The following is a 72,089-nucleotide window of genomic DNA, read 5'->3' on the forward strand; positions in this document are numbered from 1 at the left end:
AAACTCAGCGTTATTTCTTACTTTAAGAGAGAGCTATTTGGGTAACTTAGACTTTAGATGTACATTTTGGAGAATTATACTATTTAAATTCACTAGGAATTTCTGGGGACCTGGATGAGAAAAAAGGCCTTTACTGCTAAAGGAATGATAATGGTTAACCCTTAAACCCCATACATATCACCCTGAGTTTTCACTGATTTCATAAATGTTCCCAGCAGCTTTGTTAAGAATAATGAGACTTTTTTCGTTTTTCAAATCAGAGAAGCAGCTGTGGAAAAATAGAAGACTGATAGAGGCAGGGATGGTGAGCAGGAGTGTTTGGAGAGAGAGAGGGAAACTACTGCCTCACAGCTTAGTTAATTGTTATTAACCTAGTTATTAATTTTACTAATTAACTTTATTAGTTAATAGTTTTAACTAATTAATATTACTAATTAAAAATAATATTCATAATGGCTATTCTAAATTATTAGGGTTAGATTTGCGTTTCTTTATATAGGAAAAAAAGAGGGGTATAGAAATGTTTTGGAAAAACTTCATTCAAAAGGTCTAATACGAACTATTCGGAGACTTGTTGAAGGAGGAAACAGACAGAATGGGCTCCATCTTGAAAGCAGGACTCCATCTTGGGCTGGACTGTGGACTTTGAGCTTTGTGCCCAGTATCTATGGAAACGACATATCAACTGGAAAACCAGACCGCCTGGGTAGAAGAGCCCAGGGCTCGTACCTAGACTCTCCATTGCCTAAAAAAATACCCTAATTATCTGTGTAACCAAATAGAATGATGAATTCTATTATGCTTATTGGGGTATGACCACAGGCCTATTGATAATTGTCCACTGTTAACTACCTAGGCTTAAGGCATCTGAATCACGGGTTAACTTTGTATCTTTCTTTTCCTTTGTTCAGACTAGTTTCAGGGAATTTGGGGAGGTAGGTTTGGGCGGGTACACTTAGGGTATTAAGGTTTTCACAAAAACTGGTCAGGGTCCTTGGCTAAGAGGAGACTCTGCCTTGGGCCCGCCAGTGTAATAAACTGCACTCTGCTATCTGCATTGTCCTTCTGAGTGAGTTTGTTTCCTGGAATGTGTGGCTACAACATTGTGAGGATAAATTTTGGTATCAGACAACATGTATCCATTGAGTATTTCTAATAGAAGGGTAGATTCAAGGATTGTTCTACCTTTAAGGAGTTTACCAACATAGACTTGAAAATAACAATGAAAGAAGCTGCATGCGGTAAGATTTCACTAAAGACACTAAGAGCCAAAGGAGATCAGGGAATAAATACAGCTTTCATGGCTTCCAAGATCTGAGATGAGGTGGGTCTCAAGCTAAATTTAGGAAGGACTGAGGAAGCCAGGGAGAGGAGGGCAGGGCATGATGAGCAAGAACAGAACTAGTGTAGGGAATAGCATGAGAAAGGCTAACCACACATGGGGTGCGTCCTATCCCCCACAATGCTGACAAAGGGAGTCTTTACAGATGGATTAACTGGCTTCTATTTCTAATGAAAGAGAATTTAAATAGAAATGTAAGTTTCTACTTTGAGATATTACTACCTTCCTCAGTCAAAACTTCAGAGAAGTTTATCTTCTCTCAGAGTTCAGTGTGGTAAACGTTAAAAAAAACAAAAAAACCCCCAAACTGGTAGATTTCAGAAATTATGCTAAACTGAGAAATAGTCTTTGTTACTCTGATCTGAATTATTTTCTATCTTATTCCTAAACTGTCCATTGTAAACTCTGTATAATAAAATCTGTATAATAGTTTGAAAACTCTCATTTTGCTTTTCATATAAATCTTATTGTCTATTATGTCTTGCAACTATTAATAGCTTTATTTACATTTATAATAAGTACATTGTTCTTTGTCGTTTCTAGTTGAATATAGAAAATAGATTAATACAAATTATTAATAGATTATTTAGTACAAATTTAGTAAATAGATGTTCACATTGTACATTGTGATAATTATGAAAGAAAAAAGGGACTTATTTAATAAAAATGGAAATTAGAGAGTATAAATATATCTTCTTTTAAAAAATCTTTACATGTATATATATACACTCATGTATATAGTCTCTGATATCCCACTACTTGTGATTATAGTTCACAGTGGTGAAGTGGAGCTAAGAGAAATTAACAGGTATTAAAATTATTTAGCAGCGAATTAAGGAAGAGTAGCTTGTTACTTATTGTAAATTGTGTTACATATATGATGTACGTTTTAAAGATATGTGTATCTTATTACAGTCTACATATCCATAATTTTTCTCTGGTAAAAAGCTTTTTATTATGGAAAAATTTAAACATATACAACAGTAGAGAGAGCAGTATAATGAAACGCCGTATATTTATCACCCCACCTAAAAAATTATAAACATGTAGACAATCTAGTTTTATTTATGACCCCTTTATTCCCCACTTCCAGCTCTCCAGAACTAGTTTTAAACAATGCCCAAACATCATATGACTGTTCATAAACATATCAACTATCATAGTTATTTAACATAGGAGATATTGATATATTTTATAGATACAAATGCTATAGTCTTTGTTGCTATTTAATATTGAGTGTTAACTGTAAATATCTGTTTAAAGTTATGGCTATTATTATTCATCATATCAGGTAATGGATTAACCAGACAGGTTCAGATTTAGTCAGCTAGTTTTCCAAATTGTTCCTGGTGTTGTCAAAAGAGCAGGACTGTCCGAATGCTGTTAATAATAATAAAACAACAATCAGTATAATTTTCATGGTAAATTTCACCAAAACCCACAAATAATTTTGTTTGTTTCAAGATTCAGTTTAATATTTCTGTACAGATACCTACTTCGCTAAGCCTAACTTCTTTTATGTTGTCACCCACTTCCATTCATGACATTACTAATATTTCATATGGTGTTAGTAAGCTGGGGGAAAATTGGGGACCCTCACTTGACTCTGGGCAAAGTTCCTGTTGCTCACTGATGTTATAGAGAAGTAGAGCAGTCCACTACAGCGCGACTGTAGCTTGATTTTCATCTTGGGCTAACTGTTTTTGGCTCTCCTGTAGCTTAGAGAAAATTGAGCATCAAAAAAAAAGAGTGGTTGATGTGTTGGAATGTTGCTTTTGGAGAACTCAGACTTCTACTCCTTTAGAAATGTAGAAGCTTCTCCTGGGCCTTACTGTTGGACCTGTGAAATCCCAGGCATCAGCAGGTTGCCAGCATACATACTGTTTTCACCCAGGACCTGGAGCTACATCTTCCGATGGAAGAACTTCTGTGGCCTTTCTGCACCATAAGTCAGGGTCATTGCACCTTAAGAGGCCAACTGGGTGTTGTGTTCCCTCCACTTTCTTGCTACTATGCAGTTGGTATGGCAGGAGGATATAACCTCAATTGTACTTCCTGTTCCTGTATAGTCAGCGTCCCTGGGGAGGCCCATCCTCTGCCTTCTCTTTTGCCATCTTTCTAGCTGTGTGGACAGTTAGCTGGTTTTCTTGGTGAGCCAGGGGGAAGCAGGAGACCTCATTCACGTGGTCTACCCCTCGGCCTCCATTTTACCACTGATTATCAGGCCTACATGGTATAGTGTGGGAGTCTTGCCCAGGTATTGGTAAAGTAGTGCAGCATTTTCTGTTTGACTGCTACTTAGTAGTCCTTGTGGATATATTTCATAACTGAGAAAAACAGTGCTGGAGGAGCTATGAATGCCAGTAAGGCTCTAAACTGAAAGTGAAAGTTGCTCAGTCGTGTCCGACTCTTTGCAGCCCCATGGACTGTAGCCTTCCAGGCTCCTCTGTCCATGGAATTCTCCAGGCCACAATACTGGAGTGGATAACTGTTCTCTTCTCCAGGGGATCTTCCCAACCCAGGGATCAAACCCAGGTCTTCCACTTTGCAGGCAGATTCTTTACCATCTGAGTCACTAGAGAAGCCCAGTAAGGCCCTAAATCCTAATCCAACTCCTAATGTGATGAATACTACTTACAGGGTTATTAAGATTGTACAAGATATTGTGGGGCTTACACACTAAGTTACTCCATGTAGCTTAAAGAATAATGCTTATTTTTCCTTTTTTTTTTTCTCTAGAAAATCTTCACTTTGCAATAGCTAGGAAGTAAAGTAACTTTATATCTGTATGGATTAGTTTCAGGTTAGCTCCTAACCACTGTTAGGATCCCAGAAAAAGACTGAGTGAAGTCAAGAGATTAGGAAAAGTGTGGACAGGGAGAGACCCTATGAAAAGGAAGGAAGGAGAGCCCAGGAAGAGCAGGGAGTGGGGAAGGACTCATGAGAAGGAGCAGAATGCATAGTCATAAACAGAACTCAAGGATTGCTGGGGAGGTGGCTCAGACAGAGCCCACACATTCCACCCCTGTGCTTTTGTCATTCGCTGGACTTCTACTCATGGATTTCTTTTGCAGAAAGAGCTCTGCAACTTTAAAATAGAGGTCTAAAAGCAAGGGCTATGACACATAGTTATGGTCATTGTTAGTACCCACAGATAATTAGAAACATTTGGAAAAAGAACTACCTCTACCTAACTCTTAAAGCACCACCATGTGTGCGATGTTACAACTCCATTGTTGGCACGATTTTCTGGCAGAGTCTACTGCCTCCTGGAAGAGCAGAGGCCTCTGCCAACCTGTAAAACTTGTCTGAACTTGATGTCTCTCTCAATGGGCTTGCCATTACTCTTGATACAGAAGATGTCTTATGTGGCCAATTCAGTATAGCTCAGGAGTGTCCAGGTCTCTGCCTTTAACGTAGTTTGATGTATTTCTTATAGGATTCTGGATTCAGATCTCCATCCATTGGCTCCTTCTGTGAGTGTTTTCCAGGACTGGACAGCTGTATGTCCAACGTGAAGGCCTCAGGGTAGACATATATACATTTTGACCCGCTTGATATTGAGTGACATGCTTGGTAACTGAACTGTAGGGAACTTGGCCATCCAGGTGCTCAAGCTGCTCTGTGATCTTGGGAATTTCTTCTTGCCTCATTTCAGTCAGATAAGCACAGCTTATGTAGACTTTTTACTTTTCCTCCATCAGCTGAGTTTTTGGAGGGAACTCAAATCTCTCATAGTCTTGATCATACCACTGCTTGTAGATATAGGTCTCCCTATCATCCTCTGCCATCCGGGCATCAGAATTCATGCCCCCACCAAGGCCTAGTTTCCTGACAGAACTTTCTAGACCTTTACTTTGCTGTGAATGTATGAAAAGCTACATGTCCTCACATTTGCCTACTAGGAACAGCTCCAAGAGGTCTGATGTGATTTCATCCAGGTACTGTCTGCATTGAGTGCACTTAAGAGGGTTGGTCTTGGAGGACACCACTGTTTTAGTTTGAGCTGTTCTTTCTTTTTCTCAGTTGGGTCTTTGGATGTAGTTTTGCATCTCTTCTCCTCTCTGCTGGCACTTTAATCTTGGACTTCCAGTTTCCAGAATTTTTTATCCTTATCTGTGTAATGAGAAACTTGTGATTTTACTCTTTCAGGTTATTTTTCTTCACGTCTCTGGCAGCTAGAATCTTTGGGCTGTCTTCTGTGTTTCTTTCCATATTTCTTATCTCCTTTATCCATTTCAGCCTGAACTTTTGGTTCTGTGTGGCTCCTCCTTAGATTTCTGTTTAGGTATTGGTTCTTTACTTGACTTCTATATCTCTTCCTCTCTTTGTTCTTCCATTCCCAAGTGTGTTTATGGGTTTTACTCTTTCTGGTTCTTCTGCAGCAAGTGGTCTAGCAACTGGTTCTCTGGATGTGACTTTATGTTTTTTTTCCTCTTGGTTCTTTTCCTCTTCATTGACAAAATTGTCCAATTTTGATCTTTCAGTTTCTTCCTCGGGTCTCCTTGTGAAACAAGATGTGACGGTGGTCTGCCCGGTAGTTTGCCTTATAATCCCGGGTGGGCCTAAACTTCATTTCTCATCAGACTGGCTTTTTCTAGGCATACAAAGTTTAGAAACAAGTTTGGGGAACTCATTTTTCTTTGCTGTCCTCAGTCTGCAGTTTTTACCACTTGTTTTCTAGACATCCATTCACTTCCCAACTGAAAGCCTGACCTCTGTTCTCCAAGGACAGATCTTTATATAGAAAGGATTTGATTTTAGCCAGGTAGCCCTTCACTGATAATTCTTCTTTATGTAATTTATGTAATGTTACATAACTGCTTTTTTTTCTGTTTGCAGAAGTCCATGCAAGAGATTCAGTTTCTTCTTCACACATTCCTTTCCTTTTAAGCTATCTGAAAACACAGGGAGTCTGCTCTCAAACTGCAAGGAAAATCATCTTCACCTCACTCAGCAGGGATGATTTCCTTTCTTTTTATTGAAGTTCCTTTTGATATCTTGCAGTGAACACATTTGCAAATTAGGAAGTTCATGTAGTAGAGATATTTTCTCAGGTTTCTTCCCCAGGAAATATCCTGGGTCTTCACACTGTGGATCTATTTTCTTCTTTTGCAACATTTATTCTCTGCTTCAGATTCCTGTCATTTAACTGTATGCTTTTCCCCTGCCTCTCTTGTGATATATTTTCTTTTTTTGCCTTTTTGCATTTTCTCTATTTAATACTGTTCCTGGTGTTTTGTCCTTTGCTCCTGTTGACCAATGCTGTGGTTATTTTAACCAAAATCATTGATCCTAGTCTTACTCCCCAGTTACTAGGGATCCCATAATTGGGACACTTTTATAAATCAGCTCTTAGGGTCTGTGCCAAGAGAGCACAATGTAGCTGAAATTGTAGACTTGAATTACTTACTGGATACCCATGACAAACCTAGAAAATGAGAGAGTTGGGACATCCTTGACATATTGGACATCTGCCCCCCACTGCTCACATTTTCATGGTTTTCATTTGAATCTGATAATGAAGGGCCTGGAGTGGGCCTTCTGTGTCAATTGCAGACCACAGTGATTCCAGATCCAGAGCAATAATGTACCAAAGGAACCTAACATTATAATCTAGAAATCACTCTTTCTCCAGAGTAGCCCCAATTGAGTTAAAAATTGTTTATGAAGGGGAAAATGTGTGTCAGTTTATACCATCACTCTATTTTGGAACAATGTATGGAAATCAACTCTGAATATTCATTGGAAGGACTGATGCTGAAGCTGAAGCTCCAATACTTTGGCCATCTGATGTGAAGAGCTGACTCATTGGATAAGACCCTGATGCTGGGAAAGATTGAGGGCAGGAAGAGAAGTGGGCGACAGAGGATGAGATGGTTAGATGGCATCACTGACTCAGTGGACATAACTTTGAGCAAAGAGAGAGTGAGTTAGTGAAAGAGAGAGAAGATAGTGAGAGACAGTGAAAGACTGTCTGGGAGATAGTGAAAGACAAGGGAAGCCTAGTGTGGTGCAGTCCATGGAGTTGCAAAGAACCAGACATGACTTAATATACTCCATGATATTATGGAGATAGAGTAGGAAGTTTTCTTTTTTCCATATGGCCACTATTTAAACTTTTAAGGGTTTTGAGTACTTCTGATAATGTGGAAAGTGTCAGAAAAGACAAACTGGTTAGTTTTCAACATCAAATGAAATAGAATCTTTGTAAAGATTTTTCAGACTGCTCACTCATTTGGTAATTTACCTTTTTCCTTGGTACATTAGGTCAAATGCCTCATTGACTTTGTCAAAAGGTAGGGTATGGGACACCAATGCATCCAAATCCAATTTCTTATTCTTGTAGTCAGCAGCCAGCTTTGGAACAGAAGTGACACCTTTCCAACCTGTAATTGCCCAAAATGTCAAATAAACACATGGGTCTTGACGTGAAGGGATAGTTTAACCAGCGTTAGTCAAATGAATGAAATTTTTAGGTCAGATATGGGTTGTTCCAAATAGATTATCTCCCTGACGTCTTTAATTTTTTTTTTTTTGTATTTTTAATCTATTAAATTTTTTCTTCAAGAGAAAAATTCAAGATTATTTTCTATTTCTAGATAAAGAATTATCTCTTTGATCCAAGTCTACCTTTTGTTCCCCTATATTGGTCTATTTTAATGTAAATTGGATTTCAATTTGCAAATTATAGTTATCCTTCTATAAAAATTCTGTTTACTTTCAAGTAACCAATAGAATAAATAGCTTTCATGTAGTCTTCAGATATGTCCTAGGCACTCAATATTTAAAAAAATATTTTTTCTTTCCTTTCAGTAACCTACATTATGATAATTTGAGTACTACTAGGAGAAGGCAATGGCACCCCACTCCAGTACTCTTGCCTGGAAAATCCCATGGATGGAGGAGCTTGGTAGGCTGCAGTCCATGGGATCACTAAGAGTCGGACACGACTGAGCGACTTCACTTTCACTTTTCACTTTCATGAGCTGGAGAAGGAAATGGCAACCCACTCCAGTGTTCTTGCCTGGAGAATCCCAGGGATGGGGGAGCCTGGTGGGCTGCCGTCTATGGGGTCGCACAGAGTCGGACACGACTGAAGTGACTTAGCAGCAGCATGAAGAAAAAAGAAAGCAAAAACTGACCGCCAAAGCATGTTCCAGTTAGAGTACGGCCCATTAATAGCTCCATTGCGGAAACATTCAGTCCATTGTCACCAACGTTTACTCCAATGATAGTGCACACTCCCCAGCCTACTGTTACACTGTCCAGGGCTGCTCTCTGGAACGTCAAACAAAAAAAGTTTGGCTGAGCAGGTAGAAAAGTAGAACATGAACTGCAATGTGAGTGTGCTCAATGCTTCAGGGAAAATTTACACAATTCTGCATTATGACCTTATGGTCATAATATAGATTGAGACTTGAGTCACTTATGTTGTGTTTCAGATCGCACATCCAATAAAATTTTGAACATCATCAAAAAGGATATTTAAATGAAACAAAACATATTTTACTCTGTTTAATACCACAGTTATGCTGAACCTATAGTGTATTTCATTGTATGTCAAGAAAAATACACACACATGAAGTTAAGGAACCATCTATAGATGATATTGTAAACTTGAATCAACAAGTTTTTGACCATCTACAATGGAATATGCAAAGATATTTGTAATTCCAGAGGCTTAGGATCCAAATTAAGTAATGAAGAGAGAGTGAATAAGTAAATATGAGGCATATACTGTGAACTTAATAGATCTCAACGTAGAGATAAATGAAAAGAAATGCTATTTCAAACAGAAGACAAAACAGTTAAACAGAAATGACAGTGGCTGCTGCTCATTAAACATTTCATCTACTTCCCTATAGTTTTTAGCTCTCCTGCAGTTACATAGAGTCACGTGACTAGTTCTGAGCTACAGGGCAGAGTGATGTGTGCCATTTCCCGCCCAAAGTGGAAAAGCCAGTGGGCAACCTGCCAGCTATCCCTTCTGCTCTGACAACCAAGAGAAACTTGTGTTGAGATTGTAAAGCCAAAAATTAGAACTTCCTTCATTGCTAAGTCACCACATGGAAAATGGGCCCAGAGGATTTGCACTGATCTTTGCATAAGAGAAGAAAAAATATCATTATCTTAACCCACTGCAGGTTTGAAGTTAATATGAAATGCCAAGATTGAAAACATAAATAAGTTTAAGAAAAATATAAACTTGTGGATGGCCATTCCACATAGAAGCCGTGTGGTATAGTTGAACATCTGAAACTCTTTTGAGACTAATGTTATATAAGAAAAGTATAATTTACCCCATATCCTTTGCCATGTATGCTCAGTCACTTCAGTCATGTCCAACTCTCTGCGACCCCATGGACCATGGCCCACCAAGGCTCCTCTGTCCGTGGGATTCTCTAGGCAAGAATACTGGAGTGGGTTGCCATTTCCTTCAGTGATAAAGTATGAAGTGAGTGAAGTGAGTGAAGTGAAGTTGCTCAGTTGTGTCAGACTCTTTGTGACATGGACTGTAGCCTACCAGGCTCCTCCATCTGTGGGATTTTCCAGGTAAGAGTATTGGAGTGGGTTGCCATTTTCTTCTCCTTTGCCATAGTACGTGGTCAACTTGATTCTCACTTGTCGAGGTGACTTTACAAAAGTTCCAATAGAAATACTGTTTTTCATCACTGATCGCTATATGAAAGAAGCATTCTGAAGTACAGTATATTCTCTCCCTCTTCTCTTGCTGTCTCTGTCTGTCTTACTAGGGATGGAAAATGACTTAGAACTTTTAGAATGTGTTTTGAAATCTTTATTTGAATCTGTGTTTATTTATAGTTTTGAAAATTTCTAACATTTCTAAATAGCAACTCTTTTACTTTCTACACTTCTTTTATGGCAGAAGCATTTTTGTTTAATGAATGTTGTACAGAGGGACCCACAGAGAGAGGAAAACAACATTGGCATTGCTTGTTACCTTAAGGGAGCTACTTAGATTATTCCCATTTTGGGTTTGGCAGTGCCATGTGGCTTAGGGATCTTAGTTTGCCGGCCAGGGATTGAACCTGTGCCCTCTGCAGTGAAAGCGTGGAGTCTTAACCACTGGACCGCCAAGGAACCCTCCTCTTTATTTTTAAATTTAATGTCTTTCCTATTGCCCTTTTCTACATTTCTGAGCTTTTCTCCAAGCAGGGAATTGACCTCCATAAATATGACTTAGTTAAATAGGTATTATACGCAAATACATGGTTTTATTTAGTAGCTTCTGATAACTTTTGATGATAATTATTTTTAATTATCAAAGTCTTATAAAACTGTCCATTATTGTAAATTTCTAATTGTTTTGTTGGGTTTCTTAGGCTGCTTTAGAGCATTAGAAGTCATCAGAATCAAGTTCATACCCATTACTGGAATCTCTTCCACAACCTAGAAATTTAGCTTTCCTTTCCCTTGGTGTTAGGTTAGGCAGTTCATTTTTTGTGGTTAAATAAACCCATCTTTTTTTATTTGGATTCTCTAGTGTGATTCTGTTCCATAATTTAAAATGCATTTCTTGGTATAATAAATAAGATAATATTGGAACCTGAAAAATTTAGATCAGTGGTTCTCAGCTTGAGAAACTTGTAAAAAATATTAGTACCTGGGTCCCCAGTGCATGAGAATATCCTAGGTATGGGTCTATTCATTGACAGTGAAAAACAACTCCCCATATACTTCTAAAGTATAGCCAGTTTTGAGAATCTCTGTACTAGAAAAATAAGGTTAAATGGGCTGAATTTCAGTGTTTGTGAAGCATGTGAGCTGTGGGAAGTGGAGGAATGGATGTGGCACATTGCAGTCCTCAGGCTTCAAGGACAATTATAAAAGTAGGGCCTGAAGCGTTGGATGCGGAGGAGCAGTGCAGGGCAAGGAACCCTCCCTGCATGAATTTCAGTAATAGCTAGCATTTATTGAGTCCTTCCCAGGTGGTGCAGTGGTAAAGAATCCATCTGCCAATTCAGAGGACACGGGTCGGGAAGATCTCCTAGAAGAGGAGATGGCAACCCACTCCAGTGTCCTTGCCTAGGAAATCCCATGGACAGAGGAGCCTGGTGGGCTACAGTCTGTGGGGTCACAAAGAGTCAGACAGAACTGAGCAACGAGCACATGCATGCATACACTTATTACCGGCCAGATCCTTTCTTAAGCATGCTATTTGCAGTGAAACCATTCTGAGAGGAAAGGCCCAGGAAGGGCAGCCTATTGCTCTCAGCAGCTCTTCCCAGTTTCCATTCTCTCATGGGGAAGACATGTCAGGTGAGAAGTGAGGAGAGGAATCAGCAAAGCCTGCTCCTGGGAGACTGAAGTACAGAACTGCATTCTTTACAGCCTCCCAGTGCCCAGTAGTGTCTGCCTCTTTGCGACCCCTGGTATTCAGATGGTAAAGAATCCGCCTGCAGTGTGGAGACCCAGGTTCCATCCCTGGGTCGGGAAGATCCCCTGGAGAAGGAAATGGGAACCCACTCCAGTATTCTTGCCTGGGAAATCCCATGGACAGAGGCGGCTGGTGGCCTACAGTCCATGGGGTCACAAAGAGTCAGACACGACTGAGTGACTAACACACACACACTTTGTGACCCTGTTGACTCTGGCCCACCAGGCGGCTCTGTCCATGGGATTTCCCAGGCAAGGATACTGGAGTGGGTTGCCATTTCCTTCTCCGGGGATTAAACCCTCATCTCTTGTGTCTCCTGAATTGGTAGGTGGGTTCTTTACCACTAGTGCCACCTGGAAAGCCTCTCTGTAGAGGAGAGTTTTAGGAGCCAGGCTGAGTGAAGGTGTAAATAAAAAGGAATAGTGTCATAACTATTAATACTTCACAGTTCTCACTAATGGAATAAGACTCCATAGGCAGAAAATTTAGTTGATGATTTCTCTAGTCATCTTGTTAAAAAAACAAAACAAAACTCTTCCTAATGGTGTCTTTGAGCAACTATGCATCAGGCGAGTATCTGCAGAAGACTAAGGCTACACACTCTGGAGGCTAACTAATCCCTTCGTTGGCTGGTGGCGCTTTATCCCATCTTTTGGAGCAGAACAGACAGGACTAGAGGTGTGCATCTGCAATCATGCTCAGGACCCTGCACTTAGAAGGGCCCTCCTTTCCTGTCCTGAGAGGAGAAGAAATCTGAATGAATCAAAATTGTAGTGTTTAGGAAAAATGGATTTAGATTTAATTTTGCAGCTTGTTGATTTTTTAATTGAAAATTTCACACATAATTTGGACTTAATTCAGCAGCCCATTTATTTAGATCTGATGGACAGAACTGGCTTGTTTGCAGGTTGCTAACCTCTCCTGGCTGTACTTTAGTGTGAGAGTGGATACCTTTGGCTGTTAGGAGGGACACCAGTCACCCTCTCTATTCCCTCTTCTAGGACTGCCTTTTCTTTTTCCCTCACTTCTCATAGGCACAATTCTTTTATAAAGTTTTAATTTCTAAGTTTTCTGTTAATGTTTTTTGCTGAATTTCATGTGAAAGAATAAGAAAATGTTAATAACACATTAATATTAAGTAGTAATTAGCAATATAGCAAATAAAAATTAATTATGTAACATATAATGGCATCTAATATATTAATAAGTATTGCTTATATAAACTTAACTTATATATACATAAATATTAATATTAGATATAAACATATTAAGATATTTTTAATGTTAATTATGTCAATAAGCAATGTTTATTATATCCTATTATAAGAAATACATACCATGATTTTAGCTCCTCCTACACACTCAAAGGCAAAATCCACACCTCCATTGGTCATTTCAATGATGACCTCTTGAATGGGTTTGTCTAGGTCTTTAGGATTGAGGCAGTCAGTGGCTCCAAGGGCTTTGGCCTTTGTAAACTTCTCACTATTGATGTCAATAACTATGATTCGGGAAGCTCCTGATGCTTTACAACCCATTACAGCAGAGAGACCGACACCTCCTAGGCCAAAGATGGCACAGGTAGAACCAGGTGTGACCTGCAGGCAAGAACATTATAAATTAACTTTTAAAGCAGCTGGTCCCATTTTTTGAAAAAGGGACAGAGTGAAGTGGGGACAGGAACAGATATATAAAAGCCTGTCTGTTGTAAAACTAAATGATATAACTAAATGGGGGAAATTTGCCAATGTGAAAATGTACGAATCACTGGCTAAATTTAAAGAAACATTTGAAGGCTATTAGAATTAGAATTACCAGCTCATATTTCTACAAACCCAAGTAAAAATCGTTCTCTTGTCTTCCTTTTCCCTTTAGTGTTACGAGAACAAAAACTAAAGCCCACACATTTAAAAGGGCTTATTGGTTTCTTTTTTTTTAAATGTTTTATTATTTTTTTCCATTTATTTTTATTAGTTGGAGGCTAATTACTTTACAATATTGTAGTGGTTTTTGTCATACATTGACATGAATTAGCCATGGATTTACATGTATTCCCCATCCCGATCCCCCCTCCCACCTCCCTCTCCACCCGATCCCTCTGGGTCTTCCCAGTGCACCAGGCCCGAGCACTTGTCTCATGCATCCAGCCTGGGCTGGTGATCTGTTTCACCCTTGATAATATACATGTTTCGATGCTGTTCTCTCGAAACATCCCACCCTAGCCTTCTCCCACAGAGTCCAAAAGTCTGTTCTGTACATCTGTGTCTCTTTTTCTGTTCTGCATATAGGGTTATCATTACCATCTTTCTAAATTCCATATATATGCGTTAGTATACTGTAATGGTCTTTATCTTTCTGGCTTACTTCACTCTGTATAATGGGCTCCAGTTTCATCCATCTCATCCATCCATCTCATTAGAAGATTCAAATGAATTCTTTTTAATGGCTGAGTAATATTCCATGGTGTATATGTACCACAGCTTCCTTATCCATTCGTCTGCTGATGGGCATCTAGGTTGCTTCCATGTCCTGGCTATTATAAACAGTGCTGCGATGAACATTGCAGTGCACATGTCTCTTTCAGATCTGGTTTCCTCGGTGTGTATGCCCAGAAGTGGGATTGCTGGGTCATATGGCAGTTCTATTTCCAGCTTTTTAAGAAATCTCCACAATGTTCCCCATAGCAGCTGTACTAGTTTGCATTCCCACCAACAGTGTAAGAGGGTTCCCTTTTCTCCACACCCTCTCCAGCATTTATTGCTTGTAGACTTTTGGATAGCAGCCATCCTGACTGGCATATAATGGTACCTCATTGTGGTTTTGATTTGCATTTCTCTGATAATGAGTGATGTTGAGCATCTTTTCATGTGTTTGTTAGCCATCTGTATGTCTTCTTTGGAGAAATGTCTGTTTAGTTCTTTGGCCCATTTTTTGATTGGGTCATTTATTTTTCTGGATTGAGCTGCAGGAGTTGCTTGTATATTTTTGAGATTAATCCTTTGTCTGTTGCTTCGTTTGCTATTATTTTCTCCCAATCTGAGGGCTGTCTTTTCACCTTGCTTATAGTTTCCTTTGTTGTGCAAAAGCATTTAAGTTTCATTAGGTCCCATTTGTTTATTTTTGCTTTTATTTCCATTACTCTAGGAGGTGGGTCATAGAGGATCCTGCTGTGATTTATGTCGGAGAGTGTTTGCCTTTGTTCTCCTCTAGGAGTTTTATAGTTTCTGGTCTTACATTTAGATCTTTAATCCACTTTGAGTTTATTTTTGTGCAAGGTGAAAAGACAGCCCTCAGATTAGGAGAAAATAATAGCAAATGAAGCAACAGACACACAGATGGAGAAATATACAATATTCATGGATTGGAAGTGACTTTAGACTATACTACAAAGCCACAGTCATCAAGACAGAATGCTACTGGCACAAAGACAGAAATATAGATCAATGGAACAGAATAGAAATAAATAGAGATAAATAGAGATAAATCCGTGAACCTATGGACACCTTATCTTCGACAAAGGAGGCAAGAATATACAATGGAAAAAAGACAACCTCCTTAACAAGTGGTGCTGGGAAAACTGGTCAACCACTTGTAAAAGAATGAAACTAGAACACTTTCTAACACCATGCACAAAAATAAACTCAAAATGGATTAAAGATCTAAATGTAAGACCAGAGACTATAAAACTCCTAGAGGAGAACTTAGGAAAACACTCTCCGGCATAAATCACAGCAGGATCCTCTATGACCCACCTCCCAGAATATTGGAAATAAAAGCAAAAATAAACAAATGGTTTCTTTTTAAAATAGATCTTCCTGGTGGCTCAGATGGTAAAGCGTCTACCTACAATGTGGGAGACCTGGGTTCAATCCCTGGGTCAGGAAGATCTCCTGGAGAAGGAAATGGCAACCCACTCCAGTATTCTTGCCTGGAAAATCCCATGGATAGAGGAGCCTGGAAGGCTACAGCCCATGGGGTTGCAAAGAGTTGGATTCAACTGAGCAACTTCACTTTAAATAGATCACAAGCCCCAGTGTTCATTGCAGCACTATTTACATATGGATATATGTATGACTGAATCATTTCACTGAAATTAACACATCATTGTAAATCAACTATATTGCATTATAAAATAAAAATTTACATTTAAATAAGATACAGATCAAAAAAAGGTCACAAGTAATTTGACATCTGTATTTCTAATAGGTCTTTTTTGGTTTTTTGGTATTAATGTTGTGATTGGTTTTGAATGACCAATAATATGTCTATAAATGTGAATTAACTTGATCATCCCAAATCATCACTTCATTCAAATGGAACAAAGAAGGTATGTCTTTGCATGGCATTGAAGGATTTTTATTATCTTGGTCGGATACCTTTCTACTTCTTCACCATAATAATCGCAATACCACAGCTACAGCCAAACGTTGCAGTTTTCTTTCCCCAGGTCTTAGTTCATGCTGTTCCCTCAGCTTGATATGCTTTTCACGTTATTTCCTTTAATTAAGATATAACCTGTATGTCTAGGCCTAACTTGAATCACACTCTACCCTTGAAATGTTTCTTGATTCTACAATTAGAAATTATTACCCACCTTTTTGCTTTTTCTATATCATATAATTTAAAATTAGTTTTGAATGATTTTGTGTGTGTGCATGTGGACTAAAATCTTTGAGGGCATATAATCTTTCATATTGCTATCAAGGAGTCTTCTGTATGTTTTAGCTTTAGTGAATGTTTGTTACATTAAATGCAACAGAAACATAATATGTGAGATGACAAGGAAAGCTGCTGTAGCTGGAATATGTTATTTTGTAGAGTGGTGTAGTGGGAAAAATACTATACAGAGATATGTTCAATTAATATTTTCCAGTGGTGATAAGAAACTGTTAGAATTAAAAGCATAAATCCAAGAAAAAGAGAAAATGTGTCCAGGAAAAGTCCTTGATATATTCTAATTTGAAAACAAAACCATTAAGGAAAGAGAGACCATTTTACTTTAGTTTATGTGTCATACTCGGCATGCATACACTGGCTTTTGCCACTCAGGGAAAAAGAATATATATATTTTTCAAATATTCAGAATACTGTTCTGTATATACTGTGTAATCTTTACTGTGATACTGTGGCATGAGTTTAGTATATTTCCAAATATATTTCTCCAGAGACTGTTATAAAGCTCGCCAGTAAGTCTAATTGGAAGTAGACGTGCATTTTTCTCACTGAAGCAGTGTTGTACACAGTTGTGCATAGCTCACAACAGTGTATAAGCTGAATACACTGTACCAATTGTGTTATAAAACTGGACACCTGTGTGTAAAACTGTCTTTAATTGCAGTTCAGGGTGGGGGGTCATTATAAAGTATTGTTTGTTTTTTTTGTTTGTGTTAGTTGCTTAGTCATGTCCAGCTCTATGCAACCCCATCGACTGTAGCCCACCAGGCTTCTCTATCCATGGGATTCTCCAGGCAAGAATACTGGAGTGCATTGCCATGCCTTCCTCCCAGGGATCTTCCTGACCCAGGGGTTGAAGACCAGTCTCCTGCATTGCAGGTGGACTCTTTACCATCTGAACCACAAGGGAAGGTTATAAGGTATAACCCCCTATAGAAATAGAGGTTTAAATAGTGTATGATTATCTATATACAGACAACATTCTTAGGACATTTTTATGCTTTCAAAGATCTCTATGAAATGTAATTAATTTGGCAATAAAGGATACAAACAGATTAAAAAAAACAAGGAGTTCTGGTGATGGTGGGGGAATGGGGAATGGTCCTTAATAATTAATCAGAGTTATTGCAGCATTTTTCTTCTCAGAGGTAAATTAAAAATTATTAAATCTCTTACCTTTTGTCTAGATTACTGACAATTCACTTCTTTTTACTTGTTCCTATCAAATTTGTTTCTCTTTCTTGAGTATCTCATGAAGTGGATTAGCTGTTCTTCAACAGCAGGGAGAAGAGATTCTGGGAATTTAGGTAAGCTTTGACTAGATGAAAGTGAAAGAGGAGAGTGAAAAAGTTGGCTTAAAGCTCAACATTCAGAAAACTAAGATCATGGCATCCGGTCCCACCACTTCATGGCAACTAGATGGGGGAACAGTGGAAACAGTGGCTGAATTCATTTTTCTGGGCTCCAAAATCACAGAAGATGGTGATTGCAGCCATGAAATTAAAAGGCACTTACTCCTTGGAGGGAAAGCTATGACCAACCTAGACAGCATATTAAAAAGCAGAGACATTACTTTGTCAATAAAGGTCCATCTAGTCAAGGCTATGGTTTTTCCAGTGGTCATGTATGGATGTGAGAGTTGGACTATAAAGAAAGCTGAGTGCCAAAGAATTGATGCTTTTGAACTGTGGTGTTGGAGAAGACTCCTGAGAGTCCCTTGGACTGCAAGAAGATCCAACCAGTCCATCCTAAAGGAGATTAGTCCTGGGTGTTCATTGGAAGGACTGATGCTGGAGCTAAAACTCCAATACTTTGGCCACCTGATGTGAAGAGCTGGCTCATTTTCAAAGGCCCTGATGCTGGGAAAGATTGAGGGCAGGAGGAGAAGGGGATGACAGAGGATGTGATGGTTGGATGGCATCACCGACTCAATGCCCATGGGTTTGGGTGGGCTCTGGGAGTTGGTGATAGACAGGGAGACCTGGCGTGCTGCGGTTCATGGGGTCACAAAGAGTCGGACATTACTGAGCAACTGAACTGAACTGAACTGACTAGATTTAAAAGAAAATTATTGCTGAATCTCAAGTGTTAATATCCCTGAAGAAAGACTACAGTGGTATAAGGTGATAGTCAACTTGGAGTCCAGAAAAAGGCAGGGTGAAAAGGTAGCTGTGGTGGTGGTGATTGTAGCAAAGAGCTGTAATTCTTTCCTGTGTCTCCAGTGTTATCTAGAGGAAAATATGCCTTGACTGCTAGGGTCACATCAGCTCTTAACTCCACTCAACTAACAATACCCTTCCTGTAGGAGCCTTCAGATTATAGTTTGACTTCCCATATAGTCTTAAATTTTTGCTAATGAATAAGTGAATGAATGAATTTTTGGAAGGAGATAATATACTGAGAGCCAAGAGTAGCATCCCTATCTACTTGACTGATATAATTCTCAACAAAAAGTTGTATCTTTTTATTTTGGCTACTAGATCAGCCTTTTATTTTGGTTAGGCTGACTTCATTTTCTTGACACTGAACAACTCTATGTAATCTTATAAAAAACAATAGTTGGATTGTAAAGCTGAGGACCAAGCCTCACCAAGATGTTTTAGGGGTTACATATGAACCTGGCTTTATTCGTTCACTTGCTGAAAACTTTCCAAGCTCATACTATATGCCAGACACAAGGCTAGGCTCCAGAGCCATCACAATGAACAAGAGAGAATTCTTGTCCTTATGGAGCAAATCATCTAATAGGAAGGAGTAATAAGTGGGAAATTTCTCCATAGTGTGATAAGAAGGAAGAAAGGGTTAAACACAGATACTTTAGGGGAAACTGTGAGGGATGCCCAGTGCATGCCTGGGAAGATGGAGTAGGTTTCCAACAGGAAGTGACAAATAAATGGAGTCAGACAGAAGAAGTGGGGGAGCTTTCCAGGCAGTGTTGGTGGGAGCCAGGTGTGAAAAGTCTAGAGGCCACATTTAGAACCCAGAGACTGGGGGTCAGGCCCAGGGGAACAGTGAGCCATGAAAGGAAATAGAAAGAATGACTAGCATATTGAAGGAAAAGGGGAATAATTAAAGGGGAATGAAATCTCCAGATTTTGTTGTTTAGGAAGATCACTCTGGTTGCATTTTGCAGTTTAGAGTTAAGGGATAAAGATTGATGTCAAGAAGGTTCAAATAAGGTCACCAGTATTCTTGCCTGGGAAATCGCATGGACAGAGGAGCCTTGTGGGCTACAATCCATGGAGTTGCAAAGAGTTGGACACAACTTAGCAACTGAACACACAAAATCCCACAGAAGTGGTAGAGTGGGGTTTGAACCTACATGTGCCTGACTCTGGCAGCTCTGTGCTTTCTCTCAGCCTCCCAAAGCTCAGAATGAGGCCCTTGAAATAGGCAAAGAGTTAGCCTAGTGGACGGATGGAGAGAGGGTAACTAAGGACAGGAAGACAAGAAAGATGGATAGTGTGCTCAGATCTGCCTGTGGGGGTGCGTTTGGGGGCGAGAGGCTGGGTTCACTGATCCGGGGTACTGCATGGGGACAGGGAGGGTGGCCCAGCTTCTCAGGTGACACCAGAGGGAGGAGGAATTGGGAATGGATGGAAGGGGAGCCTTTGCTTGCAGGCAGGCAGTACAAATCTTAAAAAAAGGAAAGAAAGGAGGTTGTTTGAAGCATCCAAGTGATAGTGACATCTCTCTAGTCTGTCAGTTGAAGAGCTTTGTAAAAGCTTCTAAATTCTAATGTGGAATTTCAGGGACACATCTTGCCACCATCAGGGCTGCCATCTGAGACTCTCCCTTGATGCCACAAAGGGGCAAAGTGAGACGTAGAGATGAATTACTACATTTGAGAGAGAAATCTTCCGCATCAGGGAGAAAGTAGGTGGCTATATGGGTTAGTTTCTGTTGTCTCTTGACCGGGTCTGCTGTCTCAACAGGACAAGGGACATATTTAGGGGACATGTTTAAGCAGACTGTACTTAAATCAGGGATAGTCAATAATCTAACATACTAGTAAAGGAAAGAAAATGAACATGAACTGGGTGCCAACTATATGCTAGCCTCTGGGCCAGATGTCTTACATATGTAATATGATTTAATTATCCCCACAACTATTTGTAGTAGATATTACAATAGAGAGAGAGGAGTGGAGAGGTTAAATATCTTGCCTAGAATCACAAAGGTAATAAATGACAGAGCCAATTTTTTGAAGATAAATCTGGCTGGTTTATCATGCTGCCTCCCAGTAACATCTATCTTACACAGCCTGGTGACTAACCATTTTACCTTGGCATTGTTGATGACAGCTCCATAGCCAGTTGAAAATGCACATCCAAGCAGACAAACTCTCTCTAAATTGGCATCGTCATCTAGTTTGGCAAGGTTGACATCTGAGACCACAGTGTATTGACTGAAGGTACTGGTCCCCATGAAATGGTAAATTGGTTTTCCTTTGCAGGTAAACCTACTAGTTCCATCTTCCATTAATTTTTGATCACCCATAGGATTTTTAAAATGCCTAGGGAAAAAAAGATACAAAAAAGGGAAAGTTGATGGACAACTGATTACTTTTCTGAAAAAAAGGTACCTACCTGCTCCCTGACACAAGCACCTACCCTCCCCACTTTGGACTATTTTCGAATAAATCTCAGACATCACTGTTTCATCTGTAAATATTTCAGTATATGTCTCTAAAAGATTCTTTTAATTCTACAGATTTCATTTGGTTGGTATGTCTCTTATGTCTCTTGATTTATAGGTTCTCACCCTACCCCTTGTTTGTTCCCCTACAGTTTTTTTGTTGAATAAATAGTTATTTGTCCTACAGAATTTTCTTCACTCTAGATTTTTCTGATTATGTTCCTGTAATCTGGTTTAACATATTTCTCCATCACTGTATTTCCCCTAAACTAGTACTTTTGATCTAAATGCTTGATCTGATTCAAATTTTATGTTTTTGTAGGACTGTTGCTAAAATAGTGTTGTGTATTTTCACTTGGAGGCATGTAATAGCTTATCTCTTTGTGATGCTGGAAAGAACTGATGGTCATTGTCAAAATCTGTTATTTCATTAGAGGTTTGCAAAAGGGTCTCTTCATTTTTTGAATATCTGCAACAACCCTGTGAAGTAGGTTTTATTATTGTCTCCTTTTTATAGATGAGTAAATTGAGGCACAATATTGGCAGAAGAGCCTGGAGGGCTATGGTCCATTGAGTCGCAAAGAGTCCAACACAGCAGTAGTGACTGAGCACACATGTTTGCATAGATATGAGTAGTAAAATTTTAGCTTCTGAAATAACTAGTTTCAATTAGCATTAAAGATACATATATAATTTCTATAGTCTAAGTACAAAATAAGGCAATTAAGATTTTTGACTCCAGACCCAGACTGCCTAGGTTCAAAATCTAGCTCCAATCTGTGTGGCCTTGGAATAAATTACTGTGACGCATTGCATTTCTCTCTCATCCTCTGTAGAAGTGAGAGGGTAACAGGCAGGTAAGGAACTAAAAAATCAATCTGGGATGCCATCAGGTCTACCCCTGGTGCATCTACACCCCGCCTCTGTGGTAGAACCGGGAGGGACGAGTATGGTGCCTGCGTCAGTAAGGGACAGGGAAGGAAAGCTTCGGTGGAAAGTCTGTCTACACCCCCATCTAAAGCAGGGAAGGACGCCTCCAGTAGAAAGATAGCGCTGGTCGCTTTTTTCTCTTACAGATGGGAGCTAACAATTCCAACCTCACTCCTTTGAACTGTATCCTGAAAAACTGGGATAGATTTGATCCTTAGAGCTTAAAGATGATATGCCTGATCTTCCTCTGGCCATGGTATCCATTGGGGGGAGGTGAACCGTGGCTGGCTGGAGGGTCTCTTAATTATAATACTGTTTTACAACTAGACCGGTTCTGTAGAAAACAAGGGAAATGGGTAGAAGTAGCATACCAACAGACTGGTTCCAAATAAGAAAAGGAGTATGTCAAGGCTGTATATTGTCACCCTGCTTATTTAACTTATATGCAGAGTACATCATGAGAAACACTGGGCTGGAAGAAGCACAAGCTGGAATCAAGTTTGCCGAGAGAAATATCAATAACCTCAGATATGCAGATGACACCACCCTTATGGCAGAAAGTGAAGAGGAACTAAAAAGCCTCTTGATAAAAGTGAAAGAGGAGAGTGAAAAAGTTGGCTGAAAGCTCAACATTCAGAAAACCAAGATCATGGCACCTGGTCTTGTCACTTCATGGGAAATAGATGGGGGAACAGTGGAAGCAGTGTCAGACTTTATTTTTTGGGGCTCCAAAATCACTGCAGATGGTGATTGCAGCCATGAAATTAAAAGACACTTACTCCTTAGAAGGAAAGTTATGACCAACCTAGATAGCATATTAGAAAGCAGAGACATTACTTTGCCAACAAAGGTCCATCTAGTCAAGGCTATGGTTTTTCCAGTGGTCATGTATGGATGTGAGAGTTGTACTGTAAAGAAAGCTGAGTGCTGAAAAATTGAAGCTTTTGGACTGTGGTGTTGGAGAAGACTCTTGAGAGTCCCTTGGACTGCAAGGAGATCCAACCAGTCCATCCTAAAGCAGATCAGTCCTGGGTGTTCATTGGAAGGACTGATGCTGAAGCTGAAACTCCAATACTTTGGCCACCTCATGTGAAGAGTTGACTCATTGGAAAAACCCTGATGCTGGGAGGGATTGGGAGCAGGAGGAGAAGGGGATGACAGAGGATGAGATGGCTGGATGGCATCACTGACTCGATGGACATGAGTTTGAGTAAACTCCGGGAGTTGGTGATGGACAGGGAGGCCTGGCGTGCTGCAATTCATGGGTTCGCAGAGAGTCAGACACGACTCTGAGCGACTCAACTGAACTGAACTGAACTGAGCATGTGTGTTGACCTTTTTCTCTCTGCAAGATATGCCAGACTTGTGTCCTAAGGGTATAGATTGGGATATGAAACCTTCAGCTCCCTCCTGTCCTCCTACTTTGCCCCGTACCCTGGGCTCCAAACTGAAAGTCAGGGACACACCCCCACCCCCGCCCCACCCCAGAAGGGTTGCCTCAGTCTCTGTAAAAACCCAAACTGAGATTCAGACTGCCCAAGTAGAGGTCCAAACAACCCCTGTCTCATTATGACCTCAGACTACACTGGTTTCAAAGAAACTCCGACAGTTGAAGCAAGAGAAGCTCAGACAGCTGTAAGGAGAGTGCAGAGAAAAAGAGTGCGAGCCAGGCAGTCAGGAAAGGAAAAGGAAATTTATTAGAGGGAAAAGAGAGGGTGACTGACTCTTAAGGAGAACCTGACGGAGTCCTTCTTATACCCCACCAATGAAAAATTCTCTGAGGAGATGGTCACATAGCCAGAGACCTGGAATCTGGTGGTCTTCAGCTTTGAGAAGATAAGTGCCAGTGAGATAACAGGATGCCATTTGGGCAGTTTGGTCACTCTCACAGATTGCTGTGATTTTATTCTTCATTTGCAAGGTCAACATAATGAGCCATCTTATCAATTAGACCCCATGTGGGCCCTATCATTCCAGCCTTTTTGATTTAGGATAAGGGCTGAAGGTCGATCTTCTGTAACCACTTCCTGAAGGACAGGGGTGTCCTGGGCTTAAGATAAGACATCGTGGGGGTAAGATAAGAAAAGGCTGGAATGCGGGTCAAGGGGATATGTGTGGGGTCGAAGTTTTTGATAATCTGAGTGAGTTAGAAGCAGTTCGTGGATAGTTCAGTTGGTGAAGGCTTGTAAGCGGTCCTGCTGCTCTAAGAGTTACCCTGGGCTCCGTAGAGGTGATGAGAGTCGGGGCCTGGGGCCCTGGGCACCTTCAGTCTAAGGTGGCAAGTCTGAGGAGACTGGGCAGAGCTGGGTCGGAGGACTCCTGCTCGGAACCAGGAGGGGAATGTCCAGATCCCTGGAGGGGGATTTGGGCAGTCGACCTTCCAATGTCCCGTTATGCCACAGCTGGGACGTGGACCTGGAGGGGGCCTTGGCTTTAGGCATGAGCGGGCCCAGCGACCTTCTTTGTCGCATTTGAAGCAGGGCCCAGGTGGCTTCCTTTCTCTGTTGGTTGATGGAGGCTTGGCGCCATGTAGGGCATGGGCTCAAAGGTGGCATTTGACCTGATCTCGTTGGGCCTTCTCTAGCTTTGCCTATTCTTCCCGGTTATTGAAAATCTTAAAGGCTAAATTTAAAAGGTCTCGTTGAGGGGTTTGAGGGCCTTCTGCCTTTTTTTGTTTCTTTTGGATATCTGGGGATGACTGGGTGATAAAATGGGTATTAAAGACAATGGTGCCCTCTGCTGAAGTGGGGTCTAATTTTGTATATTTTTGTAGCACTTCTATTAACCTGGCTAGAAATTGTGCTGGGTTTTTGTCTAGCCCTTGAGTTATTTCCTGGAGCTTATCAAGGTTGATGGCTTTATGCCCTGCCTTTTGAAGGCCCACAGTGAGGCAAGCAACCATGTGATTACGGGCTGCTCACCCAGGTCTCCCTGTCTGATAATCCCAGTTGGGATCTTCTCAGGGGACAGCCGTGGCCCCTGTGGGCTGAGTGTCGTCTGTCCTGTGTATCTCATCAACATGCGCCTGAGAGGCTTGCCATATTCTTTCCTTCTCTTCTGGGAGAAGAGTGGAGGAAAGGATGATATAAATATCATGCCAGGTTAAGTCGTAAGACTGGATAAGATACTCAAATTCTTTTAGATAATTATCCGGGTATGAAGAGAAGGAGCCAAGATGCTTTTCAATCTGAGACAGATTGGTGAGGGAGAATGGGACATGAACTCGAACAATGCCTGCTGCTCCAGTTACTTCCCCTAAAGGGAGGCATGGGGCAGGGAAGGATCAGGGTCCTGCAGTGTTAAAGTTGTTCAGGACTGGCTACGGGGAGCGGATCTAGGGAGGTCTGGGTAAAGCTTTGGGACCCTCCGGGTAGAGGGTGGGGCTGAGATCTCAGAGCTTATTTCAGGCACAGGCTGGGGATGGGGGTTGGGAGCTGCCTTGAGAAGGAGGGAGAGAGGAGAGGATGTAAGGTGGAGGCTGTGGAACTGGGGCTGGAGCGGCTGCAAGGGGACTGGGAGTGATAGAGGGTGGGCTGTGGTCGGACGGGTTGAAGGAAGAAGAAGAAAAGTCTGAACAGGAATTGGGAGACATTGTATTAGGAGGATGTGGCCCAGAGTAGGCTAAGAGCATTTGGGAAGTAGAACAGGATTCACAGAGAGAGGGTCGAGAGTGGAGAGTGAAGAAAGCCTGAACATAACGGATTTCTAACCACTTGCCATTGTGGTGGCAGATGTTATCGAGGTCCCGTAGAGTATTATAATTGAGAGTTTTGTTTTCTGGCCATTGGGGCCTGTTATCAAGTCTGTATTGTGCCAGCCAGTGTTAGAATAGTAAATAAGCCTTTTTGGTCTTATCTCCCCTTGGAAGCCCAAGGCTTTTAGGTTTTGGAGAAGGCATTTTAGGGGAGTAGATTTTGAGGGCTGGGATTGAGAATTCCCCGTTGTGCCTGAATAGGGAGGTTAGACAAGGGCAAGAGAAAGCGAGGAGAAAGGTCCAAGAGAAAAGGCCATTCTCAGGACTTTCTCAGAGAGTAATAATAGTCTGCTTTGAAATGGGCATCCCCTATTTCAAAGTCAGACGGGGCGCAAGGCTGAGGGCCGTGGGGATTCTCCTGCCTAGTGCTAGGACTTGGAAAAGACGTGTGCACGCGCGCACGCACGAAGAGAGAGAGAGAGAGAGAGAGAGAGAGAGAGAGAGAGAGAGAGAGAGAGAGGATCGGAGGGAATGGGATTTCACTCACCCTTGTAACTGATGGATGAAATGTGGGCTGGTGTGTGGATGTCAGTCCAGCAAGGCAAGGGGAGAGTCCCATCGTGGAGCTCATCTCAGTTTCTTGGCAAGGTCCAAGGCGGGGGACCACCAGAGGTGGGCTTGTGAGAGGAGCCCACCCAGTTGTGGTGGATCTTCCCTCCCGGGTTTTCTGACAATGAGACCCCATGTGTGATAGGGCCCACATGGGCTCTCATTGATAAGATGGTTTGTTATGTCGACCTCACAAATAAAGAATAAATCACAGTGATCTGTGAGACTGCCCAAATTGCCCAAATGGCACCCTGTTATCTCACTGGCGCCTAACTTCTCAAAGCTGCGAGACCACCAGATTCCAGACCTCCGGCTATGTGACCATCTCTTCAGAGAATTTTTCATTGGTGGGGAATAAGACGGACTCCGTCAGAAAGGGAGAACACTGGTTCTCCTTAAGAGCCAGTCACCTCTCTTTTCCCTCTAATACATTTCCTTTTTCTTTCCTGACTGCCTGGCTCGCTCTCTTTTTCTCTGCACTTCGCCTTACAATGTGGGCCCTATCAACAGCAAAAACTAAGGGTGACATATAGGATGAGGTGGAAGACAGGTGATAAAGAAAAGCAGGTTTCTCCAATCTATCCCTGGGATCATATGTGCAGAGCAGCCAGACGGGCTGAGGAACAGCCACACAAGCTGTTGCCTCTTCAAGAAGCACCCACTGGGAGAAATAATCAGTCTATGAGAGTTAATAAGCCCTTTTATTATCAAGGAATACAAAGAATCAAGGAGGATCTAGAAGACTATTTAGAGCACCTAGAAAAATATATTAGAGCTTTTAACGGTGTTACTCTGCTTTATGACCTTACTTGGAAGAATGTGATGTATGTCTTGGGATAAACACTAACTCCCGCCTCAAAAACTCGAGTTTTTGGGGAAAGCAGTTGCTTATGGAGATGAATGGCTTGGTAACGAATCAGTAGGGAAGATGGAGGACAAGATAGCCGCCCTCCCCACTGAGAATCAGGCAGTCCCAACTATAGAATGAGATTGGGACTGTAACACAGCTAAAGGAAGATGGGATTGGAGTCATTTTGTCAGATGTGTTTTTGAAGGACTCAGGCAAACACGTGATAAGACTTTGAACTATGCCAAATTGGCAAACAGAAAACAGAACAGGAAGAGAAGGAAGCTCCTGGTAAATTCCTAGATAGACTGAGGGAAGCCCTTTGCAGATTCACTGAGATTGATCCCATAAATGAAGAGGGAAGAGTGACCTTAAATGATAGATTTCTCACTCAATCGGCTCCAGATATCTGCTATAAGCTATTAAAACAGGCATATGGGCCAAATCAGTCTTTAGATAATCTGTTACAACAGGCTCAGTCTATTATGGCAGGGAATATGAGGAAAAGAAAGGCAGAGAATGACAAAAGAGCAGGTGGAAGCCCATGTAATGGCTGTCAGAACCATTCTTAAACAGCCTGAGAAAATTCCCAGAGGGACCGCGGTGAAAAGGGACGGCCTTGCTGTTACTGTGGAAAGGAGGGGCACCTCAAACAGGATTGCCCTCAGGCATCTAAGCCGCCCCCGGCTCCATGTCCGGTCTGCAAGGGACCACACTGGAGTAAAGACTGCCCCCAGAGGCGTAGGTTTCAGGGGTCAGACTCTCAAGACAATCAGGACTGAAGGTGCCTGGGTGTCCCCACACAAGCTCCCATCCTAATTACATCTGAGGAAACCCCGAGTATTGATAACTGTGGGGGGCCAATCCGTCAGTTTCCTTTTGCACACTGGGGCAACTTACTCTGTGCTTACTGAAGCCCCTGGCCCACTTTCTCCCAGTTCTACTTCCATAATGGGACTGTCTGGACGAGCCAAATGTTATTATTTCAGTCTGCAACTGGGACTCTGTGGTATTTTCTGATTGTGCCAGAGTCTCCCTCACTCCTTTTGGGGAGGGATATACTGAGTAAGGTCCATGCCTCTGTTTTCATGAATATGGAGCCCTCCCTTTCTCTCCCTTATTTGAACAAAATGTAAATCCTAGAGTGTTGGCTGATGGAAAAACTGTGGGTTGAGCACAAAACGCTATTCCTGTAGTTGTCAAGCTCAAATACCCGCACTTATTTTCACATAAAAAGCAGTATCCACTGAAACCCGAGGTTAAGGAAGGGTTAAAACCCATCATTGAGAATTTAAAGGAGCTGGGGCTATTAAATCCCCGTAACAATCTGTGCAACACTCCTATTTTGGGTATAAAGAAGTCAAATGATAAATGGAGACTAGTTCAAGATTTACAAACAATAAATGAGGCTGTAGTTCCTTTACACCCCGTGGTGCCTAATCCTTATAGTCTATTGTCTGAAATTCCTGGACAGCCAAATATTTTTTAGTCATTGATTTGAAGTTTGCTTTTTGAGTTAAACCTATATTAAATCATCCTCTACCTATGACTTTAAGACAATTGAGAGTATTTTTTGGAATCATAGGGTACTGCTGCATTTGGATTCTTGGTTATGGGAAACTTGCCCAGCCTTTGTATAAACTTATAACTGAAACTCAACAAGCCCAAACTGACAAACTGGTTTGGTCTCCAGATACTCAAAGGCTTTTAAGGCTCTTCAGACTGTTCTCTTGTAAGCTCCAGCTTTGAGCTTGCCCACAGGGTCAGAAATTAATTTGTTTGTCACTGAAAGGAAAGGTATGGCCTTGGGATTTTTTACAAAACCGCAAAGGCCTCACCAACAGCCTATAGGAGTGTATTCTTAAACTCTAAGTTTAATATTTGGATGACAGACAGTTGCCTTCTTAAATATCAGTCATTGTTGTTAGAAGGACCAATAACTAAGCTTAAAGTTTGTGGAAACTTAAATCCTGCCACTTTCTTTCCTGAGAAGGAAAAATGAAACACCTGATCATGATTATTCCCAATTTCTAACTTTAAACTATGCAGCTCAGGAAGATCTGATGGAAACCCCATTAGACAATCCTGACATGGAAATATTTACAGATGGCAGTTCTTTTGTTCGGGATAGGAAGCATAAAGCAGGTTATGCCATGGTAATGGCTGAACAGGTTTTAGAAGCAAAATCTCTCCCAAGGAACGAGTGCTCAGCTAGCACTTGTTCTGGCTCAATCTGGAGATTGTGGTTCTGGCTCTCGAGTTAAGAAAGGGCAGCGAGTAAATATCTACACTAATTCTAAGTATGCTTATTTGACTTTTCATGCTCATTCTGCAAATTGGAAAGAAAGACAATTTAAAACAGCAACAGGAGAACCTATTAAGCACATTTCAGAGAGATTGAGAGACTTTTAACTGCTATATATTGTCCTAAAGAAGTAGCTGTTATGCATTGCAAAGGGCACAGCAGGGACAGGGGTAAAGTAGCCAAGGGTAATCGGCTGGCTGTCAAGCCAGAAAGGTGGCACTTAATGAAACCCCTTCACTACAGAGGCCTTTGATCTGGACAGGTTCTATGGATAAGGAAAACCACAATATACTGAGGAAGAATTAGAAAGATATGAGAAAAGAGGAGCAAAGGTTACTGATAAAGGATGGTTATAGTCTGAGGATGGACAATCAGTAATTCCTGAAAATGCTCAGTGGAAACGTTTTCCTAAAGCCTTAGAATTAACAAATTATGTAACTCAGCTCTCAGCTTTTCAACAGGCATTAAAGGGACTCTGGGAGATAACTTCTGACCCAGCCTCTGAGTCAAAAAAGCTTCTGTTTGAGCCAGGAACCGAGGTCCTGATAAAAGCATTGGAGTCTGGGGGCCAATCCCTCGAGCCCCTCTGGGAAGGCCCTTACCAGGTTATTCTTTCTTCTCCCACAGCTGTCAAAGTGCCAGGAATTGATTCGTGGGTGCACCACACTTGAGTTAAGAAGTGGCACCCTGACCAGAGCTAAGTGATGTCATTTTATGCCTTTACTTTTTTATGCTCTTACTTTGTACTTTTCAGATGGACCTGATAATCTATGTAAGCCTGCTTCTGCTGACTCCAAAATTCTTGAGTCTGCTCTTTGATCCTCAAGATAATGCCTTCCTGTCCTGGGCTTACTCCCACACTGCATTCCACAATCGGTCTAACTACTGGGTCTGTGGAATGCTCCCCTCTTCATCAGTGGATGACTTCCCATGGTGGGAGTCCTTCCACTTCAGGGAAAGGACTTTCTTCAAATCTGTGACTACCTTCAATAAGAGCAATCGTATGTGATGCCTCACTAATCTGATGACATCTAAGAATCCTAAAATCGACTGGTGCAACACTTTGTACCTTAACTATGGACATAATATCACTTTTTGCTTACTGCTCTGTTTTTGCTCTTTGCTCCCTGCATCTGTACCATGTAGCTGGATTTCTTTCTAGTTGCATGAAGGTTTGTAAGTTACAAATGGTTGCTCAAACTCCTGTTGACTGTGGCAACTTCCTCCAGCTTGGGGCCCTTGGATCAGAGACCCTCAATATGAGGGTTAGGAGACTAACCCTGACAAATTTAGGGACAAGCCCCTTACCAGCTTGGAAGCAGTTATGGAATGAGAATGACTCCCCTTTCCCTAGGCAACATAATTCTCCTAAAAGATAATGAGAGGGTAAAAGGCAGGAAGGCTAGGGGTCTCCAAACGGAGGAAACAGGATGCAAGTGTCAGACGTTTTTTCTCTCTCTCTTAAGTGGCAGGAGGAAGCAAACTACAAGTGTCAGATTTTTTTCCCCTTCTCGATACAAATTTAAAAGGAGCTTTCTCTTAAAATTGTGTGTTGCCATGATGACTCCTGGCTCCACCTGAATTTAACTTTTCTCAAACCTTGAGCTAAACAATGCATTTTTCTTATGGAAACTTTCTCTTAAGCTATGTTAATGAGCTACGTATTCACCCTAGTGTCTGTCTTCAAGTAGGTTCCACGTAAAACTCAGAACCCAATATGTTTTACTCATACAATTGTTCTCCTAATCTATGTTAATGAAACCATATACTTGCTTGGAAACCTGCCTTTCTTCAGGATTCATGGCAATCATTTTATGGCCGGGGATGATTCACCTTGTGCCAATGTTATCTCAAAATACATGTTGTGGGTGAGGGGCCTGGTACCACTCTGAGTTTTGAGACATTTCCTTTCTCTAATTAGCAGCATGCTGCTAAGTCACTGCTAAGTCACTTCAGTCATGCCCAACTCTGTGCGACCCCATAGATGGCAGCCCACCAGGCTCCCCCCGTCTCTGGGATTCTCCAGGCAAGAACACTGGAGTGGGTTGCCATTTCCTTTTCCAATGCATGAAAGTGCAAAATCAAAGTGAAGTTGCTCAGTCGTGTCTGACTCTTAGTGACCCCATGGACTGCAGTCCACCAGGCTCCTCCATCCATGGGATTTTCCAGGCAAGAGTACTGGAGTGGGGCGCCATTGCCTTCTCCTAGCAGCCTGCTAAAAACTATATGATTTCCCGCTAAAGACTAGCAGGGAGGGCGGGGGGATGGGGGGCGCGGGGCAGGGGAACTCTGTCTGCCCCCTTCGGATATCTATGTCAGAAGCTTTCTCTCTTTTATATTTCAATAAAACTTTATTACACAAAAGCTCTGAGTGATCAAGCCTTGTCACTGGCCCCAGGTTGAATTCCTCTCCTCTGGAGGACAAGAATCCCAGTCTTTCATGGCTCAGCAGCAACCTTTCAGAAGTAGCTATTATTCTGAATTTGGCATTTATCATTTTCTTTGCTGTATTCACATGAACCATAAACAATACAGTGTATGGTATTGTTATTTTATATGACTAAATATATGTCATAAACTTGCTTCTTTCCCTTCCCATTATATCTGTGAGATTATTCTGGGTTGAAACATTTAGAGCAAGTTTAGCTATTCTCATTTTTATATGGTAATTCCATTGTGTTACTACACAGTGATTGTTAATCTGTTCTCCTATTGATAGACATTTGCCCTATTTTCAATTTCTTGTTATTACAATGTGGCAGTCATCATAATAGTGCATGTCAATTTGGGTGATTTTGCAATGGTTTCTTATACACACCAAGAATTGGTGGTTACAGAATATGAACATTTTCAACTCCATTTAGGTATGCCAATGTACTGCTCAAAATATTTGTACCAGCTATCTTACTAATAGTTTATAGAGCTTACTTGAGTTTTCCACAAAAATTTGTGCATGGACTCAGACAGAACTTGCATTTTCCACACTGAGGTGCGTAGAGTGGAATTACTTTGTCACCTAGAAAAAAAAGGCCATGTGTTGGGTGATGCCTGAGTTGTTACTTATAAATAGTTTTCAACAGGTAAATTGGTGGAAAACACTATTCTTTATCGTATATATCTTATATTCGCTAGGAAGTATAGGTAGCTACAATATTTTGTTAACCTATGAGATTGCTGTTTCTCCCAAGTACTGAATATGTTATCTTTTGTTTTCTGTTTTTCTCTGCTGGACAGTCAAGCAACACATCTGTATTGATACCATCAGGTGCAGAGTCCTGTCTGACACTCTGTTGTCCTTGCAACACTCTGCATCATGACTATTATTTATTATGTCATGCCTATTTTTTATTACATTTGTAAACAACCTGTAGGGAATAGAACACCTTAATTATAGGAGATGTGGGCAATAGGCTTGATACGGAGAGGAAATTATATATCATCTCCATGTTTCACCATAGTTCACTCAACTTCTACATTTTTCTACTTTTTATTCAATTTGAATTTAACAAAGACTTCTAGCCTCTGATGACTAAAGTTCAATAACGATAATTAACATTTGTTCAACCTTTAGTATGTGTCAGTCACCATTCTAACTGCTTTCATATATTATCTCTTTAGTTCTCAGAACAACTCTCTGAGATGGGTACTACTATTATCCCCATCTTAGAAAATGGAAATCTAAATTGAGTCACAGAAAAGTGACTTAGCTGACTAAGGTTACACAGCCAGTAAGTGGCAGAGCTGTGCCTTAATTGGCTGGACTTCTTTGTAGATTCCAAATTTTGAAGAGCAATTTGCTTCTATAATCTTGTTTGGAATAGAAATGTGATGAGACATTAAAGCCCTCGGCACGTCACAGCTCTCTGGTCTTGGACAAACCGTGTTATAGCTCTTAGACAAATCAGTGTTACAGCTCCATGTTACAGCTCTATTTTATTTAGAAAATAGCAGGAAAATCCATCCTCAAGTCGTGAGGGCATGCCGATCCAAAGACGTGAAAAGAAGAGTGCCCCAGTGAGCGGGAGAGAGAGAGACCCCCAGCTCTTTGGCTCCTCTCTTTAATATGTCTTTTCTTCCCCGCTGGGCCTGCCCTATGTAAGTTGGGCTAGCCAGGAGTGCTATTTGTTCTACCTGAAGTCTTCACTCCTGTCCTCGGACATTCCTTTGTTCTATTTTCACGGGCTTTTCCCTTCCTTGTCTTTTAGCCACCGCCATTTTGGACTCCTATTTCCTATTCTAACTACCTAACAAAGAGATACTAATATACCTCTCAGTTTGGAGCATCCTCATTAAAGGAGGAAAGAATGATAAGGCTCATCCTAGATAAGTGACAATTGCATAGCTCATATTCCAGTATGTGGTGGATCTGTTACACCATGTAAAGTAAATAGTTTTGGCTATTGGCATGCTTTATATATATTTATCTTACAAGTTCCCAAGAAAACATTTCAGCTAACATTGATATATGCATAATATTTCCCACTTAAGCTACCTAAGGGTCTTCATTCTTTATATATTAAAATAGTTCTGTTTTATTTAGAGGAGGTTGCTATAAATTGTCATCTTTGGCCCCATGGAAGCTTCAGTGTAAGCTCACTTTGTAGCTTTGCTTCATAGGACAACTTTTCAGTGCTGGATGTAAATAAAGTGACTGTGTTTTCCAGATTTCATTGACAGTTCTGACTGCAGATATTCTGCCTCATTGCTAGATTGTGAGATTGTGTGTCTTAGTTTTGCTTTGGAAAAGATGGTCCCCTTATTTAAGTAGAGATCAATTATAGCATGCAAAGGCAAGACTGTAGCAGAAATTATCCCTGAAATACCCTGACGTTTCTGTTTAGTTGGAATCAGAAATTAAAATACCTGGTTTGAAGTTGGTCACTCCTGGCCCAACACTTTCCACAATTCCTGCAGCCTCATGGCCAAGGATCACTGGGAAAAACCCCCCTTCAAATTGAGGGTGGAGGATATGGGCATCAGAATGGCACAGGGCAGTGGCAATTATCTGCAAAGCAATCACAGACTTGAGGCCTGCTTCTGTAATCATATCATTAGGGCTATTAGGATAATTTTAGGCCCAATGACACCTTGAAACTTATTAACACTCATTGAGGTCAATAAAAGAACTGCATTTTGAAAAATAAAAGGAACAGTTAAAAGTATATTAGGATATATTCTTTCCTCTTAATGCATCTTTGTTTTCTTCCTGTCACTGTCCCTGAAAAATCACACAAGAGAATTGGCCGTCACTGTCTCTAGGGGAGGAGAAATCAAAGGTAATAATCTGAAGTCTGTTAGAGGGCATGCAGGGAACACAGACTTCCAGGGCTTGTTCAGGTTTCATTGAAACTAAATGAAATACAATTGTGGTAACAAACTTTTATAGTTAAAAGAGCTGTATCAAATAAAGGATTATCTTAATTAATTAGAAAGTATCCCTGCATTATTCTTTAAGATTCTGTTCATGAGGATATCTCATTCATTCTCAGGCAAAAACTCTTATTGTGGTGATCCTGAGGAAAAATATAAGCCAGGTCAACTATAGGGGAAACAGAAAAATTGACCCACCTTGTCACCTATGATCCCTCTCTGCTCAGTCCTGTCTGTCTTTTCTCCCTGCCCTCTCGCATCTGTTCCCTCCTCTGATCACTCAAGACCCTTAGCACTTCAGATCTTTTCTTATTTTGAACCAAACTCTCAGTCTTCCTTTTAAAACAGCTTTCAATAACTGGCAACAGGAAAACAAAAAGAAAACCTACCTAATTCTAATCTAATGTAAATTCCTATGTCTGATTCTTATCATTTATCCCTCCTGGGAATGAATACCTGTTTTTGATGTGAACCTAAAAACGTAATCTCCCACAGTGGGAAACTCCTGAAACTCTCAGTCAAAACCACATAGGTCTGACCTGACCAAAGCCAAGTCAGCATTCTGTGTCTTGTTTATCCTGCCCTGGGAAAGTCCATACCCACCTGGATTCGAACTTCATGATCCTTGGGGGGAGCTACCTCAACCTCTTCAATGCTGAGGGGCTTGTTTCCTTCCCAGGCGATAGCTGCTTTGCATTTAATGATCTGAGAAAGAGGGAGAGAGGGGGAAAGCGGGTGGGGGAAAGAACAAAAGGAAGGAAGAGAGAGAGAGAAAGAAAAATATTGTGAAAAAAAGTGAAAGAACATGTTGATACCATTATTTCATGGCAGAGAGTTTTGGGGTTTGTGGCTGGATGTTATACATAGTTATTGTAAAGACAAGGGACCTTAATTGACAATAGGAAGTCAAAGTCTACATTATAGTCATTGCACTTTTAATTTTTGAGAAGAACAGGTGTATTAAAGTTAAATTTAATGTAAAGGCTTGATTTTTTTCCCTCTCCAGAACAGAGAGGATAAATTTATAGGATTTGGAGAGAGTAGATGACCAATATGTATTTTATGATAGAGTGATTGATTTATCAGCTCTGCATTACCTGAATCCTTATTGCTAGAGCGGATGTGTTTTACAACTTTGCTACTCAAAATGTGAACCTCCTTGACACCAGCAGTTATTAATATCACCTGGAAATTTGCTAGAGCTATAAGCCCTGACCAAAATCCACTGAATCAAAACCAGCTTTTGAACAAGATCCCCATGTGATTCATATGCACAAAAAAGTTTGAGAAATGAGGATTACATAATTATTAAACTTATCAGTGGAATACACATTAAAGATTTTGTCCCTTTGAAAAAATATGGATAAAAATATATGAAAAGAAATTAAACATTAAAGATTCTATAATCTATAATTTTAGCCTCTTAAAATATTATTTTAAATTTTAAATAGAAGTAATATTGAAGGAAAGTAGAAAGAAATAAACTTATACTTCATTCTAATGCTACTATATTTACTTTTGGTGATATTCCTAGTCTTTGTTCACATTAACATGTATTTTTGATACTTGTTATGCAATTTGAACTGTATTTTAAATATCATTAGTCTTATTATAAATGAAACATAGAAATGCAAATAAGAAAAAAAGAAACAAAACATCTGCAATTTTGTTTTCTACTTTATGATTTTGAAGTAGATCCTTTGAGCTTTTTCACTTGGGACAAACTTGTATGTAATATTTTATAATCTCCTTTTTTCTACTTATTAATATACAATGAATATTTTCCATATTCTTTCCTAACATTTTAACAAATACAAATTTTATGATTATGGCACAGTTACTGAAATCTCTCTTTTTTGGGCCACTATAAATAGTATTTAATTGAACACCCTTGTAGTAAGTATTTTGGCAAATTCAATTATTTTCTAGAGTAAATTCCTAGCATGGAGGTCACTCATATCCTTTTGATCATCTTTATTTTTTTTCTTTAGATTTGTTGAAATATGATTGATATACAGCCCTGTGTAAGTTCAAGGGGTATATAGGATAGTGATCTGACATACATATATGATGAAATGATTACTAGAGTGGGATTAGTGAACATCCATCATCTCATATAGACATACAATTAAAGAAAGAAAAAATTTTTTTCCTGTGATAACTCTTAGGATTTACTTTCTTAACAACTTTTAAGTATAACATACAGCAGTGTTGATTATATTTACCATATTGTACGTTATATCTCTACTACTTATTTGTCTTATAACTGGAGGTTTGGAAGTTTGTACCTTTGACTACATGCAATTCTTCCTCTCCATCCCCCACCCCCCAGCCCCCGCCCTGCTTCTGGTAACCACAAATCCGACCTCTTTTTCTATTTGTTTTTGAAGTATCATTGGTCTCTGCTTTTTTAATATGCTGTCTAGATTGGTCATAGCTTTTCTTCCAAGGAGCAAACATCTTTTAATTTCTTGGCTGCAGTCACCATCTGCAGTAATTTTGGAGCCCAAGAAAATAAAGTCTCTCACTGTTTCCATTGTTTCCCCATCTATTTGCCATGAAATGATGGGATTGGATGCCATGATCTTAGTTTTCTTTTATGTGTGTGTGTGTAATAAAGTTTATTAAAGTATAAAGGAGATAGAGAAAGCTTCTGACATAGGCATCAGAAGGGGGCAGAAAGAGTACCCCGATCTTAGTTTTCTGAATGTTGAGTTTTAAAATCATTGGAAGGACTAATGCTGAAGCTGAAACTGCAATACTTTGGCCACCTGATGCAAAGAACTGACTCACTGGAAAAGACCCTGATGCTGGGAAAGATTGAAGGTGGGAAGAGAAGGAGACGGCAGAGGTTGAGATGGTTTGATGGCATTACCAACTCGATGGACATGAGTTTGAGTAAGCTCTGGGAGCTGGTGATGGACAGGGAAGCCTGGTGTGCTTCCATCCATGGGGTTGCAAATAGTTGGACATGACTGAGAAACAGAACTGAACTGAATGTTCATTTTGTGTGTGTGTGTGTTCGTGTGTATATACCACATCTTCTTTATCCATACGTCTCCTGATGGGAACTTAGCTTCTTTTTCTGGCTGGCCATGTGGCATGCAGAATCTTAGTTCCCTGACGAGGAATCGAACCCGTGCCCCCTGCAGTGGAAGTGCAGAGTCCTAACCACTGGACCTCCAGGGAATTCCCTGGGACTTAGCTTTTGATCAGCTTTAAATTGATGCTTTCTGAGAGCAATACCCAAAGAAACTTCTTTTAGCATATGTATAAACAGACACACACACACACACACACACACACACACACAAAATCCCAAAAGAATTGATCAAAGAAATGGTATATTTGCTTACTTTTCCCTTGGTGCCCATTTTCTTTGGGAAACTTGGAAGTTTCTCTCTGATTTAAGAAGCTCTTCTACTTCTATCCAGGGTGCTCCATGTCCTGTAATGAATTGACTTTGAATAAATACCATTTCAGCTCTTGTGTTCTCCAATCATTTTCTCTCCTTTTTGTTTGCTGTGATCTGAAACTTTGCCCGTCTCTTCACGTCATCATTTGTGCTATCTTGTTTCAGCTGCAAACCCTCATTTCTTCCAAATGTTGTTGGGGGATTTTTGTTTACTCGTTTTTTTCTTCCTTTATTGCAAAATATCGGAGAAGGCAATGGCAACCTACTCCAGTACTCTTGCCTGGAAAATCCCATGGATGGAGGAGCCTGGTAGGCTGCAGTCCATGGGGTCACTAAGAGTCAGACACGACTGAGCGACTTCACTTTCATTTTTCACTTTCATGCATTGGAGAAGGAAATGGCAACCCACTCCAGTGTTCTTGCCTGGAGAATCCCAGGCACGGGGGAGCCTGGTGGGCTGCTGTCTATGGGGTCGCACAGAGTCGGAAACGACTGAAGCGACTTAGCAGCAGCAGCAGCAGCAGCAGCAGTATTGCAAAATATAAGATAACATAGAAAAGGTCATTAAACTTATTGGATAAGTCAACAAATAATTATAAAGGTCATTAAAGCTATTAGATAAGTTATCAAATAATTATAAAATTAATAAACATCTCCAGTGCCTCAGAATCCCTCCTATATCCATCCTTCTCTTTCACAATCCTAGTGATAATTTCCTTGCATTTCTTTTATGATTTATGCTTCTCTATACAATATAGTTTAGTTTTACAGATTAGAAGTTATATGGATAGAGTCATAGGGCATGTGTTCTTTCATGGCTTTTTCCCTTCTCAACTATTTTTATGAGATTTAGCCATATTGCCTGTAGCTATACTTTATTTTAATAACTGTAGAGTATTCCATTATATGAATTGACCACAAATTTTTTCATCCATTTTCTGTTTTATAGTGAATAAGGATTGCTTAAAAATTCCTCTCATGTGTACCCTATTAAGGCAAAGCCAATTGTTAAAATATTGAAATATTTTTGATCCTTTTGGTAAAAAGCCATAGTATTCTACTATCTCCTCCAGAGAGATAGAATTATCTTTATATTAGTTAAATATCTTTATATTAGTTAAAACTTTAATATTTTATTATTGACTAAGTCTTTCTGTTACAATTTTTAGAAGTATGATTTATACTCTTTGTTTCTACTTCCTCACTACTCATGGTTTCACTTCTCTACTTGTCTGGTTTCCATCTCTATATTTTAATTGAAAATTCTTCGGAAAATTCTAAGTGGCCTCATTTTTTAAAAAGTTACCTTTAAAAATTTCTTTCTAGTGTTTGATTTTTCTAGCGTTTCTTATTTTATTTTTATGACTTCTTTCCCTTTAATCCAAACTTTTGCCAGGAGTTTCTGTTTGCTCCTAGATGTTTCTTTCTATCTTTTTTTTTTTTTTTAAGATGTTTCTATCTTAATAGTGTTCACAAAATAATTTCATCTTCTTTCTTGACTCCAGGCTCCTTTCTCTAGCTTGCCTGTTTTGACACTAGCGTCTCCATTCTTTTTTTATTGTTCTGAAACCCCGCTTGACCTTGCTTTCTGCATTGTTTACAAGCTTTGTGTATTCTACCTCTCGTGTGCCTTTCATTTCCTTCTTTCTGTTTTTATTATTACACTGTAGATAAGACAGATAAGAGTAATCTTACTTATTGCTTATGTCATCACAATAGACTTTTTTAAAATACTGATTTCCCTATGCAGAGCTCCCTCTGACAGTCTGTGTTTCAAAATGTTGTTAGATGAGTATTCTCAACAATTTTTATTATATCATTCTCTTAGTCTAAACAGAGTAGGCAATGGAAACCCACTCCAGTACTCTTGCCTGGAAAATCCCATGGACGGAGGAGCCTGGTAGGCTGCAGTCCATGGGGTCCCTACGAGTCGGACATGACTGAACGACTTCACTTTCACTTTTCACTTTCATGCATTGGAGAAGGAAATGGCAACCCACTCCAGGGTTCTTGCCTGGAGAATCCCAGGGATGGGGGAGCCTGGTGGGCTGCCGTCTATGGGGTCGCACAGAGTCAGACATGACTGAAGCAACTTACAGCAGCTTGGTCTAAAACCATCAAGAACTCTCTAAGCCCTGCTGAATTTTCATTCTGGCATTCAAGACCATTTATCTACAACCCAGTCTGTGTTTCAAAACTAATCTGGGTTTCCTACAATGCACTGTGTGCATGCCTTCCTGCCTCCATGATTTTATTTAAACTGGTTCCCCTGATTAGAACACCTACTGCTGCCAGTTCTACCTACTAAACGAACATATTCTTTTTTTTTTTTTTTTTTTTAAGATTTATTTACTTTTGCTCGTACTGGGTCTTCCTTGCTGTGTGCCAGCTCTCTCTAGTTGCGGTGGAGTGGGGGAGCTACTCCTTAGTTGCAGTGTGCATGCTTCTCATTGTGGTGGCTTCTCTTGTGAACCACGTGCTCTAGGGCACCTGGGCTCACTAGTTGTGGCACACGCCCTTAGCTGCCCTGCGGCATGTGGGGCAAGTGGGGCATGATCCCTTTCCAGACCAGGGATCATTGAACCAGAGTCCCCTGCATTGGTAGGTGCATTCTTAACCTCTGGACCACCAGGGAAGCCCTGAACTTTATTCAGGACCTTAAGAACATATTCTTTTTTTTTTTTTTCCATTTATTTTTATTAGTTGGAGGCTAATTACTTTACATTGCAGTGGTTTTTGTCATACATTGAAATGAATTAGCCAAGGAACATATTCTTAAGGTTCATTTTCTGATACCTATCTTGCCATTTCTAGCTCTTCTATTCAGGATGATCTTTTTCCTCTTTGAATCCCTACAGCATTCATTGTGTTCCCATCCCCTTGGCACTCACAAATAGATAGCTACATGAAGCAAAACTTCTCTGTCTCCAGCCTCCAGTGTCCTTAACTATAATGATTGTATGTACTTACATTTTACACCCTTCAGAGAGTACTTCAGAGTCCTGAAAGATACTCGGTACTTAATAAATGCTGGGCAAATTGAGTATTTACCTTGGAAACCCAATATGCTTTAACATATTTTCTGAATGTTAGGTATTTACCTTCTTTCTGCCTTTCTTTTTGTGCTGCACTTTGATGAGCTTCTTTGAAGATGGGGACTGTTTCTTATATTCTTTCATAAAGAACCTGCTAAGAAGTGTTTTGGGTGGAAACTAAATAAGAGATTTCAAAATTTTAGAACCCTGGGATTTTGAATGTGAAGGTGTCTTCCAATGCTAAAATTAATATTGTAGATTCTTTCCATGAGGATGACTTTACCTTTTCTAACAGTTGATTTTCAGACTTACAGTCATTCTCAAAATTTCCAATGTTATATATGTTTAAATATGTATAATTATATGTAATTATATATATTTAAATATATTTATATAAATATATATATAATTATATATATAATCACTCACCCACTGAATTAGTATATATACATTATTTTAATAGTAATTCATTAATCTCAGTATAAATACCCAAACAACATATTTGGGATCCATGATGCTTCAAACTGAATTTGCTGTGTTTCTGCACAAACTAGCTCTTGCTTTTTACTGCATGTTTCCTCTATTTCCTATATCTAATTATGCTTCTTTGATTTTAGCTTTTTTCTTACAAGTTAAAATCTCTGATACCAGTTCAGTTCAGTTGCTCAGTCATGTCCGACTCTTTGCGACCCCATGGACCGCAGCACGTAAGGCCTCCCTGTCCATCAGCAACTCCTGGAGTTTATCCAAACTCATGTCCATTGAATTGGTGATGATATCCAACCATCTCATCCTCTGTGGTCCCCTTCTCCTCCTGCCTGCAATCTTTCCCAGCATCAGGGTCTTTTCAAATGAGTCAGCTCTTCATATCAGGTGGCCAAAGTATTGGAGTTTCAGCTTCAGCATCAGTCCTTCCAATGAACACTCAGGACTGATCTCCTTTAGGATGGACTGGTTGGATCTCCTTGCAGTCCAAGCAACCCTCAAGAGTCTTCTCCAACACCACAGTTCAAAAGCATCAATTATTCTGCGCTCAGCTTTCTTTATAGTCCAACTCCCACATCCATATATGACTATTGGAAAAACCATAGCCTTGACCAGACAGACCTTTGTTGGCAACATAATGTCTCTGTTTTTTAATATGCTGTCTAGGTTGGTTATATCTTCCCTTCCAAGCAGTAAGTGTCTTTTAATTTCATGGCTGCAGTCACCATCTGCAGTGATTTTGGAGCTCCCCAAAATAAAATCAGCCACTGTTTCCACTGTTTCCCCATCTATTTCTCATGAAATGATGGGACCAGATGCCATGATCTTAGTTTTCTGAATGTTGAGCTTTAAGCCAACTTTTTCACTCTCCTCTTTCACTTTCATCAGGAGGCTCTTTAGTTCCTCTTCACTTTCTGCCATAAGTTTGGTGTCTTCTGCATATCTGAGGTTATTGATATTTCTCCCAGCAATCTTGATTCCAGCTTGTGATTCTTCCAGCTCAGCATTTCTCATGATGTACTCTGCATAGAAGTTAAATAAGCAGGGTGACAATATACCACCTTGACATATTCCTTTTCCTATTTGGAACCAGTCTGCTTTTCCATGTCCAGTTCTAACTGTTGCTTCTTGACCTGTGTATAGTTTTCTCAAGAGGCAGGTCAGGTGGTCTGGTATTCCCATCACTTTCACAATTTTCCACAGTTTATTGTGATCCACACAAAGGCTTTGGCCTAGTCAATAAAGCAGAAATAGATGTTTTTCTGGAACTCTCTTGCTTTTTTGATGATCCAGCGGATGTTGGCAATTTGATCTCTGGTTCCTCTGCTCTTTCTAAAACCAGCTTGAATTCTGGAAGTTCATGGCTCACGTATTGTTGAAGCCTGGCTTGGAGAATTTTGAGCATTACTTTGCTAGCGTGTGAGATGAGTGCAATTGTGCATTTTGAACATTATTTAGCATTGCCTTTCTTTGGGATTGGAATGAAAACTGACCTTTTCCAATCCTGTGGCCACTGCTGAGTTTTCCAAATTTTTTGGCATACTGAGTGCAGCACTTTTACAGCATCATCTTTTAGGATTTGAAATAGGTCAACTGGAATTTCATCACCTCCACTAGGTTTGTTCATAGTGATGCTTCCTAAGGCCCACTTGACTCACATTCCAGGATGTCTGGCTCTAGGTGAGTGATCACACCATCATGATTATCTGGGTTGTAAAGATCTTTTTTGTACAGTTCTTCTGTGTATTCTTACCACTTCTTCTTAATATCTTCTGCTTCATTTAGGTCCATACCATTTCTGTCCTTTATCTAGCCCATCTTTGCATGAAATGTTCCCTTGGTATCTCTAATTTTCTTGAAGAGATCTCTAGTCTTTCTCATTCTGTTGTTTTCCTCTATTTCTTTGCATTGATCACTGAGGAAGGCTTTCTTATCCCTCCTTGCTATTCTTTGGAATTCTGCATTCAAATGGGTATATCTTTCCTTTTCTCCTCTGCTTTTTGCTTCTTTCCTCAGTTACTACTTGCAATTGCTGGGATATCATAGTTTAATTGGTAGTATTTTTCTTTCTTGCTGCTGCTGCTGCTAAGTTGCTTCAATAGTGATGTATCTTAAAATCGATGGTGCCTTAGTTCTGATGAACTATGTTAGTTGTAAAAACATGTAGATTGTTGGTAGACTGGTTTGACATATACACACTACTATGTACAAATAGATAACTAATGAGAACCTACTGTATAGCACAGGGAACTCTGCTCAATGCTCTGTGTGACCTAAATGGGAAGAAAATCCAAAAAAGAATGTGTATGTGTGTGTGTATCTGATTCATTTTGCTGCACAGCAGAAACTAACATTGTGAAACTACTGTACTCCAATAAAAATTAGTTAATAAAAAATTTGCTTCCAATCCAACAACTAGTTCTTTCAGATATCACCAATATCATACACTGTGACAGAATGTGCATGACAGATGGAAGCATGCCTTTCATTATTAAACTGAGAAGTGAGTATGCTGTGTACTTGAAAATGTCTGTAGAAAAATTAAAATTATGCTTCTATATCTCAGTAGAGTTCAAATTATGAAATTCATATTGTGCTTCATGGCAGCTTTCCTGTCAACATGTTAATTTCAAAAAATTATTGGGTGTGCTTAATATCAGCTTCTGACTTCTAATAAAGAAAGCCTAAATGTTAAAAAAAAAATGTAGACTGTAATTTCTTAACATTTCCCTCATTTGTCTTTCTAGTCACATGACTACCATTGTCATCTATTTCTTCAGTGTTTCTTCTTTGTTTTTAAAAAATGAGATAAATTTATTTAGCATAAAACTCACCATTTTGACCATTTTAAAGTATACAGTTTAGTGACTGTTAAATATATTTACAACATTATGCAGCCATCATGAATACTAATTCCATAATATCTTCATCACCCCCAAAAGAAATCCCATGCTTAGTAGTTTATCCCTTTGCGTATCCTTATGGCAACCACTAACCCACTTTCTGTCTTTTTTGATTTGCCTGTCCTGGAAACTTTATTTAAATGGAATCTTACAGTGTATGGCCTTTTGCATTTTCATTTATCACAATGTTTTCAAATTTCATTCATATTATAACATGCATCAGTATGTCCTTCCTTTTTATTGCCAAGTAATATTATATTATATGGATCTACCACTATTTATTTATATTTTTTTCAATTGATGAATATATTTTTTCACTTCTTGGCTGTTATAAATAAATATTTTGCTAAAATATTCATGTGCAAGTTTTTGCATGTAGAAAACATATATTTTCAATGTTTTGAGTATATAGCTGGGAATGAAATTGCTAAGTTAACTCTGTGTGTAACTTTTGAGCAATTGCCAAAGTTTCCATCATGGTTGCGCCTTTAACTTTTCCACTAGCAATGTATGAGCCTTCCAGTTTCTCTACTCTTCATCAGCACTTGCTATTTTCCCTTTTTTTTCTTTCATTGTAGCCATCCTAGCAGGTGTGAAATAGAATTCCTCACTGTTTCTTTTTTTTTTTCTTTTTTTATTAGTTGGAGGCTAATTACTTTACATCATTGCAGTGGTTTTTGTCATACATTGAAATGAATTAGCCATGGATTTACATGTATTCCCCATCCCGGTCCCCCCTCCCACCTCCCTCTCCACCCGATCCCTCTGGGTCTTCCCAGTGCACCAAGTGCTATTTCTCTCACAACTTCATTGACCTCCTGGTCTCTTCCTTCTTAAGAATAGATTTCCAAAGGGACATTAAAATAATTTAATTCCTATTCAAAAATCTAAATGGTTGCATAAGAGATCTGTCAAATTAGATATGAATTTGCTATCCTGGAACTGAAGGATTTTTAATCTACTAATATGTATGGAGCTACACTTTGGTTGCTAGTGCATTAGTTTTCAACAAAGCTGAAAAATTCAGCTGTCAGCTGACTATTTCTTATTCTGTCCTTTTACTGGCCTTTGTTAATTTTGTTTCCTGTACTTGCACTTCTGAGGTGAAATTACTACTTTTCCTTCAAGGCTTATCTCAGAAATTATCTACCAAATGAAACCTTTCCTGATCCTTCCATTCTTTTCCTTCTTTTGAACATCCAGAGTAATTGGTATGTTTTTTACATCATCTATCTTATTCTGCCTTATAATCTGAAACACTGAGTTCTTTCCTTGACCTTCCTCCTTAGTACAAAGACTTACTCATCTTGTAAGTGCCTTACACATATAGAATATTTAATAATGATCAACTAATTTGAAATTGTTCAATGGTTTAACAGATATTTAGATGAACTTTTTGAGGTACAGCATGCTGTGTGGTACTGAAATGGAGCAGGACCCTATGCTCCTTCTTCCTCATGTCCTCTGCCTACCTTTTGTCTGTGGAAAAACTTTAGCCAAAGGATAAATTTAATCAGAAGTGAGAAAAAGCAGAAGCAAAGAAAAACAATCTGACAAGACTAATCATGAAAATTTTGCACCTTGTTTTATGTCCTTGGATATGTTCCAGTGTCGCTTGGTTTATAGTCTATGGGAACTTGGATAGAATTTTTACCCTGCTGTTGTGTGAAAATTGTATAAATCTTTAATTATGTTGTATTGGTTCATGGCACTTTTCAGTTATATACTATCCTTCTACTTTTCTGTCTATTCATCCTATTAATTTTTGAGAGTTTGATACTGAAATGCCAACTAAAAATCTTAATTAAAAAAAAAAGGGAGGGGGAACAAGATGTTGGAGGAGTAGCTGGACGTGGAGTACATCTCTCTTCACAGATACATCAGAAGTACACCTTCAGACACAGAAGTGTATGCAGAATACCAGCTAAGAGCAGAAAGGAGTACCTGACCAGCGGACAAGAATATATAGAACCATGCAAAACTCAGTAGGACGAAGGACTGCTACGGAGAAAGACTGGCCAAAGAGGCCTTCTGATCGCCAGCTACAAGAGGCTCAAAAAAAGACTCTGATAGGGACATAACTCCTGCAGCTGAGGCAGTCCATGTCCCTGCACACTAGATGCCACCAGGGTCTCCTCAAGCCAAGCAGCTGTGCCACCCTCACGCTCAATTCTCACTGGGGCAGAGCTGCACAGGCAAAAAAGTCTTGCATCTATGTGCACAGGGTCGCTCCAGTCATGTTGGACTCTTTGTGACCCTGTAGACTGTGGCCTGGCAGGCTTCTCTGTCAGGGAGAGGGTATCTCCAGGTAAGAATGCTGGAGTGTATTGGCTAATACTGGTTGCCATACCCTTCTAGAACACTATATTTCCTGTTGCCCTAGCTGCCAACTCCCCTGAGTACCCGGTGCTGCCAGAACCCCTGCGACCCAAGCAGCTGCACCACCTCCACTCCTGGCCCTCACAGGGCAAACCCAAGTCCTCCAGGGCAGCCTGAGGAGCAAACCCCATGACCCACATGTAGAGGTGGAAATAAAAACAGTTGGAAACCAGGGGCAGTGTGGCTAAGGAAGAAGGCCCAAAACCTTCCCACCAGCTGTACAAGCTGCAGATTAAATCCACATGATCAACTAGGCAGACTCTGTGCCTATGGAATATGTAAAAGGGCCATTGAGAGCTCCCACAATTGAAAATGCACTAGTTCTGATAGCTGTGGACATTGGAGGCAAGAACACACAGGAGTAGGACCAGATTAGACTCTGAGCTGCCCCCACAGCAGGTCCAGAGATCAGCACAGTGTTGGTGGGCATCCTAGGGAGGTGAGGTGGACTGTGACTCCCAGCGAGGGAAAGGACTCTGACAGCACTGGCTTAAAAAAACACTTATTATTCTTATGTTTTGACTTGTTCTGCAGATTCTTTTGGATTTTTTTCTTTTTTCTTTTCCTTTTTTTCCTCCCTTCTGTTGTAGTTGTCGATTTTATTGGCTATATGGAATCCAATTAAGCTTCTGAGCTTTTTTTTTTTTCTCAGTCACATTTTTTATTGTTGTTATAAACCTCTGCCTCTATGTTGGGCTTTTGCAGTTCTGTGGAGTTTTTCTCTCTTTTTTTATTTTAATTTTCAATTTATAAAAATGTATTATTGTTTTTTCTACATTTATTCCTTTGCTTTTCCTACTGTTCTTTTCCCTTGCAGTTAATCTTTAATGTATATAAATATTTTTCACCTCTATTTAACTTTCATATCCATTCTTTCTTTCTTTCTTTTCTTTCTCTCCTTTCCTCTCAACATACTTGTTAGTTTTATTTTCATTGCTTTATTCCCCAATTGGCACCTTGCTTTAATTTTGTTTTCTAGTTTGTGCTTTAGTTAGTTTTGTTCTAGTAGATATAATTTTTGGTTTCCTTCTGGGTCAGTCTATTGTACTTTATTTTTGTTGGACTGTTTTGATTTTGCTTATGGGTGTATATATGTGTGTGTATATTCACTCACACTTTTTTTGTTGTTATAAACCTCTACCTCTACTTTGGGCTTTTGCAATTCTGTGACGTTTTCTTTCTTTCTCTCTCTCTTTTCTTTTCTTTTTTTCCTTTATTCTTTCTTCTTCCATTTTAAAATTTTCTATTTTTATAACTTTAATTTTAATTCTTTTAAACCTATGTTTTTTCTACATTTATTCCTTTGTTTGCCTTTCCTACTGTTCTTTTCCCCTTGCAGTTAATCTTGTAGTTAATCTTCATCTACCTCTGTTTAACTTTGCTCATCTATTCTTTCTTTCCTCTCAACATATTTGTTAGCTTTGTTTTCATTGATTTATTCCCCCTTGGCACCTTGCTTTAGTTTTGTTTTCCAGTTTGTACTTTAGTTAGTTTTGTTCTTAACTGGTGAATATAATTTTTTATTTCCTTTGTTCATCAGGCCAGTCTACTATACTTTATTTTTGTTGGACTGTTTTTACTTTGCTCATGGGTGTATATGTATAAGTGTATATTCCATTATTTTAATTATTATTTCATTATTTTGTAACTGCCATTTGTCTGGGGTTCATCTCTAGTTTCTCATTTTTGGATATTTGGTTTAATCTCAATGCCATAACAAACCACTTGTGGAATCTTTGCTCCTGACCAGAGATCAAGCCCTGAGTCTTTGGAGTGGGAGCACTGACCCAAAGACCCTAGACCACCAGAGAACTAACCCTAAGCTAAGTCACTTCAGTCGTATCCGACTCTGTGCGACCCCGTAGACAGCAGCCCACCAGGCTCCCCCGTCCCTGGGATTCTCCAGGCAAGAACACTGGAGTGGGTTGCCATTTCCTTCTCCAGTGCATGAAAGTGAAAAGTGAAAGTGAAGTTGCTCAGCGTGTCCGACTCCTAGCGACCCCATGGACTGCAGCCCACCAGGCTCCTCTGTCCATGGGATTTCCCAGGCAAGAGTACTGGAGTGGGGTGCCATTGCCTTCTCCACAGAACTAACCCTAGGGTGTATCAAATAGTGAGAACTCACACAAAGGAAACCTCTTGAATACAAGACCCAATATCACCCAACCACCAGTAGCACCCTGTGCAAGAAGTCTCATCTACACAACAAACAAAACAAAAATACAGACCCAATCATCAGTAGACAGGATTACTACCTTACCCAGCCTTGCCCATCAGAGGCAAAACAAACAAACAAACAATCAAACAAACAAAAGCTCAGCACAAATCTCATATATGAAGCTTACACAAACCACTGAGCCAATCTTAGGAGGGCAGAAACCAAAAGGAAGAAAGAATTCAACCTTCTTCAAAGAAAGAATTCAACTTTCCTTGAAGCCTGGGAAAAGGAGACCTCAAGCACAATAAGTTAAAAAAAATTATGAAAAGGTAGAGAAATACTACACAAATGAAGGAATAAACTAAAAACACAGAAGTCCAAGTAAATGAAGAGGAAATAGGCAAACGGCCTGAAAAAAATTCAGAATAGTGATAGTAAAGATGAAAAAAAAAACCCTTGAAAATAAAATGGAGAAAATGCAAGAATTAAATAACAATGACCTAGAAGAATTAAAGAATAAACATACAGAGACAAACAACACAATTACTGAAATTAAAAATACTCTAGAAGGAGTCAATAGCAGAATATCTGAAGCAGACGAACGAATCAGTGAGCTGGAAGATAAAATGGTGGAAATAACTTCTGAAGAGCAGAATAAAGTAAAAAAAATGAAAAGAATGGAGGATAGTCTCAGAGACCTCTGGGACAATATAAAACACACCAACATTCTAATTATAGGTGTTCCAGAAGAAGAAGAGAAAAAGAAAGGGTATGAGAAAATTTTTCAAGAGGTTATAGTTGAAAATTTCCCCAACATGGAAAAGGAAATAGTCAAGTCCAAGAGTCCCATACAGGATAAATCCAAGGAGAAACATGCCAAGACACACAGTAATCAAACTAATAAAGACTAAGTACAATGAAAGGATAGTAAACACAGCCAGGGAGAAGCAACAAGTAACATACAAGGGAAATCCCATATGCTTAACAGCTGATCTTTCAGCAGAAACTCTACAGGCCAGAAGAGAATGGCAGGATATACTTAAAATACTGAAAGAGGAAAATCTACAACCAAGATTACTGTACCTGGCAAGGATTTCATTCAAAATTGATAGAGAAGTCAAAAGTGCTTAAGACAGCAAAAGTTAAAAGAACTCAGTACCACAAAATCAGCTTTACAACAAATGTTAAAGGGACGTATATAGTCAAGAAATACAAGAGAAAAAAAGATCTACAAAATCAACTCCAAACAATTAAGAAAATGGCAATAGGAACATATATATCAATAATTACTTTAAATGTAAATGGATTAAATGCTCCAACCAAAGACACAGACTAGCTGAATGGATACAAAAACAAGACCCATATATATGCTGTCTACAAGAAACCCACTCAGACCTAAAGATGCATATAGACTGAAAGTGAGAGGATGGAAAAATATATTCCATGCAAATGGGAAGTGAAATAAAGCTGGAGTAGCAATCCTCATATCAGACAAAATAGACCTTAAAATAAAGACTATTACAAGAGATAAGGAAGGACACTACGTAATGATCAAGGAATCAATCCAAGAGGAAGACATGACAATTGTAAATATTTATGCACCCAACATAGGAGCACCTCAATACATAAGACAAACACTAACAGACATAAAAGGAGAAGTTGACAGTAACACAATAGTAGTAGGAGATTTTAACACCTCACTCACACCAATGGACAGATCATCAAAAGAGAAAATTAATAAGGAAACACAAGTCTTAAATGATACATTAGATGAGATGGATCTCATTGATATCTTCAGGACATTCCATCCAAATGCAGAAGAATACACCTTCTTCTCAAGTGTACATGGAACATTCTGCAGGATAGATTGCATCTTGGGTCACAAATCAAACCTCAGTAAATTTAAGAAAATTGAAATCAAATCAAGCATCTCCTCTGACCACAATGCTGTGAGACTAGATATCAATTACAAGAAGAAAACTAAGAAACACAGACACATGGAGATTAAACAACACGTTTCTTTTTTTTTTTTCCATTTATTTTTATTAGTTGGAGGCTAATTACTTTACATCATTACAGTAGTTTTTGTCATACATTGAAATGAATTAGCCATGGATTTACATGTATTCCCCATCCCGGTCCCCGCTCCCACCTCCCTCTCCACCCGATGTTGTCTGAAATTAAACAACACATTTCTAAATAACCAACAGGTTACTGCAGGAATCAAAAGGGAAATAAAAAAAATTCTAGAAACAAATGACAATGAAAACATGACAACTCAAAACCCATGGGATACGGCAAAAGCAATTCTAAGAGTGAAGATTATAGCAATACAATCCAATCTCGAGAAATAAGAAAACCATCGAATAGACAACCTAACTTTACACCTAAAACAACAGGAAAAAGTAGAACAGAAAAAAAAATGGAGGTAAAACCGCCGCCCGGTCGCCCCCAGCCCGACTCCGGCAGTCGCCGCCGCCGGGGGGAGGAGGGTCATGATCCCAAGGAACCAGAGCAGTTGAGAAAGCTGTTTATCAGTGGTCTGAGCTTTGAAACTACAGATGATAGCTTAAGAGAACATTTTGAGGGTGGGATGTTTCAAGAGAACAGCATCGAAACATGTATATTATCTAGGGTGAAACAGATCACCAGCCCAGGTTGGGTGCATGAGACAAGTGCTCGGGCCTGGTGCACTGGGAAGACCCAGAGGGATCGGGTGGAGAGGGAGGTGGGAGGGGGGACCGGGATGGGGAATACATGTAAATCCATGGCTAATTCATTTCAATGTATGACAAAAACCACTGCAATAATGTAAAGTAATTAGCCTCCAACTAATAAAAATAAATGGAAAAAAAAAAAAAGAGAACATTTTGAGAAATGGGGCACACTTACAGATTGTGTGGTGATGAGAGACTCCCAGACGAAACGTCCCAGGGGCTTTGGCTTTGTGACTCACTCTTGTGTTGAAGAAGTGGATGCAGTGATGTGTGCTCGACCACACAAGGTTGATGGGTGTGTAGTGGAACCAAAGAGAGCTGTTTCTAGAGAGGATTCTGTAAAGCCTGGTGCCCATCTAACAGTGAAGAAAATTTTTGTTGGTGGTATTAAAGAAGATACAGAAGAATATAATTTGAGAGACTACTTTGAAAAGTATGGCAAGATTGAAACCATGGAAGTTATGGAAGACAGGCAGAGTGGGAAAAAGAGAGGATTTGCTTTTGTAACTTTTGATGATCATGATACAGTTGATAAAATTGTTGTTCAGAAATACCACACTATTAATGGGCATAATTGTGAAGTGAAAAAGTCCCTTTCTAAACAAGAGATGCAATCTGCTGGATCACAAAGAGGTCGTGGAGGTGGATCTGGCAACTTTATGGGTCATGGAGGAAACTTTGGAGGTGGTGGAGGTAACTTTGGCCATGGTGGAAACTTTGGTGGAAGAGGAGGCTGTGGTGGTGGAGGTGGTGGCAGCTGAGGGAGTTATGGAGGAGGTGATGGTGGATACAATGGATTTGAAGGTGATGGTGGCAACTATGGCGGTGGTCCTGGTTATAGTAGTAGAGGAGGTTACGGTGGTGGTGGACCAGGATATGGAAACCAAGGTGGTGGATATGGTGGCGGTGGTGGAGGATATGATGGTTACAATGACGGAGGAAATTTTGGAGGTAACTATGGTGGTGGTGGAAACTATAATGATTTTGGAAATTATAGTGGACAACAGCAATCAAATTATGGACCCATGAAAGGGGGTAGTTTTGGTGGAAGAAGCTCGGGCAGTCCCTATGGTGGTGGCTATGGATCTGGTGGTGGAAGTGGTGGATATGGTAGCAGGAGGTTCTAAAAACTCAGAAGAAAAGGGCTACAGTTCTTAGCAGGAGAGAGAGTGAGGAGTTGTCAGGAAAGCTGCAGGTTACTTTGAGACAGTCGTCCCAAATGCGTTAGAGGAACTGTAAAAATCTGCCACAGAAGGAACGACGATCCATAGTCAGAAAAGTTACTGCAGCTTAAACAGGAAACCCTTCTTGTTCAGGATTGTCATAGCCACAGTTTGCAAAAAGTGCAGCTATTGATTAATGCAATGTAGTGTCAATTAGATGTACATTCCTGAGGTCTTTTATCTGTTGTAGCTTTGTCTTTTTCTTTTCATTACATCAGGTATGTTGCCCTGTAAATTGTGGTAGTGGTACCAGGAATAAAAAATTAAGGAATTAAAAAAAAAAAGAACAGAAAAACCCCAAAATTAGTAGAAGGAAAGAAATCATGAAGATCTGAGCAGAAATAAATGAAAAAGAAATAAAAAAGACAATAGTAAAGATTAATAAAACTAAAAGCTGGTTCTTTGAGAAGATAAACAAAATTGACAAACTTTTAGCCAGACTCATCAAGAAAAAAAGAGAGAAGAAGCAAATCAACAAAATTAGAAATGAAAACGGAGAGGTCACAGCAGACAATGGAGAAATACAAAGGCTTATAAGAGACTATTATGAAAAACTATATGGCAATAAAATAGATAACCTGGAAGAAACGGACAGAGTCTTAGAAAAGTTCAATCTTCCAAGACTGAACCAGGAAGAAATAGAAATCATGAACAATCCAAATACAAGCACTGAGATTGAAGCTGTGATCAACAATTTCCCAAAAAACAAAAGCCCAGGACCAGATGGCTTCACAGGAGAATTCTCTCATTTAGAGAAGAGCTAATGCCTATCCTTCTAAAGCTCTTTCAGAAAATTGCAGAGGAAGAAACACTTCCAAACTCATTCTATGAGGCCACCATCACCCTGATATCAAAACTAGACAAAGACAACACACAAAAAGAAAACTACAGGCCAATATCACTGATGAACATAGATGCAAAAATTCTCAAAAAAAATTTAGCAAACAGAATTCAACAACACATCAAAAAGCTCATACACCATGATCAAGTTGGGTTTATTCCAGAGATGCAAGGATTCTTCAGTATACACAAACCAATCAGTGTGATACACCATATTAACAAATTGAAAGATAAAAACCATATGATACTCTCAATAGAGGCAGAAAAAGCCTTTGGCAAAATTCAGAACCCATTTATGATTAAAACTCTTCAAAAATGGGCATAGAAGGAACCTATCTCAACATAGTGAAGGCATATATGATAGCCTATGGCAAACTTTCTCAATGGTGAAAAACTGAAAGCATTCCCCCTAAGATCAGGAACAAGACAATGCTGTCCACTTTCACCACTATTATTCAACATAGTTCTGGAAGCCCTAGCTACAGCAATCAGAGAAGAAAAACAAATAAAAGGAATCCAGATTGGAAAAGAAGTAAAGCTCTCACTGCAGATGACATAATACTGTACACAGAAAACCCTAAAGATAGTATCAGAAAATTACCAGAGCTAATCAGTGAGTTTAGCAAAGTTGCAGGATACAAAATCAATACACAGAAATCACTTGCATTTCTATATACTAACAATGAAAAATCAGAAAGAGAAAGTAAGGAATAAATCCCCTTCACCATTGCAACAAAAAGAATTAAACATCTAGGAATAAACTTACCTAAGGGGACAAAAGAATGGTATCCAGAAAATTATAAGACACTAATGAAAGAAATCAAAGATGACATAAACAGATGGAGAGATATTCCATGTTCCTGGGTAGGAAGAATCAATATTGTGGAAATGGTTATACTACCAAACACAGTCTACAGATTCAATGTGATCCCTATCAAATTACCAATGGCATTTTTCACAGAATTAGAACAAAAAATCTCACAATTCATATGGAAACACAAAGACCCTGAATAGTCAAAGCAGTCTTGAGAAAGAAGAATGGAGCTGGAGGAATCAGCCTTCCTGACTTCAGACTATACTACAAAGCTACAGTCATCAAGACAGTATGGTACTGGCACAAAAACAGAAATACAGACCAACAGAACAAGATAGAAAGCCCAGAAATAAACCCATGCACCTATGGGTACCTCATTTTTGACAAGGGAGGCAAGAATATACAATGGGGCAAAGACAGCCTCTTCAATAAATGGTGCTGGGAAAACTGGACAGCTACATGTAAAAGAATGAAATTAGAACACTTCCTAACACCATACACAGAGATAAACTCACAATGGATTAAAGACATACTTGTAAGACCAGAAACTATAAAACTCTTAGAGGAAAACATAGGCGGAACTCTTGATGCCATAAATCAAAGCAAGATCCTCTATGACCCACCTCCTAGAGTAATGGAAATAAACACAAAAGTAAACAAGTGAGCCCTGATTAAACTTAAAAGCTTTTGCACAGAAAAGGGAACTATAAGCAAGGGAAAAAACAACCCTCAGAATGGGAGAAGATAAATAGCAAATGAAACTACTGACAAAGGATTAATTTCCAAAATATACAAGCAGCTCATACAACTTAATACCAGAAAAACAAACTGCCCAATCAAAAAGTGGGGAAAATACCTAAACAGACATTATCCAAAGAAGACATACAGATGGCTAACAAACACATGAAAAGATGCTCAACATCGTTCATTATTAGAGAAATGAAAATCAAAACTACAATGAGATATCACCTCATAGTGGTCAGAATGGCCATCATCAAAGTCTGCAAACAGTAAATACTGGAGAGGGTGTGGAGAAAAGGGAACGCTTTTACATTTTTGGGGGGGAGGGAATGTAAATTGGTACAGCCACTATGAAAGATGGTATTGAGATTCCTTAAAAAATGAGGAATAAAACCACCATATGACCCAGCAACCCTACTCCCTATGCATATATCTTGAGGAAACCAAAATTGAAAAAGGTACATGTATTCCATTGTTCATTGTAACACTATTTACAATAGCTAAAACATGGAAGCAACTAGATGTCCATCAACAAAGAAGAATGGTTAAAGAAATGTAGTACATGTACACAATGGAATATTCAGTCAGTTCAGTCACTCAGTCGTGTCCGATTCTTTGTGACCCCCTGAATCGCAGCATGCCAGGCATCCCTGTCCATCACCAACTCCCAGAGTTTACTCAAACTCATGTCCATCAAATTGGTGATGCCATTCAGCTATCTCGTCCTCTGTTGTCCCCTTCTCCTCTTGCCCCCAATCCCTCCCAGCATCACGGTTTTTCCAATGAGTCAACTCTTCACATGAGGTGGCCAAAGTATTGGAGTTTCAGCTTCAGCATCAATCCTTCCGATGATCACCCAGGACTGATCTCCTTTAGGATAGACTGGTTGGATCTCCTTGCAGTCTGAGTGACCCTCAAGAGTCTTCTCCAACACCACAGTTCAAAAGCATCAATTTTTCGGCACTCAGCTTTCTTCACAGTACAACTCTCACATCCATACATGACCACTGGAAAAACCATAGCCTTGACCAGACAGACCTTTGTTGGCAAAGTAATGTCTCTGCTTTTTAGTATGCTATCTAGGTTGGTCATAACTTTCCTTCCAAGGAGTAAGTGTCTTTTAATTTCATGGCTGCAATCACCATCTGCAGTGATTTTGGAGCCCCCCCAAATAAAATCAGCCACTGTTTCCACTGTGTCCCCATCTATTTGCCATGAAGTGATGGGACCAGATGCCATGATCCTAGTTTTCTGAGTGTTGAACCTTAAAACCATCTTTTTCACTCTCTCTTTCACTTTCATCAAGAGGCATTTTAGTTCTTTTTCACTTTCTGCCATTAGGGTGGTGTTATCTGCATATCTGAGGTTATTGATATTTCTCCCAGCAATCTTGATTCCAGCTTGTGCTTCTTCCAGCCCAGCATTTCTCATGATATACTCTGCATATAAGTTAAATAAGCAGGGTGACAATATACAGCTTTGATGTGCTTCTTTTTCTATTTGGAACCAGTCTGTTGTTCCATGTCCAGTTCTAACTGTTGCTTCCTGACCTGCATATAGGTTTCTCAAAAGGCAGGTCAGGTGGTCTGGTATTCCCATTTCTTTCAGAATTTTCCAGTAACCACAGTTTATTGTGATCCACACAGTCAAAGGCTTTGGCATAGTCAATAAAGCAGAAGTAGATGCTTTTCTGGAACTCTCTTGCTTTTTCAATAATCCAGTGGATGTTGGAAATTTGATCTCTGGTTCCCCTGCCTTTTCTAAAACCATCCTGAACATCTGGAGGTTCACAGTTCACATTTTGCTGAAGCATGGTTTGGAGAATTTTGAGCATTCCTTTACTAGCGTGTGAGATGAGTGCAATTGTGCGGTAGTTTGAGCATTCTTTGGGATTGTCTTTCTTTGGGATAGGAATGAAAACTGACCTTTTCCAAACCTGTGGCCACTGCCGAGTTTTCCAAATTTGCTGGCATATTGAGTGCAGCACTTTCACAGCATCATCTTTCAGGATTTGAAAGAGCTCAACTGGAATTCCATCACCTCCACTAGCTTTGTTCATAGTGATGCTTTCTAAGGCCCACTTGACTTCACATTCCAGGATGTCTGGCTCTAGGTGAGTGATCACACCATTGTGATTATCTGGGTCGTGAAGATCTTTTTGTACAGTTCTTCTGTGTATTCTTACCACTTCTTCTTAATATTTTCTGCTTCTGTTAGATCCATACCATTTCTGTCCTTTATCGAACCCATCTTTGCATAAAATGTTCCCTTGGTATCTCTAATTTTCTTGAAGAGATCTCTAGTCTTTCCCATTCTGTTGTTTTCCTCTATTTCTTTGCATTGATCACTGAGGAAGGCTTTCTTATCTCTCCTTGCTGTTCTTTGGAACTCTGCATTCAAATGGGAATATCTTTCCTTTTCTTCTTTGCTTCTCATTTCTCTTCTTTTCACAGCTATATGTAAGGACTCCTCAGACAGCCATTTTGCTTTTTTGCATTTCTTTTCCATGGGGATGGTCTTAATCCCTGTTTCCTGTACAATGTCACGAACCTCCGTCCATAGTTCATCAGGCACTCTATCAGATCTAGCCCCTTAAATGTATTTCTCACTTCCACTGTATAGTCATAAGGGATTTGATTTAGGTCACACCTGAATGGTCTAGTGTTTTTCCCTACTTTCTTCAATTTAAGTTTGAATTTGGCAAAAAAGATTTTCATGATCTGAGCCACAGTCAGCTCCCCATCTTGTTTTTGCTGACTGTATAGAGCTTCTCCATCTTTGGCTGCAAAGAATATAGTCAATTTGATTTCAGTGCTGACCATCTGGTGATGTCCGTGTGTACAGTCTTCTCTTGTGTTGTTGAAAGAGGGTGCTTGCTATGACCAGTGTGTTCTCTTGGCAAAACTCTATTAGCCTTTGCCCTGCTTCATTTTGTACTCCAAGGCCAAATTTGCCTGTTTCTTCAGGTGTTTCTTGACTTCCTACTTTTGCATTCCAGTCTCATATAATGAAAAGGACATCCTTTTTGGGTGTTAGTTCTAAAAGGTCTTGTAGGTCTTCATAGAACCATTCAACTTCAGCTTCTTCAGCATGACTGGTTGGGGCATAGGCTTGGATTGCCGTGATATTGATTGGTTTGCCTTGGAAACAAACAGAGATTGTTTAAGATCGTTTGTCGTTTTTGAGATTGCATCCAAGTACTGCATTTCAGACTCTTTTGTTGACCATGATGGCTACTCCATTTCTTCTAAGGGATTCCTGCCCACAGTAGTAGATATAATGGTCATCTGAGTTAAATTCACCCATTCCAGTCCATTTTAGTTCGCTGATTCCTAGAATGTCGACATTCACTCTTACCATCTCCTGTTTGACCACTTATAATTTGCCTTGATTCATGGACCTAACATTCCAGGCTCTTATGCAATATTGCTCTTTATAGCATCGGACCTTGTTTCTATCACCAGTCACATCCACAACTGGGTATTGTTTATGTTTTGGCTCCATCCCTTCATTCTTTCTGGAGTTATTTCTCCACTGATCTCCAGTAGCATATTGAGCACCTACTGACCTAGGGAGGTCATCTTTCAGTGCCTATCATTTTGACCTTTCATACTGTTCATGGGGTTCTCAAGGCAAGAATACTGGAGTGGTTTGCCATTCCCTTCTCCAGTGGACCACATTCTGTCAGACCTCTCCACCATGACCCATCCATCTTGGGTGGCCCCACACGGCATGGCTTAGTTTCACTGAGTTAGGCAAGGCTGTGGTCCTGTGATCAGATTGGCTGGTTTTCTGTGATTGTGGTTTTAGTGTGTCTGCCCTCTGATGCCCTCTCGCAACACCTACCGTCTTACTTGGGTTTCTCTTATCTTGGCCGTGGGGTATCTCTTTGCGGCTGCTCCAGCAAAGCGAAGCTGCTGCTCCTTACCTTGGACGAGGGGTATCTTCTCATGGCCGCCGCCCCTTCTGATTTTGAACATGGAGTAACTACTCTCCGCCCTCCTGCGCCCATGCAGCCGCCGGCTCCTTGGACGTGGGGTTGCTCCTCTCAGCCGCCGCCCCAGACCTCGGGCGTGGGGTAGCTCGTCTCGGCCGCCGCCCCTGACCTCCAACGCGGGGTGGCTCCTCTCGGCCGCTCCTGTGCCATCACCGCCTGGAGCTCTAGGTCGCCGCCCCTGACTTGAGTCAGTTCCAGTGAGGTGGATGAATCTACAACCTATTACACAGAGTGAAGTGAGTCAGAAAGAGAAAGATAAATATCATATTCTAACACATATATACACAATCTAGAAGAATGGTACTGAAGAATTTATTTACAGGGCAACAGTGGAGAAATACACAGAGAATAGACTTATGGACATGGGGAGAGGGGAAAAGAGGGTGAGAGGCATAGAAAGAGTAACATGGAAACTTACACTACCATATGTAAAATAGACAGCCAGTGGGAATTTGCTCTATGGCTCAGGAAACTCAAACAGGGGCTCTGTGTCAGCCTAGAGGGGTGGGACGGCGAGGGAGATGGGAGGGAGTTTCAAAAGGGAGGGGATATATGTATACCTATGGCTGATTCATGTTGAGGTTTGACAGAAAACAACAAAATTCTGTAAAGCAATTATCTTTCAATAAAAAATAAATTAATTTTTTAAAAGTTAATAAAGAAATGAAAAAAGAGGTTTAAAAGACTAAATGATAATAGCTGTCATTAACCATAGTTAAGGACCTTTAGTTCCTCCTCAAGGGCTGCAGATAGTATTCTGCGCCATATCCTGTGAGCTGTTTTACAGATACTGAAACCCCCATTAGGTAGAAGTTAACTATTAATGACAGACTGTGGCCATGATCTAAGCTGTCACAATTCCAAGGACTGGCCTCAAGGAAATGGGAACAAACCAACCTGGAACTGAAGATTAGCTATACTTAAGACAATCAAGATGACACTGGTCAGACCACTTCTGACCAATTTCAAGATGATTATTGGAGATCTAGACCCACGAGTAAGACCTAAGGCTAAATCTCAAAATCACTTTAAGAAAATTTTATTTTGTACTTTTATGCAGTAAAAATTTTCAATCCTTCCTTTTATGGCATTTTACAATCTGATATTAAATATAAGTCTTCCATATATTAAAAGAAAAAGATGAATGTCAGAGCTGACAGTGCTGTTTCTGCATATAGTTCCTTCCCTTCATCTATAAAAGCTCTTGCCAACTGATTGTCAGTGACCTGAGTTGGGGGAGTTGGCCTTTGGACAGGAGTTCCCAGCCCTCCCTACCCCGCCACCAGTTGCCAGCATCCAAAATAAGGCAAACTTTCCTTTCCACTAACCTTGCCTGTTTGTTGGCTTTAGAGCAGCAAGCAGCCAGACCTCACTTTTGGTTATAGTACTGTGTACTTGGCTTATTTATTAGGTAAAAGAGAAACACCCTGTCTTCAATCTAATCAGAGAAATAGGACTGACATATGAAACCTACAGAAATATGTATCCATAAATATAGTAACTTAAAACCTGGCTTGAAGGGGAGGAATCATGCTGATGAATTGGAAAAGTGGTGGGTGAAATAAGACAGATTGCTGGAAGTTGACTTGAAACCATAAAGGACAGTATTATTTGGGAGAGCTGGAGCACAGTAGAAAAAAGGTATAGTTTGTTCAGTAAACCTAGTAACTTAAGTTTCAGCTTTAACAATATCTTGTTTGTTGATTTGAATTATTTTCACCTGTGTTCCTAATGGCATCTGTTAAGTGGCTTAGAAGTTCAACGACCCATGTTGTTAACATGTTTTGTTTTCCTATAAGGGTTTTATAGAGCAAACAGGCCTTAGGTCATGGGTCGTGACTTTATAGTTTAATTTATGCCAATGAGAAGATACTAAAGTAGTAATAACCAAATGGCAGAGCATTTGCTGGTGGTGAAAGCAGTTTTGAGTAAAATGGTGATTTTGTCTTCGGGCAGTAAATCTGGCAAGCAAGATGCAGGTGTGTGGCTGTTTGTTTCTGATTCTTTTCCCAAGAGGAGATTGGGACACTCCTCAGCAGGAGTGGTGACACTCTGCCAGTCCCAGACCACCGTTGCTCTGCACTGCTGCATTTTTTTTTCATAATTTTACAGTCAAGGCTGTTTAATAAAAAGAAAGATATTTCTAATCTGAGATGGTTTGGGCTAAGACAGAACAGTTACTTTTGGAGGTATTTTTTAAATGCATATTAACTGTTGCCTTTTTTTCTTGATTGATGGGAGAGGTGGTGGTGGGATGGAACAATTGGAAGTCAGTAAAAATTACAGTGAAAATTAGCTATTTATGTATTTTTGGAGATGATTACTCTTACACTTTAAATAAGTTTATGTGATTCATCTTTTTAAAGTACATTTTTGAATACAGATTAATATATTCACATTGCATGAAGTAAACATCTGGCCCATGATTATCCTAATAATTTTAAAGTCCTAAAAAAAACAGGATGTTTTTTCATCTAGGGATAAGGTAGTTCTGAGAAAAGAGGCATAAAATTAAACCCATAGGTGGGGCTTCTCTGGTAGTCCAGTGGTTAAGTCTCTGTACTCCCAATACAGGGGACACAGTCAGGGAACTAAGATTCTGAATGCTGCAGAGTGCAGCCAAGAAACCCCACAAGAACCTCATAGGTGACTGCACACTGTGATGCCAGTTAGTCCTAATTTATAATCAGAGATATACAGGGCCTGTCAGAAATGCATTGCTGATCTCTGCAAAGGCCATATCCTTGCTGATCAGTACATACATTTATGAAACTCAAATTAGAATTCAGAGTTCAGACAAGTCAGTTGGCTTTTGAGAAATCAAAAGAAAGTTGGGTTATTTTGTTTAGAGTAAGCAGGGCTTAAATTATTCAAGATATTTTGTGCAAATAATGATAGAAATCTCTGACTCAAACTAGCTTCCTAAGATCATTATGACTTTAATTAGACTTTCAGGGGCAGGACTGGCTCTGGAGTTGGTTGATTTAGTGGTTCAGTGGTGTCAGTAAGAACCCTGACTTTGTCTTTTTTTCTGCTTTACTGTCACTGTGGAATTCATCAAAAGCTCTTTTTCCCTTTGATTACAGTCCTTGATTGGTACTACATGCTTCCTTGTTTGTGTGAAATTGAAAGATGGGGAGAGGGAAGACAGAAGGAGAGTGAAGAAATTGGTTTGAATTTGATGACTAGATTTGCAGTTCCAGAAAAGAAAAAAAACATCAAGGACTTCCCTGGAGATCCAGTGGTTGAGACATCACCTTCCTGTGCAGGGGGTGAAGGTTTGACCCCTGGCCAAGGAGCTAAGATTCCATGTGCCAAAAAAACCAAAACATAAAACAGAAGCAATATTGTAACAAATTCAATAAAAACTTTAAAAATGGTCCACATAAAAAAAAAAAATCTTTAAAAAAAAAGGAAAAAATTATATCACCCAGGATGAGGTGTTCTGGAAAACAAAGAAATAAAGCCAGGTACAACCCAGTTAAACTCATGGGAAATTGTAAACTAATTAGGCCAACTCAAATCACATGCTCTTCTCTAGGCAGATAATAATTGCAACAGAATATATTAAAAAGCGCTGTTGGGCTTAATTTCATCATCTGGGAGAAGAATTATATTGGAAATCAAACAGTATCACAATAAACCTGGATAAATGCTCTTTACTGTCTATTCTAGACATACGTTTACTTAAAGAAAATTAATGGCTCAAAGTCAAAACAATACCTCCCATGAAGAGACATGGAAAAATATTGACACTTTTATGATTTCCCTGTTCCATTTGTGTGTGTTTCATGCATGTATCAGACACCACATGCTTCTCTCTGTCAGCCAGTAGGTTAAGTTTGCTATGTCAGTGTCATTGGTTCAACTCTTATGAGTTAGATTTTCTCTGTTCCAGGATTTTAGATCAAATTGTTAAATTGTTAATGTTTGTGTTGAAGCATTACAAAGAGGATTGTGTGAAGAAATATTAATGGATCAGTATAAATATATTATGGCTAATGAGAAAAAAAAGATGTGCCATTTTGGTGAATATCACCTTACACAAATAAAGGACTGCTTGAAATGTACTTTATTTTGTATTGCAAAGGTTATAGAATTACTTGGGATTGTTTGGTTGCAGCATCTCACTTGACCTGGCTTTTGGCCAGAGATTTATTTATAAATATGTGGGGGTGTATCATGGAATCCCAAAGCAGAGTCAAATCAGCCTCAGGCAGGAACTGGAACCCGGCAGTAGACCTCCATGGGAACATCTCCATTTCTCTTCTTTCTGTGCATCTTCATTCCTCCTGCTGCAGATGGGCTTTCTTTTGATCTCTGTTCGTTTGATTGAAATTGTGATTACTATTTCCCCAGGTCACATATTCCTAAGCCAGACTCTTAGGAAGAGGCTGAATCAACATACTTTATTTGGTCTAGATTCTAAATTTCCAGGGAGTTTAATGACCATACCTCGTCCCATCAGCAAAGATGACTCCTAGCTTCTCATAAATTTAAGGAAGAGGCAGAATCTATGAAGAGATGAGCTAGATAGATTACCTTATAGGTTTTCAATCTTTTACATTCATCTGTGGTAAATTGCTCAGGAAATTGTCATTCCTATAGTTACATGTGGATAAGATCGCCCTATCCTTTACAAAATCAATGACTTTTTCTATGTAGGGGTAAAGTACTGGACTAAGATTCTCATAAATTTAAGGAAGAGGCAGAATCTATGAAGAGATGAGCTAGGTAGATTACCTTATAGGTTTTCAAACTTTTACATTCATCTGTGGTAAATTGCTCAGGAAATTGTCGTTCCTATAGTTACATGTGGATAGGATCTCCCTATCCTTTACAAAATCAATGACTTTTTCTATGTAGGGGTAAAGTACTGGACTAAGAATCAGGAGACTTTGGATCAAGAGCTGACTTGGCCATTTAATCTTGAGAGTGAATGGTCATCCATGTGCCTAGATTTCATCATCTTAAAAGTGAAAGACTTGAACTAGATCTTGTCTTTTATAAATTCCTTCCAGTTCTAAAGTCGTGAATAAGAAACTATGTTGGAAGAAGAAATGTTTCATTTGGTAGGACCAACAAAGTGAAATCCCAAATTCTTGGGTTGATACTATAAGAATTTTTACTTTCTGATCTTTTGTTATTTCAACCATTTGAAGCTGGAAAGAGTATTTAGATACTCTAATATAGTTAACATATCCCAACTACGGAGGTTTTTTTCATTTTAATTTTTCTGCTCTTGGCATATTTTTTATATTTATATTTCATTGCTTTTATAATTTTGTTTTGAAATCCCCAAGTGTATACCACTAGTGTCCCTAATTAGAAATCTTATTTTTATTCTCCTTGGGTTTTCTTCATTGTTGTCTATTATGGAGTTAGTCTCATTTGTGTCTTAGCTGTAGCATATGAATTGATTTCTTAGGACTGGTTTCTGAACCCCAAGCCTGCATGGAGCTCATAAACCAGTCCTAAGTAATCAATTTAGAAATCCCAGAATGGAGATTGCATCTAAGAGGGAGCACCTATGCAAGATCCGGGTTAATCAGTAAGGGTCACTATAAAACAAAAATTTCATACCTAATCTACTTTATTTTTCCTAATCTACTTTTTATAGGTTATTATAGAACTCTCAATGGTTCCAAAGAACACTATGATTACATGGTAATTATTGCTTTAGCAATATTCTCTCAATCTTGAGACTTGCTTGGAAGCTTGAAAACACATACAACACATTGTGGTGTGTGCTCTGTAGCTCAGTCATGTCCAGCTCTTTGTGACTTCATGGACTGTAGCCTGCCAGGCTCCTCTGTTTGTGGGATTTTCCAGGAAAGAATACTGGAGTGGGTTGCCATTGCCTTCTCCAGGATCTTCCTGACCAGGGGTTGAAACTGTGTCTCTTGTGTCTCCTGTATTGGCAAGTGGATTCTTTACCACTGCATTACCTGGGAAGCCCATCTTATACATACATAAATATTAATATTAAATAATAGAGTCACAAAATTTCTAGTAATGCCATTGATTCTTTTTTAAAAAAAACCTCTTTATTTAAATGAAATTTTTTTAAGGTAACAGAAAAGTACCAAGGCCATAAAGGCTTCCCAGGTGACAGTAGTGGTAAAGAACATGCCTGCCAATGCAGGAGACATGAAAGACACACGTTTGACCTCTGGGTCTGGAAGATCCCCTGGAAGAGTGCTTGGCAACTGACTCCAGTATTCTTGCCCAGAGAATCTCCATGGACAGAGGAGCCTGGTGGTCTACAGTCCATGGGGTCGCAAAGAGTCAGACAGGACTGAAAAGACTTAGAATGCATGCATTCTAAGAGTCCTCTCTTGTGTTGTTGGAAGAGGGTGTTTGCTGTGACCACTGTGCTCTCTTGACAAAACTGTGTTAGTCCTTGCCCTGCTTCACTTTGCACTCCAAGGCCAAATTTGCATGTTGCTCCAGGTATCTCTTAACTTCCTACTTTTGCATTTCAGTCCCCTATGATGAAAAGCACAACTTTTTTGGGTATTAGTTCTAGGAGGTCTTGTAGGTCATCATCAAACCATTCAACTTCAGCTTCTTCAGCATTGCTGGTTGGGTCATAGACTTGGATTACTGTGATACTGAATGGTTTGCCTTGGAAACAAACAGAAATCATTCTGTCATTTTTGAGACTGCATCCAAGTACTGCATTTTGGAATTTTGTTGCCTGTGAGGGCTACTCCATTTCTTATAAGGGATTCTTGCCCACAGTAGTAGATATAATGGTCATCAGAATAAATTTGCCCATTCCATTACATTTTAGTTCACTGATTCCTAAAATGTTGTTGTTCACTCTTGCCATCTTCTATTTGACCACTTCCAATTTGCCTTGATTCATGGACTTAACATTCCAGGTTCCTATGCAATATTGTTCTTTAAAGCATCAGACTTTGCTTCCATCACCCATTGCAACCACAACTTGGCATTGTTTTTGCTTTGGCTCCATCTCTTCATTCTTTCTGGAGTTATTTCTCCGCTGATCTCCAGTAGCATATTGGTCACCTACTGACCTGGGAAGTTCATCTTTCAGTGTCCTATCTTTTTGCCTTTTCATACTGTTCATGGGGTTCTCAAGGCAAGAATACTGAAGTGGTTTGCCATTCCCTTCTCCAGTGGACCATGTTTTGTCAGAACTCTCCACCATGACCTGTCCGTCTTGGGTGGCCCTACATGGCATGGCTCATAGTTTCATTGAGTTAGACAAGGCTGTGGTCCTTGTGATCAGTTTGATTAGTTTTCTGTGATTGTGGTTTTCATTCTTTCTACCCTCTGATGAATAAGGATAAGAGGCTTCTTAAACCTTCTTGATGGGATATATTGAGTGTGGGGGAAACTGGGTCTTATCTGATGGGTGGGTCAAGTTCAGTAAATCTTTAATTCAATTTTCTGTTTATGGGTGGAGCTTTGTTCACTCCCTGTTGTTTGGCCTGAGGCCAAACCTCCACCAGAGACTCTGGACACTTACAGGCAAGTGTGACTCAGTCTCTTGTGGGGACACTGCTCTTTCTCCTGGCTCCTAGTGTACACAAGGTTTTGTTTGTGCCCTCCAAGAGTCTGTTTCCCCAGTCCTGTGGAAGTTCTGTGATCAAACCCCACTGGCCTCCAAAGTCAAATTAGGTGGTGTTTCTCAGTCCCTTTGCTGGATCCCCAGGTTGGGAAATCTGTTGTGGGTCCTAGAACTTTCTTAACAGTGTGAGAATTTCTTTGGTATAATTGTTCTGCAGTTTGTGGGTTGTCTGCTCGACAGCTCTATGGTGGGGCTAATGGCAACCTCCTCCAAGAGTGCTTATGCCACACTCTTTGTGATCCACTTCTGCTACAGCCAGAGCCCCTGGCCCCATGACAGGCCACTGCTGACCTGTGCCTCCACAGGAGTCACTCAAACACTCAAAGGCAGGTCTGGCTCCGTCTCTGTGGGGCCTCTTGGTCCTGGTGCACACAAGGTTTTGTCTGAGCCCTCCCAGTGTCTCTGGCACGTATGGGGATTGATTCTAAACACTATTTTGTCCCTCCTACCATCTTCTTGGGGCTTCTTCTTTGTCTTTGGATGTGGGGTATCTTTCTTTTGGTGGTATCCAACATTTTCCTGTTGATGGCTGTTCAGCAATGGGTTGTAATTTTGGAGTCCTCACAGGAGAAGACGAGCGCACGTCTTTCTACTCCACTATCTTGCATTAAGTCCTTCTACTCTGCCGTCTGTGTTACTACAGCCACTTCCACCAGTCTCCCTACTTGCCCTGTTACTCTTCTATGGACTGTTAAACTTGCTTTGGATCCTGTCATTCCTCAACTGATAACCGTATGGGGGTTCTCTCGTATATGATTCTTTTTCTCTTGCTACCTTTAGAACTCTCTCATTATTGAACTTTTTCCATTTTGAGTATGATATGTCTCCGTGTGGGTCTGTTTGGGTTCATCTTGCTTGGGACTCTCTGTACCTGGATATCCGTTTCTTTCTTCAGGTGTGTGTTGGTTCTTTTCCTTTGCTCAGTGTCCAGCAGGACCCAATTGGGAGCAGGGTCAGGTCCCTAGTTGCTGGAGAAAAAGCCCTGAGGGTTGGGTCTGAGCTGGTTCTAATTCCTCTAAGTGTGTGCTCTCCATCTTCCCAGCAACTAACTGCTCCCTCCACCCAGAGGGAAGTGGTGCTTGAGCAAGAGAGGCTGGTGTAGGTTTTAAGCCAGAGGCGGGGCATGGGCTGTGGCAGTCCTGGTCCCAGTCAGAGCTCTGGATCTGGTGACTCCATGGGCACTAGCAGTGGCTACCCTCACCCTGTTAAGATTCCATGTAGGGTCTGAGTTGGCTCCATCCTGCACAACTGCTCACTCACCCTGGCTGCATCTTCCCTTGCCCTAGTGTGGAGCTGTGCCATGGAACAAGAGGGCCAGGGCAGACGCTTGGTTCAGGCTGGGGCACAGGCTGGGACATATGCTGAGACAACTGCGGAAAACTGCTCAGAGTCTCAGACAATTTCAGTTTGCTTCCTCCACCTTGTTTTGGGAGAGAGCAAGGTGTGTGCACACATTCTTTGTGAGTGGAGTCTAGGTTTCTCACGGTCCTGCCGTCAGTCCCACTGGTTTTCAAACCAGCTAAATGGACTTGCCTTCCCAGTGTTGGACCCCAGGACTGAGGTGCTCAATATATAGTTCAGACTGCTCACTCCACAGGGAGGATATCTGAGCCCATGTAATCCTCCTCCTTTCTGTGTCCCCTTCTAGAGGCACAGGTCCCAACCTGATCACTTCCCTTCCCTTCTTACCTGACTGTGTGTGGGTCTTTCTTACACCTTGGCAGGATAAGAGTCTTTCTGCCAGTCTCCAGTTTGTTTTCAGTGAGAATTGCTACATATGTAGATGTATTTTTGGTGTGTTTGATGTGTTTGTCCATGTCCTCCTACTCTGCCATGTTGATCCATCTCCTGAAAAAGTGTTATTTTTGAATCTGGCTATAGTTTATGACAATCGACCAAGGAAAAGCAAATGGTTCAGATTGGTTTGGGAAAATCTTAATGGTTGTGGTGGTAATGTAGGGCAAGGTTTCTGTTCAGAACTTAGGTGGAAGAGGTATACACAAATAAGAATTATGTTCATGTAGGTAATAAAATCGGAGGAATTTTTGATCTTTCGCTTGTGGGTGGTTACAATATAAGTGCTGGTTCTTGGAGACAGAGTAGAGAGAAGGGCAAGAATAGACCTGAATGTGAGAAAAGAGACACCTCATGTAAAATTCCATGAGTGGGGACATGAAGGCAGCGGAGCGGCATAAAATTTAATGTCGTCTGTTCTCGTCACACCGTACTATAATCTGTCTTCCCCAGATCATCAGCCAAGCCTGCTATCCACCAGATCTTTGTGTTGGTGGTGCTTTGGGAACTACAAGAAGAGGCAAAGTGCAGCATATAGTGAAGTACCCCAGATAGTGGTAGCTCCAGGAGGACAACTGACCAGTAGGATGATTAAAAAACAACTCAGCAAGAGCAGGAATTCAGACCACATGAATGTTAGCCCCTGGAGATGCTCAGAAAGCTTGAAGGAAGTATGTACTTTAGTAATTGTCATGGGGACCACAATCTTTTTTTTTTTTTGGAGTGGGGAATGAAAGGTGGGGAAACACATGCACAACAAATATCTGAATTACACAACTAAAATCTGAGGTTTCTTTTTCTAACAAAGAAGTCTTGTTTTTAAGTTAAATCTTGTCATGATTTTAAGCAATATAAAGAAGGCAGTGCTCCATGGGTTCTGCTGTTTGCTAGAGCTCTCTTTTTGCTTTGTTAACACAGAATCATTGTTGGGCTTCCTTGATGGATCATGACAGCAAAGAATCTGCCTGCAGTGCAGGAGATGCAGGTTCAATCCCTGGTTTGGGAAGATCCCTTAGAGAAGGGAATGGCTACCTACTCCAGTATTCTTGCCTGTAGAACTCTATGGATAGAGGAAACTTGTGGGCTACAGTGCATGGAGTCGCAAAGAGTCAGACATGACTGAGTGACTGAACATGCACATATCCATGTCACTTGGTTTAGAGTCATGGAGAAATGCCCAAAGCTCCAGCTGAAATAGCTTCAGGACTGAGGGAGCAGAGTCTGATATCAATTTGTGTTTAATTTGTGAAGTTGTTGTTGTTTAGTTGCTAAGTTGTATCTGACTTTTTTATGATCCCATGGACTGCAGCCCAGCAAGGTCCTGTGTTTATGGGATTTCCCAGGCAAGGATACTGGAGTGGATCACCATTTCCTGATCCAGGGGATCTTCCCAACCCAAGAATCAAACCTGTGTCTCCTGCATCGGCAGGTGGATTCTTTACCTCTGAACCACCAGGGAAGCCCTAATTTGAGAATTAGTAGCAGACAATTTTGGGTTAGTAGCTTTGGGGTTCCAGATCCGGGATAGGACTGGGTCCTTGGCAAACTCCAGTGGAAGTTCTTTGATTTCCAGAAAAGAAACTTTGAAATGTCCATGCTGGTAAATCACTGGCCAAAAGTCCTTTGATCCCACAGTCTCTATCTTGGGAAGGGTAAAGAGAAGGCTTATTTTCGCTGAGAGATTGATTTCTATAATAGGAGTTTGTCCTGTTACAATTCTTGTTTGCAATTTGAATTATTAACCAAGATAAAACTGCTGTTTGGTTTTATTTAGTGGAAACAAACTAAAGTGCCTAGTTAGAAATCAGGCACCTGTATGCACATTATTGATTTAACCGTTATTACAGTCTGTGAGGTTGATATTCTGTTTCTTATTAACAGGTAAAACAGCTTAGCCACCTTGTTTGATGCCAGTCAGTTGTTAGTTAGAGGAGTGGGGATTTGATTTGAAATGTTTGCTTACGAAGTTCATGTTTTTTTCCAGTTAAGCTGCTGGTCTAGAAAGTTGTAAAATTTGAACTTTGTAATTTCCCTACTCATGACATTACCTGTAGGTAGAATTTTGAATTCTTGGATCTCACTCATCTTACTTTTACTGTAAAATGTTTTTATAAATTTAAATTAAATTTGCATTTACTTTTATTTTTGTTGTTAATAAAATTATAATGAATTGCTTCTCTAAGTCCTAGTTAGAAAAGAAGGTTATTTTTTCCCCCATCTTTAGATGAGTGTCTTTAAAGTGATAATTCATATTAAGGTAGTTGTTTTAGCATTAGGATGTCAGACAAATATAACTTACTTTTCAGATTTTAGCATAAACCTCACCTATTCAAGATAGGCCTCCTCAAATCTCTCAAACCAGGTCAGGGCCCCTATGTTACTCTCTCAATGCCACCCCCCCCGTACTTTTTATTCATAGCACTTTTAGCTTTCACTTTCAAGTTTGGTGTTACTCAGTTGTATCTCTAGGGTGAATAGTACACAGGATTTAAATGGATTTATAGTAATTCTTTATCATTGGCTTAGAATGCAAACTCTAGGTACATCACAGGTTATAGTGGGGGATCTTTCTCAGGATGAACATAAGCTGCTCTGAAACAGAGTCAACATAATGTTTTTCCTCAGGAGAAAACAAAGGTGGGGAGACTATGGGAAAAGATACTGAGTTATTATTATGATTATTTTGGCTCCACTGGCTCTTTGCTGCTGGGCGGGTTTTTCTCTAGTTGTAGCAAGCTGAGGCTACTCTTCATTGCAGTGGGCGGGTTTCTCATTGCGGTGGCTTCTCCTGATGAGGAGCATGGGCTCGAGAGCACAGGCTCCATGGTTGTGCAGGGGCTGAGTTGCTCTGCGGCAGGTGGGATCTTCCCGGATCTTGAATCAAACCTGTGTCCCCTGCATTGGCAGGTGAATTCTTTGCCGGAGCTTCCAGGGAAGCCCATTAGTGAGTTATTAAGCATCACACATGTTTTATTAAATATTATTGAACACCAAAATATGTAATTACAGTTCAAACGTTTTCACATCCTCCTAATGTTAGAAGCAAAGCATGCCTATCAAACAAATAATGAAAACCTAAAAATCAGAGAACAGAACCCAAAAGACAGTAAAAACACTCAGTGCAAATACAAACCTTTTATCTAGGTCTATTAAACACACCTTGCTGTATTAGTACA

General features: G+C 40.0%; 1 protein-coding gene and 1 pseudogene across 3 annotated transcripts; one reads left to right on the forward strand and one right to left on the reverse strand.

The window, feature by feature from the left end:
• Positions 1-2,271: 2,271 nt before the first annotated feature.
• Positions 2,272-38,304, reverse strand: ADH4 (alcohol dehydrogenase 4 (class II), pi polypeptide). 3 transcript variants are annotated; one of them, XM_020901639.2, is made up of 9 exons: positions 38,168-38,276; positions 35,415-35,516; positions 34,305-34,446; positions 32,370-32,457; positions 20,703-20,934; positions 13,082-13,342; positions 8,488-8,623; positions 7,593-7,731; positions 2,399-2,722 (listed from the first exon to the last, which is right to left on the reverse strand). In XM_020901639.2, the coding sequence occupies exons 1-9, from the start codon at positions 38,183-38,185 to the stop codon at positions 2,698-2,700; spliced, it is 1,143 nt and encodes a 380-aa protein (XP_020757298.2). In that variant the 5' UTR covers positions 38,186-38,276; the 3' UTR covers positions 2,399-2,697. The 3 variants fall into 3 exon arrangements, with proteins under 3 accessions (XP_020757299.2, XP_020757298.2, XP_020757301.2); XM_020901640.2 differs by lacking the exon at positions 8,488-8,623 and having other exon boundaries at positions 2,272-2,722; XM_020901642.2 differs by lacking the exons at positions 32,370-32,457; positions 34,305-34,446; positions 35,415-35,516 and having other exon boundaries at positions 38,168-38,304.
• Positions 38,305-51,459: 13,155 nt separating this feature from the next.
• On the forward strand, positions 51,460-55,096 carry LOC110142459 (heterogeneous nuclear ribonucleoprotein A3-like; annotated as a pseudogene).
• Positions 55,097-72,089: the final 16,993 nt, after the last annotated feature.

This window comes from Odocoileus virginianus, chromosome 21 (genome assembly GCF_023699985.2).
Source record: "Odocoileus virginianus isolate 20LAN1187 ecotype Illinois chromosome 21, Ovbor_1.2, whole genome shotgun sequence".
NCBI lineage: Eukaryota > Metazoa > Chordata > Mammalia > Artiodactyla > Cervidae > Odocoileus > Odocoileus virginianus.

Coding starts and splice junctions, on each gene's coding strand:
- ADH4 (XM_020901639.2), bottom strand. Junction 34,447..35,414: donor ATCATGAAGTTCGAATCCAG/GTGGGTATGGAC, acceptor ATTGCTTTGCAG/ATAATTGCCACTGCCCTGTG. Junction 20,935..32,369: donor AATTTTTGTGGAAAACTCAA/GTAAGCTCTATA, acceptor TTTTTTCCCTAG/GCATTTTAAAAATCCTATGG.